Source organism: Nicotiana sylvestris, chromosome 11, assembly GCF_000393655.2.
Source record: "Nicotiana sylvestris chromosome 11, ASM39365v2, whole genome shotgun sequence".
Lineage (NCBI taxonomy): Eukaryota > Viridiplantae > Streptophyta > Magnoliopsida > Solanales > Solanaceae > Nicotiana > Nicotiana sylvestris.
The window spans coordinates 31,604,683-31,676,771 of NC_091067.1; the positions used below are offsets into that span (position 1 = coordinate 31,604,683).

At 39.3% G+C, this 72,089-nt stretch overlaps 1 protein-coding gene across 1 annotated transcript; it reads left to right on the top strand.

Moving 5' to 3' along the window:
- The first annotated feature begins 33,107 nt into the window (after nt 1-33,107).
- Nucleotides 33,108-40,350, top strand: LOC104221721 (uncharacterized). Its single transcript, XM_009772841.2, has 7 exons — nt 33,108-33,237; nt 33,462-33,532; nt 34,290-34,409; nt 34,503-34,581; nt 34,806-34,892; nt 36,838-36,900; nt 39,789-40,350. Exons 2-7 carry the CDS (start codon nt 33,477-33,479, stop codon nt 39,864-39,866), a joined length of 483 nt encoding a protein of 160 aa, XP_009771143.1. The 5' UTR covers nt 33,108-33,237; nt 33,462-33,476; the 3' UTR covers nt 39,867-40,350.
- Nucleotides 40,351-72,089: the final 31,739 nt, after the last annotated feature.

Genomic DNA, 72,089 nt, shown 5'->3' on the forward strand with positions numbered 1-72,089 from the left:
ACCAATAGCAAACTCAGGAAGAACCAATTGAAAATGCAACAGACTAGTTCCTCAAATTACTGAACTATTAATGTTAAAAATCCAGCCTAGTCTCTCTGGAAAAAAAACTGAAAGAGAACTCGTTTTTCTTTCTCCAAAAACCAACCCCGAAAAACTGAAAGAGAACCGATCTTTTTTTTTCTCTCCCAAAGCCAGTCCCCTCTGTGTAAAACCTATCCTCTCCAGATTTTTCAGAAAATCCTCTTATCCTCTCTAAAAAACTCCCTCCTTTACTGTTTATTAATGACTCTATTTATAACAAAACTCTTGCCTTGAAAGACTTAAACTAATCCGAAATATTCTCCCCACACTTGGATGCCTTGTTCCCCACTACTGCATGTTTTGTCTCCCACTATATTAAACAAATACATTAATTCCACCAATATATCTTTTGTCCCCCACTATATTAAATAATGCATTATTGCCCACTACCATATGTCTTGTCCCCCATTATGCACTAAATAATGTATTAATTCCCACCATCATGTCTTGTCCTCCACTACGTATTATTTTAATATTATTAGTGCCTAGTGGACGGAGCACTCAAATTAATCATTTTTAAGGCTCATTTCCCATATTACCCCTGAAACTACTGAAATTACCATTCTGCCCCCATCCCTTTTCAACCTGTACCAAAACCATATCAGCTATAACCAATTCCTCTAATCAATTAACCAAACTACATCAGCTATAACCAAATCAAGCTTGACAATTGACAAATTAAACACATGAAACTAACTCCCAATTCCGTTTATCATGGTCAGATTCATATCAACAAACTTAATAGGACAAACAAGTAGATTCAAATCACTAAACTCAATCATCAGTTGACCTCAAACTAAATCAAACAACATCATAACAAAGATGAATGATTCAAACTAAATCAAAAACTAAGGACCAGCACATAAACACTCGACATTAAATCACTTGATGAAAAACTAACGAACTTCAAACAAAGATGAACACGAATTATCTCTAATACAAACAAAGACCTGGGTTCGAATTCAAACCAACCCTTTGGAATACAAACACAATCATAGAAAGAAGAAAAAGAGCGGAAGATGAATTCGCTAAACGAAAACTAAAAGAAAAGAGAACGGAAACCTACTAGTTTGAAGGCTGTTTTCGTTGCTTTCTCAGTTCGTTCCTCCTCTGTCTTCTGAATGTGGACGTGAGTATGTGCGACATTGCTGGGTTTGGCTGGAGGTGAACGACGAGAGCTTGGAGCTGGCCGTGACAGTGGCGGTGGCTGTTGGACGTGGAGGCTGCTGGGGTGTTGAAGAAGACGACGTAGCGGCAGTGAGTTGGGTCGTTCGTGTATGGCTGCGTCGTGTGTGTTTGAAGAAGGAGAAGGAGGGCAGCGAGGGAGCTGGAGGTCGACGTGCTGTGGTCATTCATGGCTGGTGGTTGCTCAGAAGCGATGGGGCTGGATGGGGTATTGGTCGTCGATGCAGATGAAGGAGAAGGCAGCCATGGTTGTTTGGGACGAGGGGTGAAGCAAATGCAGAAGGGCAACCATGGGAGCTGGAGATGGAGGCGAACGACGAAGTGAGGAAGGAGCAGCTGCTTGACTGAAGGCGTGGTTTCGAGCTGGGGTTGCTGAAGAAGAAGAAGCAGCCTCCATGGCGTTCGTCGCTTGGTTGTTCCGGCGAAGATGGAGGAGGAAGGGGCAGCCATGGGGGGTCATTGGAGCTGGAGGGTTTGTTTGGAGAAGGAGAGTAGAGGGGGCGGGCAGCCATGGGAGGTTTGTTTGGAGAAGGAGAAGAAGGGGGGGGGTGCTTAGGTCTTTTAGGTTAGGGTTTTTTCAAAAATGAAAAATGAAAAAATGGAAGAAGAGGGGGTGTTTGTTTGGGGTTATGGGGCGGACTGGGTCGGTCGACCCGGTGGTTTTTTTTTTTTTTAGGTTGGATAAGGGGTTATTTGGTTTGGGCCTCGTTGATTTAATTTAAAAGGTGGCTCAGTCCGATTTTCTTCTTATTTCTATTGCTTCTTTTTCTTCTTTTATTTTTCTTTAAATAAAACTAAAATTCTAAAAATCCTAAATTAGCCTATAAAACTAAATTAATTTATAAGAACGCTAATTAACTCTTAATAACAATTTACACACAATTAAATAACAATTACGATAAAATCACACAATTTGGACATTAAATGCTAAAAATGCAACGTACATTATTTTTATGATTTTTTTGTTCTTGTAAAATAAACTTAATTGCTCCTAATTGTAGAATCAAATCCTAAATGTAAATGCGACATATTTTTTTATTTTTTGTAATGCATTAATAAAATTAAACATGCACACAAATCTATGCAAATAAACAGGAAAATCGCACAACATTTCCTAAAAATAACACATAATTAAAGAAAAGACCTAATTTTGGGAATTATTTTGGAGTAATTCGTATAAGGCAAAAATCACGTGCTCACAACCTCGACTTACGTTCGGTTTTTATTATTGCTTCGACCGCCTCACTAACTATGTTTGTGGTGTGAGTTTGGGTGACATCAAATTTTTGGCGCCGTTGCCGGGGGAGTTAAATGGATTTAGCTATATATCTAGGTTTTTGTGTGATTTGTCTTCTTTTCCTTCCGAGTCACTAACTTTGTTTTTGAATTGATTTTAGGTATGAAAATGGCTCTCAACAACGATCCCATTAGGAATTTGCCAATGGAGGAGGACGTGGATGACGACCAAATGGATGAGGTTCCTCTTGAACCTCAAGTAAATAGGCGTGGCCGACCGCCTCATAATAATGTTCCCGTTCTTCCTCCACCTCTACCAAGAGCAACAGATCATCGGGTGTTGCCGAAAGAGGGTTATGCAAGTGCTATAGTCCCACCCCGCATTAGGGCGGGCAACTTTCAAATCACTAATGTGATGCTTACACTACTTGAGCAACAGGAATTCTTTATAGGGGCTCCGAGTCAAAATGCTTACAAGAATCTTAAAATGTTCGTCGATACTTGTTGGGAGAGCAAGCAAACAAATGTCTCCGAGGACGCGCTGCGATTAAGGCTATTTCCCTTTTCTCTATGGGGAAAGACATTGGCCTGGTTAGAGAAATTTCCCAATCATTCCATCCATACATTGGCGGAGAAATTCATTGCCAAATTCTTCTCTCCGGGACATATGGCGACACTTCGGGATGAGATTCTTGCATTCAAGAAAGAACCCAATGAGCCATTGCATGAGATTTGGAAAAGATATCATACCATGGTTAAAGAGTGCCCGAATAATGATATTACTGAGGCCATTATTCAACAAACTTTCTATAGGGGGATCAACACAACAAATCAATGCGTGGTAAATCAACTCGCCGGTGGGAACTTCATGAACACACCTTATGCCGAAGCATGTGAAATTCTTGATGAGATGGCGGAAAACTCATCGGCGTGGCAAAGTAGAGCCAATGTTCCTCAAGGTGACCCAAATATCATTCACCTACACAAGGAACTACATGATCATGGGCAAGTTATTACCGAGTTGACAACTACAACGAACCAATTGGCCAAAGCTTAGCTTTAACAAGTTCAAGGGATGAAACAAGTAAATGCGATGAAAGGTGTAAATATGATGATGAACAAAAGACGACAACAAGGTCAACAAATACAAAGTCGTCCAGTACAATTCATGCAAGATGATAGTGGTTGTGATCAAGGTGATTCGTTCAATGAGCAAGAATAAGAAGTCCAATATGTCAACAATTATCAAGGCCAAAGAAACAATGCTCAAGGAAAAAATCAACAACAATGGCGGTACAAGGAAATTGGAACAACCAAGGCCACCAAGGCAATTGGAACAATCAAGGTAACCAAGGCAATTGGGGAGGTAATCATCAAGGAAATTGGGGCGGCAACAATCAAAGCAATTGGGGAGGCAATAACCAAGGAGGGTGGAATAACAACAACAACCGGGAGTCAAGTTTTCAAAGGCCCTCAATGTTCCAACAGCCGAGCAATCCACCTCCCTATCCTCCTCAAGGTCCGAGCTCCTCTAACAATGAGATGGGTAGAATTGGGAATATGTTTAAATAAATGATGGAAAAGAATGCTGACTCCGATGCTCAACTAGCCGCTCGCTACACTTCTATTCGCAATTTGAAGGTTCAATTAGGCCAAATATCGCAAGCTTTAGACACTCATCCTAAGGGGCACTACCTAGTGATACAGTGGTAAACCTGACGGATAGGAATAATACGGGACATGCTCTGGTCGTGACTACTAGAAGTGAAAAAGTTTTAGATGCAACCACCTCAAATCAAAAAAGAATTGTGGATGAATATGTTGTGGTTAAAGAAGATGAAATCCCAAGCAATGTGGTTTAAGCTAATGAAGAAGTATCACGAGTAGCTAAATTTCTAGCTAGGGTTGTGGCTCAACCCTAGTGTGAGTACTTAATGGGCGTTTGATTTAGGGCTTGTTTGTGATTGGGTTAGTGATATTTAGCGTAGTTCTTGCTTGAATTCAAGAATTAATGATTACAAACATTGATTCATGCCTAATTGACTTAGTCTCTACTTAAGAAAGAGAGACTAAGTCTAGGAAAACTTGGCTAACAAGAAATTAGGGTGAACTCACGAAATTGATAGCCCTAATTAAAGGGTCAAATCTAGAGATAGTAAGACCCGACTTGAGCATATATCACTTGATTTGTGCAATACCCATTTAGACTTGAGAAAGTCAAATTGGGCAAAATCACGCAAACTACCAAGAGGTATAGATTGGGTAATTGCGTGTGATTGCTATATTACAACCCCAACCAATCAAACTTGCCCTAGGGTTTACAATCCGTTAGGTAACCACCTAGGTGGAAGTCACGATCCTAGATCTTTTATCATTTGAAAAACAATCAAAACCAAATATATTGTCTTCTAGTTTTATAATTGCATTCAATAGCTTAAAGTAGGAATAGAAATAACAAACAAAAATGTGGAAGTGTAACTTGAGTCACATCATTCAATTACACTAAATATATACCTAATCCAAATTCTAACTGCCTGTGGATTCAACCTCGACTTGCATTGGGTTTTTATTATTGCTTCGACCGACTCACTACCTATATTTGTGGTGCGAGTTTGGGTGACATCAGTCCCTTGTTTATCCGATTGGGTCGTGGCTGGTGTCGATAATTTCTATTTAGTTTCCTGCTTTATATTCGGACTTGGTGTAAGCACGTGATTTTTGCCCCATGAAAGAATTACTTCCAAAAAAAAAAAATTCAAAATAAAACAATTTTCCTTTGTGTGCAATTTTTGTTATTTTTGTGGTATTTTTGTATAATTATTTGTATTTTTATGAGTGCATGTTTATTCGTTTTAATTAATAAAAATATAAAATATATCACATTTTTTTCATTTAGTATTTAATTAAGTTTGTTTTACAAAAAAATGAAAGTCACAAAAGTAGGAATATTTTGCATTGTTAGCATTTAATGTCAAATTATGCAATTTTTGTTTTAATTGGTGTTTAATTGTGTATGGTAATTTTTGTTAGGAGTTTAATTAGTATTTTTGGAGTTAATTTAGTTTTTAGCTCAATTTAGAATTTTTCTTATAAAAAATAAAGAAAGAAAGAAAAGAGGGCTACAAAACGTTAATATTTGAATTGAGTATAATATAGCTATTTTGAATATTTTACCTTATTTCGTCGCAAAAGAAAAATTACAAAAAAAAAATATATAGGTAAATTTTAGTTTATGTATTTCTCATAAACTTGAAAAATACAAAAAATAGTACCTTATTTTTATACTTTATATAATTTCGAAAATTATAAAAAATGTAGTTTTATTAATGTTTTGTAGTCATATAGAAATAGTACTTTATATTTTTATCGTTGTATAATTTCGAAAATTATATAAAAAAGAGTTATTAACGTTTTTGTAGCCCTTTTAATTTTGAAAAATACAAAATAATAAAAAAATAGTACTTTATATTTTATCTTTATATAAAAACGAAAATGACAAAATAGTTTTATTTATGCTTTGTAGCTATTTTAATCTTGAAAAAATACTAAAAAAAAAAGAAGAAGAAAGAAATAAGTTTTGTTTTAAATGTTAGTCTTATTTTGGTAGTTATTTTGCTTGCATAAGATTAATTAAATAACATCGGGTTTTATTCTCGGGTCCGGGCAAAAGAATAATATTTGGGTTCAAACTACCCATTTTTAGGCCTAATTTTCGGACCTAGCCCATAATAATCCGAGTCCACCACACATGGGGAACACGCGTGGGGAACACGGACGGAACCCCACACACGGGTAACCCCACCACGCATGGGGGACATATGTCTTGGACCCCTATACACGTGGGGTCCATTTTCTTTAAACAAGAGACAAAATGCACGGGGGACAAGGGCAAAGGGGAGGGGAAATTTTAAAAGCAAAAGAAAGATTTTGAAAAGGGGGAGCACGTGAAAAGGAGAGGAAAATTTGTAAAAAGCAAAAAAAAAGTTTTGTTTAAAGGAGGAAGAGGACAGAACGTGCAAAATTGGAAAGGAACGTGGGGGAAAAAATTTCTGAAAAATTGAATAAGGCACTGTTCACCTTCTTCTTCATTTTGAACGAAAGAAAAACGGGAAAAAAACCCAACTGCCACCTCACTGCCGCAGCTGCTCCTTACCACCTCCAGCTGCGTCGTCGACCACCTCCACTACCCAACACCCATCTGTCGCTGCTGCTCCCCGTCGACCATGGCAGCAGCGAGTCCAGTGCTGCCACTGCTACTCCTCGACGCCACGACACCCTCGTCCCTCCATACTAATCCGCCATAGTCCAAACGTCCAGCTGCTGCTTCGTCCTTTTTCAACGTCCACAAAACAGTCCGTTCAACCTCCAATAGTTCAACTCCGAGCTCGACTTGGGTTCGTTCAAGTTTTAGGATTTTCTTTCAAGATTATTTAGTTCATTTTGATTTTATTTTCTGTTATGGCTTTGGTTTTAAATGTTGTTCCTAATCTTGTTTTTTTTTTATTATTCTATTTTTCGGATTATTGATTCTTAAAGTGTTATTTTGTAATCTTGTTTTGTTCATTAGTTGTCCTTCTTCTTCAAGACCTTTTTATTTGGTCAAGATTTTTCTTCTGTTTGTTTGAGTGTGCGTTATAAGCTACATTCGATTTGAACAACTTCGTCGAATAGTTAGTTTATGACTGCTTTGTTTGGACGAATACAACATGAATCACTTCGTTGGTATGTTTTGATGCTTGAATCATTTTGTGTGAATTTGACTTAAGGATTGGTTGTAGCTGTGTAGTGATTTGGTGTAGTTGTAAATCAGAGAGGTTTAAATACAGATTGCTAAGAGTGAGGGCAAGGCAATAATAATAGGGGATTCTCAGGGGTTTTTTTTGTGTTAAAAGATTTAAAAAGTTTAGTGTTAGTAGTCTGCCAGTTAATATTCAATGTATAATTAAATTAATGAATTGTTTAATGGAAAGAGAATTAGTAGTGCAGAATACACCCTGTCTGGTGTCTTTAAGGGTGGAAAATCAGAAAGTAAGCATGAGATTAATGATAAAAGTGTATAGATGCACATGGAAGGGAATATACAGGCTGAAAGTGAAAAACTTTGAATAAATAATGTTTAGTTCTAGCCTATAAATAGGAGGAGTTGATATAGAGATAGAGACTGGAAATTGAGAGAAGAATTTTTTTTCCAGAAACTTCAAATTGAGAAATAGGCTAATTTTTCAAAATTAAAAGTCAGTCTTTGAGAGCTAAAAATTGAAAGTGAGATCCTTTTCTTTACTACTGAAATCAGAACTTTGTTACTGCCTCTGTGGATTGCGTTTAGTGTTACTAATTTTCAGTCAGGCTTTCCGGGGTTTTCCAGTTTAGTTCTGACCATTGTTACACTGGTTATTGCTGTTTTTGTTGCTGTTATTTGCTGTGGGATTCTGTTGCTGTGCTACTGCTGTACATTGTTACTCCTGACCTCTTTTCTCTCTATTTGTAATTCGAATTCCAGGTACACATTCGAATCTTGTAGTGATAAAGTTTTGAAGTTGAAATGCAACAATAAAATCCAACCGCTTCAATAAAGTATATAGTAGACAATCTGGTCTATTTTGTTTTTTTTGTGAACTGTTTTAATTTTTTTTTTGTTTGTATAATTGAACTGAAAAAAGAAGGAATCATATAAATGGTCATGCGCTGATATAACATGAACCTTTCAATTTTGTTAGATTAATGGGGTAAATCATGATAAGTAGCATATCTTTAGTTAGTTTTAGTTAACCTCACCACAGTTAAAAATGGTTAATTATAGTAACGTTAGTCAATCTTGTACGTTTTTTTTATATACATAATTCCATTTTTAGTAATATTAGCTTATGGAATAAGGCGCGAAACAATTTTCCATTTTTTAAGTTCAAGTACAATTTTTGTTAGCATCTGTTGTAATCTATTAATTAAATAAGTTACGGTTTTTTTTAGCATGTATTTAACAGGATTTTTCTTTATTTAGGGACAAAAATAAAAAAATAGAAATGTAGTTACTTTCCTTTTTTTTAAATAAATAAATAAATGAGACGAGCTTCGTCAAATAAAAACAAAAAATAATAATAATAATAAAAAAAATTTGCAGGACCCACAGTAAAGGTTTAAGATTTTTTAGAAGTCGGGAAGGGCCGTTTAGCGAATTTCACGACCCTCCCAAAAGATAATAACGCGCTAGAATCTTTAGGCGCGGCTTTAGTAAATTACATTCCTAAATGTGGGTGGGCATTTTATGCGGCCCGAATCCAAATCCTAAGACGTTGAAAAGGGTGTGCCTAAGATTGCGGGTTCATTTGATGCGGCGCAATATGAAAACATACTTTAAACGGCGTTCACTCTCTCGAATAAATATGTATATGTAAAAGCAATAAAAAGTAGAATCAACACATAAGTTATTCATGTAAAAATCAGATAATAGCTAAATGCAACAGTTGAGCGACCGTGCTAGAACCACGGAACTCGGGAATGCCTAACACCTTCTCCCGGGTTAACAAAATTCCTTATCCGGATTTCTGGTTCGCGGACTGTTAAACAGAGTCATTCTTTTCCTCGATTCGAGATTAAATTGGTGGCTTGGGATACCTAAATCTCCCAAGTGGCGACTCTGAAATAAATAAACAAATCCCGTTTCGATTGTCCTTTAATTGGAAAAACTCCTTCACCCCCTCTCGGGTGCGGAAAAAGGAGGTGTGACAGCTCTGGCGACTCCGCTGGGGATCAGGGAACCCAGAATCTCTGGTTCAGGGTTCAGAATTCGAGCTTGGAATAATTGTTGTATTCAGCTTTATTAGATTTTGTTACATGATCTGTGCATACTGTGTTAACTAACTGCTTTTACTACTTTGATATTTTGTGAATTGTATATAAATTGTGCCGAAACTCATCTCCTCTCTTAGTCTTCTGAATTGTGAAGAAGGGTGTACGGTGAACGACTTCTTTTCTGTCTAGTGTCAAGTCCCAATTAAGAATGAGGTTTGGATAAGTCGTAAAGCCGGTGAAGCTTCTGTATTCCCGGACTGCCGCCTCCTCCTCGGCTCGAGTTGTCCGCTCGGGTAAGCCAGGTCTAGAACAAACACCCAGGTTTTGAACCTAGAATAACTCAGCCTCATGCCAGATCCCTAGTAGGAACGCTTGTTTGCTTCATGTGCATTTTGACTTAGGGGACTCAACACAGGGATTGGGTCCGTCTAGGGCTAGCAACCTGAAACGGAAAGACCATCCTGATGCATCCTAATTGTTTTCTGTGCATTTATTTTCTCTGTCCTGGATGTTGACCGTTTTTTTTTGAATTTCGGGAATGTTAGAAAATTAAGAAAAAGAGAAAAATAGCAGTTGGAGAGTTAACTAATGGTTTTGAAAAAAAAAACAATGCCCAAGTACTGTCGGAACTCTAGAAAATAAAAAAAAGTTTTATTTTTTGATTTGTTTTACTAAAAAAAGAAAAGAAAAAAAGAGCGAAAAAAAAAGAAAAGGGTTGTTTTTGGTTCGAAAAATAGGTTGTTATATTGTTTGTTAAAAAAAAGAAGATTTTTTGGAAAATAGGTTGTCTGTTAAAAAAAAAGAGAAAAAGGGGTCTTGTTTTAAAAGTAATGTTTTTTTTTATTTTTTGCTTATGAAATGTCAAAAATGAAAATGAAAAAGAGTCCTATTTTAAAATAGTGCGGTTAATTCGCCCGAACTACGCTGGTTTGATTCTCACCGGATGTGAGATACGTAGGCAACCCTCATCGGGTCCAACCCCACCTTTTGCTAAAATAGCCATAAACAAATAAATAATAATAATAAAAAAAAACATTCAAAATTTTAATTCTGTCATAAAGAAGTCGGGTGACGCTGTTTTGTCAAAACATAACCGAATGTTCCCGAAAGGGACGCCGGAAGGCTGACTTTGCATAAACAGCCACCTCTTGGGTCATTCTTTTTAAGATTTGGTCCAGTTGACCCACACAACCTTAAAAATCTTCGCTTCCGAAGTGCTGAAAGGCCGCGTTTGAAAATCAAGTTTTTTTTTCCAATTTGAAAACACACAAAACAACATATAAATAGTTTTATTTTTGAGTCAAATAAAAGTTTTTTTTCTTTCTTAATCACCTTAATAAATGTGCAGGATGAACACAAATCAAAATGAACCGTTCTCAGTCTTTAGCAAGGTCCCTCTGCAGCTCCACATATGGTGGAATGATTTGGGAAATGATAGTAAGAAAATAGTGGAAAGAATTTTGGGAGGCCTCGTCAGTCTGTTAGATATCAAGCCAAGGACGGACGTCATTGAAGCTTTGATACCATTCTGGGATCCAACCCGTAATGTATTCCGCTTTGCAGACTTTGAGCTTACACCTACATTAGAGGAGATTGCGGGTTATGCAGGTTTGGATGGAAAATTGAGGGGGCAATATTTGCTTTCTCCTAGACCAGTGTCTCCTCATGGGTTTTTGAATTTGCTACACATTAGTCGGAAGGTGCAAGATGACGATTTGTCGAAAGGTTATTGTGCTGTTCAATTCTTATATCAGCGGTATGGTACTCCTCAGGGTTTCGAAGAACCAAACCTCGGACTAACTCATGGTGGGGACAGAAACAAGTGGGAGGCAAGACGTACTTTGGCATTCATCACAGCCTTCTTGGGAATCATGGTTTGTCCCCGCAAAGATAAGAAAATAGAGATAGGCCTTGTAGGGATGACTGATGTTGCAATCAAAAAAATTAACAGTACTGTGGTCCCTTTGGTTTTGTCCGAAATCTACCGAGCCTTGACTATATGCCGAGAGGGAGGCAATTTCTTCCAGGGATGCAATTTGTTACTCCAGCTGTGGATGCAAGAGCACCTCTGTCACCGAGCAGGATACATGAATCACGGGTTGACCGGAAAAAACTGTATCAGTGGTTGTGAGAAACGGATGATAGGCGTTGTATTCCCCGAAGGTGTCGAAACATGGCTTGCACGATTAAGTTCAATGACGGCCGACCAAATTGAATGGGCATTTGGGTGGTTGCCTGATACTGAGGTGATATACATGTCGGCCGAGGAATGTCACATTCTTTTGATAGGAGTGCGTAGTATCCAACCATATGCTCCTCATCGGGTATTGCGCCAGCTAGGAAGATTTCAGGTAATTCCCACTGATGAAGATCTAAGCAAGCACGCCATTGAATTAAGCCCAGGAGTCGTATTCCTCGAAGAAAAAATTAGAAAGTTGTGGCACGAATGTAGATTCCTGGAGCCCAAGACTATGGTTCGAGAATTGGCTAAGGGTGAGGTAGACCCAAAATACAATGCTTGGTTCGGTAAAAGGTTCCAGATTTATCCGAGACCTGCTAAGAGAGCTCATGTACAACAGTTTACGGATGATTCGCAAGAGCAGTGGGGTTGGTTGGCAAGAGAAGAAGGTTACCGGGTTGAAATCGGGAAGCTGAAGCAACAAGTTGAAAGGCTTATATTTGAGAACCACGTGCAAGTCACCTCGGAACAGGGTGAAAAGAATAAATTAACCAAAGAAAACCAGGCACTAAAAGCCCGAATTCGCCAAGTCAGTAAGAGTAACAACGACCGACAGAAACGTCGCTCCGATGAAAGGTTGATAACAGAGCTGAGAAATCAAGTCGGCAAAAGCCGAGAGGACTTGAAGAGATCCGAGGCTTGCATAGAAAGAATGTGGGTCAGGTGGGAAAAAGGTACAATGGCACGAAGGAAGCATCTACAACAAGTCATAGGGGATTCTGAAATAAGCATGGGACTATTAAGAGAGACAAACTCCACTCTTCAGGAGCAAGTCTTTAAACAAGCCCGAGATGCCCGGGCAGACAGAAGGCGCTGTTATGATTTGATGGCCATAATGGAAAAAAGAATGGAGAGGTTTCAGTATTAACTCGCTGACAATGCTCAAATGCTGGGGCTAAAGAACCGGCAAATAGAACAACTGTTCAGAGAAAGGGATAACATCCGGGGAAGGATTGATGATATTGGGCACTACATCTACATGAGATGCCTAACATGTGAGCAAATACCTCGTGATACCCTTCTTGCCTCTATCATGGGATACGTCCACCGGATCATGAATGAGTTGAAGAGCTTGCAGAGGGGTCTTACACCAAAACCCGCAAAAAGGCCGAATGATGCCTCGCGAGTACCTAAGTTGAAATCTTTAATGTGTCCCTAGTTCAAGTTTGCACTTGTCTGTTTTTCAGAGTCTGTTGTTTACCCCTACGTTCTCTTCAAATATTGTTGATAATGTAGAGTCTGTATTTCGTTTGTTTTCTTTCAAATCACAGTTTGTAATAACATATTTGAGTAATAGAAAATTGGGTATTTATCTTACGGATGCATGAACTACGCTTGGTCTGATTCGTGCGGGGTCACGATACGTAGACAATCTATATAGGATTCGACTTTAATTCTAAAAAAAAAAAAGAGCAGAAGAAAAGGAAGGTCCTTGAAACATTCGAAAGAGGCACCAAATAAAATAAGTCGGAATGATGCATGCGGTTAGAGCAAAAAGCATGTTAGAAATGGTTAACTGCCTAGGAGCATTGCATCCCCAATGTGTTATCATCAAATCTGTTAAACTCTAACGCTAACAAGTTTGTTGTTTTCCACAAATTCCAGACAGTTAGTTGTTAAAGCATTCTGGCAACACACTCTTACCAAACCAGATCCAAAGGACCGGTGACAACGAGCATGACTACTTCAGAAAATAGTACCGGGGAAGAAAGGCCGTTGAGCCAGTTGTTAAAAGAAGCGATGGAGAAAATAGAAAGGATGAGACTAGAGATGAATGCAATGCAGTTAGCTCTGGCCAAAGCACAAAAGAGCCCTGAACCACTGGGCATATGCCGGAATACCCTCACTCTGGCCCTTCAACAAGCCTCCCGAAACACCGTTATCTTCAGGAGAGAAGCCCTCATGATTCCCAAGCTCCACCACCCCATCAACCTCTCCCAACACCAAATGTTCCCACTTTTATGGGACCCACATCAACCACCCTACAAAGATCAACCAGCGAGCCGTTGTTTCAGGCTCACGATACGCAATACTATCCCCCTGAGTCCATATTCCATGCACCAGAACCCCATACCTACAATCCGCACTTGGAGGTACCGGCAGAGATTGAAAAGCCGGTTAAGGTCCCAGAACAAGATGAGGTAATGAGGAAGTTCAAAAGCCTGGAGCAGTCCTTCAGGAACTTGCACGGATTGGGCAACCAGGTCAGCGTAGCCTACAAGGATCTATGCCATTTCCTAGACGTCCAACTCCCGGCTGGGTTCAAGATGCGTAAGTTTGATTTATATGAAGGGCACGGTGATCCCATGGCACATTTGCGGGGCTTTTGTAGCAAGATGAGAGGGGCAAGCGGTAAAGACGAGCTACTGATAGCTTATTTCGGTCAAAGCTTAAGTGGATCGGCACTGGAATGGTATACCAGGCAAGACTCCAGCAGATGGTACACTTGGGATGATCTGGCGCAGGCTTTCGCGGGTCACTTTCAATACAATCTCGAGATAGTCCCTGACCGTCTCACATTGCTGAGGACCGGAAAGAAGCCTGGGGAAAGCTTTCGTGAGTTTGGTTTCCGTTGGAGAGAACAAGCAGCCAGAGTTGATCCTCCCATGAGAGAGGGAGAAATGGTGGACTACTTCTTGCAAACACTGGATCCAACTTACTTTAGTCATTTGGTGATGACGGTTGGAAAATCCTTCAATGAAGTAGTAAAGATAGGGGTCATGATAGAGGAGGGTCTGAGGTCTGACAAAATCCTGAATTACTCGGCGCTCAAGGCAACGACCCGGGCTATTCAGAGCGGCACGGGAGGTGCGCTGGGAAGGAGGAAGAAAGAAGAAATTGCCACGATTGAGGCAAGCAGTTGGTCCAGGTTCGACAAACCATACTACAACCAACCCAGACCCCACAGGCCAAACTACCCATACAGCCCACCACAACACTACTATCCACCTCAAGAACAACATTTCACCGTCCATCAAGCCCATACATACACTCAGCCTCTGGTTCGCCCACAATGGCGCGCGCCGGCTCCCCACAATACATACCCACCACCACATAACACCTACCCACCACCACAAAACACATATCCACCACCAGGAGCCTACAGGAACCCTCCAGGGATGGGTTTCAGGGGAAATCCGGCTTCCAGAAATGAAAGACTACAGAGGCAAAGAACTTTTACTGAGTTAGGGGAAACTTATATTGCCTTGTTCCACAAATTGAGGCAGTTGGGTTTATTAAATCTTGTTGAACCTAGATTGCCAAATCCCTTACCCCAAAATATGGATCACTCGGTAAGATGTGAATATTGTTCGGGAGCTCCCGGACATGATACCGAGAAATGTTGGAGGCTGAAACATGCGATACAAGATCTTATTGATACCAACAAGATCGAGGTACAGGCACCGGAGGCACCCAACATTAACCAGAACCCATTGCCAAAGCACCCTGAAGCCCACATGATCGAGCTTGTGCACGAAGGAGGGGAGACGAAGAAACCCTCACAGACAGTAATGATGATATGTGCCACTCCGAAAGAAAAATCGATCGACGAGGAAGCAGGGGTACAGTTGAAAGGGGGAGATGTCAAGCCAGTGGTGATATTGGGGAAGAATCCATCTGCCGCTACAAGGAAACAAGAACCAGCCAAGTTGGTAATAACGGGAGCATCATCTGCACCCGTGGTTGTTGTGAAAGGGGTCTGCAGGGAACCGGTCATCATAAAGCCAGTAGTCCAAACACCAGTGATTGATAGCAAGGCCGTGCCTTGGAAGTACGAGAAGGCAGTGGTGATGTACAAGGGACAACAAGTGGAGGAGGATAGTTGTGAGGCGCAGGGACTGGCTCGATCAGGACGGTGTTTTGCTCCGACGGAGTTGAGAAGACCCAACCCAGCTGCAACAAAGAAGCCTGTGTCAGAAGAAGAAGCGGAGGAATTCTTAAAGAAGATGAAAGTGCAGGATTACTCCGTGGTCGAACAGTTGAAGAAAACACCGGCCCAGATCTCGCTGCTATCATTACTAATCCATTCGGATGAACATCGTCGGGCCCTGATGGAGATACTGAATGAAGCTCATGTGTCCAACGAGATTTCTGTAAATCACCTGGAAACGATTGCCAACAAAATTTTCGAGGTGAACAGGGTAACATTTTCAGATGATGATTTGCCAGTGGAGGGCACGGAGCATAATAAAGCTCTCTACCTAACTGTCAAATGTGAAGATTCGGTAGTTACTCGGGCATTGGTGGATAACGGCTCAAGTGCCAATATTTGTCCATTATCCACCCTGAACCAGTTAAAGATCGACCATGGAAGAATCCACAAGAATAGCATTTGCGTCCGAGGATTTGACGGAAATGGAACAGCCACCGTTGGGGATATTGTACTTGAATTGACCATCGGTCCAGTCCAGTTTACCATGGAGTTCCAGGTATTAGATGCCGCAGTATCTTATAAACTTCTATTGGGGCGACCGTGAATCCACGCAGCTAAAGCAGTACCTTCCACCCTACATCAGATGGTCAAGTTCGAGTAGGATAGACAAGAGGTCGTACTGCACGGCGAGGACACTGCGTGCACCATGGGAAGCGCCATTATGCCCTTTATAGAGACCAATGATGACAAAGGTCCCTGGGTTTACCAGGTTTTCGATGCAGTGTCAGCAAACAATATTTCCGAGGGTGAGATCATTCAGCACCCTAGGGTAGCTTCCGCAACGGTCATGATGGTTTCGGAAATGCTGGGTAATGGGTTTGTGCCGGGAAAAGGCCTGGGGGTTGAGCTTCAGGGGATTGTCCAACCTGTTACCTTGCCCAAGAATTTAGAGACCTTTGGGTTGGGGTTCAAACCGACTGCGGCAGATGTAAAGCGAGCGCGGAAAATGAAGAAGAAAGTTTGGTTTCTTCCCAAACCTGTGCCACGTCTCTCAAGATCTTTTGTTAGAGCAAATGCCAAGGGGTCACCGGTCCCAAAAATTCTCGGGCCATTGATTGGGATGGACGGGGACTTGAATTAGAGTTTTGAGAGGCTATTCGTTGATGTCAATATGGTAGAAGTTGGAGAGAGTTCCAGCGGAGCAGACATACAGTTTGTGGGGCATGAGGCCAAAACCAACAATTGGACGGTTACTCCTCTTCCTATCCGGGGGGAGTCCTCGTAGTAGGCTTTGATTTTTTGTTTTCTTGTTTCGGATTATTCCAGGGTGTAATCCAAATTTCATTTTTTATTTTTATTTTTTTTGTAAAAGTGTGAACCCTGTTATCCCAAATTTTAATAAAATTCTTCTTTTGCCTCATTTTGATTTCTGTTTTTTTTTCTTCTTTCTGAACAGTTCTCTTTTTACTGGTTCTAATGACATGACATGCACAGCGGATCTTCGACCTAGTCTAATAAATCAATCCGACTCCGACTTAATGATACAAGAGGTCGATCGTGACAATGAGTCTGAATATGACGAGGATGAAGCCTTCGAAGAAATAAACCGAGAACTATTCCAATTTGAAGAGAAACCCAAGCCTAATCTAAATGACACTGAGGCTGTGAATCTAGGGGACGCAGATAATATCAGAGAAACCAAAATCAGCATCCACATTGAGCCAAATGTCAGGGAGGAATTGATCAAAACACTTGTGGAATTCAAAGATGTTTTCGCATGGTCATATGATGATATGCCGGGATTGAGCACCAATCTAGTGGTTCACAAATTGCCCACTGATCCGGCATACCCTCCGGTCAAACAAAAGCTAAGGAAATTTAAAACAGAGATGAGTGTGAAGATCAAAGAAGAGGTGGTTAAGCAGCTGCAGGCGAAGGTCATTCGGGTCACTCGATATCCCGAGTGGTTGGCCAATGTGGTACCAGTGCCGAAGAAGGATGGGAAAATCAGGGTATGCGTCGACTACCGCAATCTCAACAAAGCAAGTCCTAAGGATAATTTTCCATTGTCCAACATCCATATCCTGATCGATAATTGCGCTGGGCGCGAGATTAGATCCTTTATGGACTGCTATGCAGGATATCATCAGATCTTAATGGACAAAGAAGATGCAGAAAAGACAGCTTCCATCACACCATGAGGGACTTACTGCTACCGGGTCATGCCGTTCGGACTAAAGAATGCTAGGGAAACGTACATGCGAGCAATGACTACTGTGTTTCATGACATGATACACAAAGAAATTGAAGTGTACGTAGATGATGTGATCATAAAGTCTTGGTGTCAGGAAGACCATGTAGCAGACCTAAGGAGATTTTTTCAAAGACTTTGAAGGTATGATATTAAGCTCAACCCGGCCAAATGCGCCTTTGGGGTTCCATCAGGAAAGCTGTTAGGATTCATCGTCAGTCGACGGGGTATTGAATTGGATCCATCCAAGATCAAATCCATCCAAGATTTACCACCGCCAAAGAACAAAACAGAGGTAATGAGTCTGTTGGGGAGACTAAATTACATCAGCAGGTTCATCGCTCAACTCACGGCGACTTGTGAACCCATATTTCGGCTATTGAAGAAAGACGCTACGGTAGACTGGACGGCGGAGTGTCAAGAGGCTTTTGACCAGATCAAAGGTTATTTATCCAATCCACCTGTATTGGTTCCACCTGAGTCGGGGAGGCCATTAATCCTTTATCTAACGGTCCTGGATCATTCGTTTGGTTGCGTGTTGGGTCAACACGACATCACAGGAAGAAAAGAGCAAGCCATCTATTATCTCAGCAAGAAGTTTACAGTCTATGAGAATAAGTACACTCAACTTGAGAAGACATGTTGTGCTCTAACTTGGGTAGCACAGAAGTTTAAGCATTATCTGTCGTCACATACTACTTACCTTATTTCACGCCTGGATCCTTTGAAGTATATTTTCTAGAAGCCTATGCCCACGGGAAAATTGGCAAAATGACATATATTACTCACAGAGTTCGATATTGTCTATGTGACGAGGACGACCATGAAAGCCCAAACATTGGTCGATCACTTGGATGAGAATCCTATTGATGAAGAATACGAGCCTTTGAGGACATATTTTCCAGATGAAGAAGTGATGCATATAGAGGAGTTAGAACTGAATGAGGAACCAGGGTGGAAGCTTTTCTTTGACGGGGCTGCTAATGCAAAAGGAGTTGGAGTAGGAGCAGTACTTATTTCAGAAACAGGACATCACTATCCTGTTACAGCTCAGCTACGTTTCTATTGTACCAACAACATGGCTGAATATGAGGCATGTATTTTGGGCCTACGATTGGCTGCAGACATGGATGTTCAGGACGTCTTGGTCTTGGGAGACTCGGACCTCCTAGTACATCAGATCCAGGGTGAATGGGAAACACGGGATTTGAAGCTTATACCATATCGACAATGTTTGCACGATCTGAGCAAGCGATTTCGATCAGTGGAGTTCAGACACATCCCGAGAGTTCACAATGAGGTTGCCGATGCTTTGGCCACTTTAGCATCGATGTTGCACCATCCAGACAAAATCCATGTTGACCCATTGTATATTCAGGTTCGTGATCAGCATGCCTACTGCAACATAATAGAAGAAGAAATGGATGGCGAGCCATGGTTTTATGATATCAAGGAATACCTCAGGATGGGGATATACCCGGAGCAGGCAACCGGAGATCAAAAGAGAGCCATTCGACGACTGGCAAATGGATTTTTCCTCAGTGGAGGAATGTTGTACAAAAGAACCCCAGATCTGGGATTGCTGAGATGTATTGATGCAGGTCAAGCCACGATAGTGATGACAGAGGTACATGCTGGAGTCTGTGGGCCCCATATGAGCGGATATGTGTTGGCAAAGAAGATTCTGCGAGCGGGATATTATTGGCTCACTATGGAGCATGATTGTATCAGTTTCGTACGAAAATGCCATCAGTGTCAGATACACGGAGATCTGATTCATTCTCCACCAACGGAATTGCACACAATGTCCGCACCATGGCCATTTGTAGCATGGGGCATGGATGTCATTGGGCCTATCGAGCCGGCAGCTTCGAACGGTCACAGGTTCATTCTGGTAGCCATCGATTATTTCACTAAGTGGGTTGAAGCCAAAACTTTCAAGTCTGTAACCAAGAAGGCAGTGGTGGATTTCGTCCATTCCCATATCATTTGTAGATTTGGGATCCCAAAAATAATAATCACGGACAATGGTGCTAATCTTAACAGCAACTTGATGAGAGAAGTATGTGAACAGTTTAAGATTACACACCGTAATTCCACCCCGTATCGGCCCAAGGCGAATGGAGCGGTTGAGGCAGCCAACAAAACATAAAGAAGATATTGAGGAAAATGGTTGAAGGATCCAGACAATGGCATGAAAAGCTACCATTTGCATTGTTGGGATACCGTACTGCTGTTCATACTTCAATAGGTGCAACTCCTTATTTGTTGGTATACGAGACTGAGGCAGTAATACCAGCAGAGGTCGAAATTCCGTCCCTCCGGATTGTCGCTGAAGCCGAGATTGATGATGATGAATGGGTCAAAGCTCGACTGGAGCAGTTGAGCTTGATAGATGAAAAAAGATTGGCAGCAGTGTGTCATGGTCAGTTGTATCAGAAAAGAATGGCAAGAGCATACAATAAGAAGGTGCGCCCCAGAAAATTTGAAGTAGGGCAGCAAGTATTGAAACGGATCCTCCCGCATCAGGTCGAAGCAAAAGGCAAGTTCGCCCCAAATTGGCAGGGGCCTTATATCGTGACCAGAGTGTTGTCCAACGGTGCTTTGTGTCTAACAGATATCGAGGGAAGATGTGTCGACATGGCTATCAATTCTGATGCAGTCAAAAGATATTATGCGTAATTTCTTTGATTATGGTAATTATTGATTCGTTTGTTTGTATTTGGTACTTATTGGATAATGAAATGACGGAGGCAATTCTTTCTTCTACCCAAACACTTTTAACCCTTGCTTCCCCTTTTTGAACCTTAAGTTATTCTTTCATACCCCTCTTTTGGAATCACTAATGGAAAAGATATGAAAAAGAAGAAGAAAAAAAAGAAATTACAAGAAAAATGAAAAAAAAAGAGAAAGATAAAGATCACAAGAAAAAACAAAAGCAGTGGCAACTACGTTTGACCTGATTCCTCAAAGAGGATACGTAGGCGCCTCACGGCTCGGTCATAGTGTGCATAGTTCAACATAGTGTAACAAAAATGAAATCCCCCAAGCAAAAAAAAAAACTGGGGCAGAAGTTAGGTTTTAAAGTTTCAAAAAGGGTTTGATTTCCAAGAGTTGTAGTAGTTCACCCATCAAAGTTATGTTGAATTTTTGATAGCCTTTCTTTTAGCCCCACACGAAACCAACATCGTTGTCCAAAAAAGACCTCCCGATCAATATCCGAGAGGTGGCAAGTCAGGCAAATGAAAGCCGAGAATAATGCACTGATCCCCAGCAAGAAGAGGATCATAAACTGGAAATGAATTGATAGCCGAAAAGAATCTCCAGAAGAGAGATTCATATCGGCAACACTCCAATTCCCCGCTGAAAAATAAAATAAAATGAGAGAGTCTTATCGGTGAAAACCTTCACAGGCACCATAATGCGGCGAAAGATGAGAGAAATGAAACGAGAGAGTCTTATCGGTGAAAACCTTCACAGGCACCATAAGGCGACGGGAGCTGAGGGAAAAGAGAGAGTCTTATTAGTGAAAACCCCTCGAAGGGCAATATAAGGCAACACGATAGATTGGCAAAAAGGGTTTGGATTTGCGAAGAGGTGAGCACATATTTATCCCCAGCAAGTGAGGCCATCAGGAAGATTGATTGATACAAATAGACTGGGTTGATTAATCCGTAATGCATGACATGATCGTTGAGACCAGTCATACCGTCCAGATAAGTTCTTTCCTTTTCTTCTCCCCCAGCGTTTGCTCAGGAAGATTTTTTTTTTCTATCTTTTCATTTTCTTTGTCTAAGAAGATTTTTTCTAGAAATTTGTTTCGAAAAGTATTTTTCAGAGTTTACTACCAGGGGCCGAAAGGGTACAAAGTAAAATACGAAGGGGACAGGCCAAAGTCAAGACAATAAGACAAAAGGCGTTTGTTGCAAAACCAAATGACAAACTGTCCTGGAAAGTTAAGGGGAACATGAAGAAAAGCGGGAATCAGAGGTTTAAAGACTTATGAACCAAGTTCCAAAAAGATCCTCGGCAGAACTTCGATAGATCACTGACCAAGGTCCAAGGGGATCAGACAAAACAGAAAGGGGGAAAGAGGGAGAGAGAATTAATCCGCAACAAGATAACCCTAACAGTCTTATCCTCAATAACGTTATCCCCAGATGATAACATTTTATGCCTTGCAGTGCTGAGAGAAAATAAACTTTTAAGGGAGTAGTTTTGGAGTTGAAGAGAACTCCCCCAACATGTTTTGAAACAAAAGCGGGGAAGAGATAAGTGAAATACCATCCCCAGCAGGAATATCATCCATAGCAAGCAACTTTATCCCCAACCAGTTTTGGGAGCACAGAGCAAGGGAAAGGGAAAGGAAAAACCATCCCCCGGCAGGAGTGATATCATCACTCACCATGTTAAAACTAACAAAGGTTTCTTTGATTTTTACAGGAAAACAAAGGTTGATGATGGCAGAAAAAACACGCCACAAAGAAGGTCACCAAAACCCGGGCAGAAAATTTTCTGTCGTTGTTAAAAATTTTCTCGGAGGAATGAGGAAACAAATTCATATACATTTCTGTCTTTTTCATTTCTATTCTAGGTCGCCCACCAGTATAATGCGGGAATACATTTTTGTTCTAGGTCGCCCACCAGTATAATGCGGGAATACATTTTTGTCTTTTCATTTCTATTCTAGGTCGCCCACCAGTATAATGTGGGAATACATTTCTGTTCTAGGTCGCCCACCAGTATAATGCGGGAATACATTTCTGTCTTTTCATTTCTATTCTAGGTCTCCCACCAGTATAATGCGGGAATATATTTATGTTCTAGGTCGCCCACCAGTATAATGCGGGAATACATTTCTGTCTTTTCATTTCTGTTCTAGGTAGCCCACCAGTATAATGCGGGAATACATTTCTGTTCTAGGTCACCCACCAGTATAATGCGGGAATACATTTCTGTCTTTTCATTTCTATTCTAGGTCGCCCACCAGTATAATGCGGGAATACATTTCTGTTCTAGGTCGCCCACCAGTATAATGCGGGAATACATTTCTGTCTTTTCATTTCTATTCTAGGTCGCCCACCAGTATAATGCGGGAATACATTTCTGTTCTAGGTCGCCCACCAGTATAATGCGGGAATACATTTCTGTCTTTTCATTTCTATTCTAGGTCGCCCACCAGTATAATGCGGGAATACATTTCTGTTCTAGGTCGCCCACCAGTATAATGCGGGAATACATTTCTGTCTTTTCATTTCTGTTCTAGGTCGCCCACCAGTATAATGCGGGAATACATTTTTGTTCTAGGTCACCCACCAGTATAATGCGGGAATACATTTTCTGTCTTTTCATTTGTATTCTAGGTCGCCCACCAGTATAATGCGGGAATACATTTCTGTTTTTTCTTTTCTGTTCTAGGTCGCCCACCAGTATAATGCGGGTATACATTTCATATTTTTGCATTCAGACGCCCACCTGTATAATGAGAGGAATACTTTTGAGTCTTATACTGCAGATCTTGAAATCAGCAACCCACCGGAAGGTAGAAGGTTACAACAGGAATCCCCAGCAGGAAACAATAAAAATCCCCAGCACCAGAAAGCGGAAGGTTGCAACAAGAGGTCCCAGCACAAGTTCAAGCGCATGAGTCAAAAGGAAGAAAAGACGCGTCTTGAAAGAAGCGTCCTGTGAACATTAAAATTATGCCCAGCATAACAGATCTGATTAAAAGAGTCGTATCCCCAGAGGAACCGCCTAAAAGCTTAATGAAGGAAGCCATATCCCCAGCAGACCGAGCAAAATGATGAAAATTGGTATTCAGAAAAGCAAAGGGCCAGAAATTCACGGAAGAAAGGCACCGTAAGAAACACAATCCGACAAGAAAGCAAGGCAGCAAAGACAAGTTGAAAATAGATAAGATCTTGTGATCCATAGGCTAGCCTAGCTTCTGATTTTCTTGTTTTCTTTTTGGATACGGTGTAATAAGGAGATCAGTAAGGAAGTGGTAACAATATACAACAACAGTAACAGCAGAACCACAGTTCCCCGGTAGTCCCAGCTACCAAGACTTCCCGAACTACATTGACCTGATTCATGTTTAGCCCAGGATATGTAGGAAACCTCTGGAGCAAAGGTTCGGTCAAATCTTTCAAAAATGTTTCACGTGGAGTACTCGAATGGGCAAAAATCGCTCACTTTATCTTTGCACGAAAACCCTTCGTGTTTTCGGGCAAAGAGGGGCAGCTGTAAGCACGTGATTTTTGCCTCATGAAAGAATTACTTCCAAAAAAAAAAATCAAAATAAAACAATTTTCCTTTGTGTGCAATTTTTGTTATTTTTGTGGTATTTTTGTATAATTATTTGTATTTTTATGAGTGCATGTTTATTCGTTTTAATTAATAAAAATATAAAATATATCACATTTTTTTCATTTAGTATTTAATTAAGTTTGTTTTACAAAAAAATGAAAGTCACAAAAGTAGGAATATTTTGCATTGTTAGCATTTAATGTCAAATTATGCAATTTTTGTTTTAATTGGTGTTTAATTGTGTATGATAATTTTTGTTAGGAGTTTAATTAGTATTTTTGGAGTTAATTTAGTTTTTAGCTCAATTTAGAATTTTTCTTATAAAAAAAAAGAAAGAAAGAAAAGAGGGCTACAAAACGTTAATATTTGAATTGAGTATAATATAGCTATTTTGAATATTTTACCTTATTTCGTCGCAAAAGAAAAATTACAAAAAAAAATATATAGGTAAATTTTAGTTTATGTATTTCACATAAACTTGAAAAATACAAAAATAGTACCTTATTTTTATACTTTATATAATTTCGAAAATTATAAAAAATGTAGTTTTATTAATGTTTTGTAGTCATATAGAAATAGTACTTTATATTTTTATCGTTGTATAATTTCGAAAATTATTTAAAAAAAGAGTTATTAACGTTTTTGTAGCCCTTTTAATTTTGAAAAATACAAAATAATAAAAAAATAGTACTTTATATTTTATCTTTATATAAAAACGAAAATGACAAAATAGTTTTATTTATGCTTTGTAACTATTTTAATCTTGAAAAAATACTAAAAAAAAAGAAGAAGAAAGAAATAAGTTTTGTTTTAAATGTTAGTCTTATTTTGGTAGTTATTTTGCTTGCATAAGATTAATTAAATAACATCGGGTTTTATTCTCTGGTCTGGGCAAAAGAATAATATTTGGGTTCAAACTACCCGTTTTTAGGCCTAATTTTCGGACCTAGCCCATAATAATCCGAGTCCACCACACATGGGGACACGCGTGGGGAACACGGACGGAACCCCACACACGGGTAACCCCACCACGCATGGGGGACATATGTCTTGGATCCCTACACACGTGGGGTCCATTTTCTTTAAACAAGAGCCAAAATGCACGGGGGACAAGGGCAAAGGGGAGGGGAAATTTTAAAAGCAAAAGAAAGATTTTGAAAAGGGGGGAGCACGTGAAAAGGAGAGGAAAATTTGTAAAAAGCAAAAAAAAGTTTTGTTTAAAGGAGGAAGAGGACAGAACGTGAAAAATTGGAAAGGAACGTGGGGGAAAAAAATTCTGAAAAAATTGAAGAAGGCACTGTTCACCTTCTTCTTCATTTTGAACGAAAGAAAAACGGGAAAAAAAACCCAACTGCCACCTCACTGCCGTAGCTGCTCCTTACCACCTCCAGCTGCGTCGTCGACCACCTCTACTGCCCAACACCCACCTGCCGCTGCTGCTCCCCGTCGACCATGGCAACAACGAGTCCAGTGCTGCCACTGCTACTCCTCGACGCCACGACACCCTCGTCCCTCCATGCTAATCCGCCATAGTCCAAACGTCCAGCTGCTGCTTCGTCCTCTTTCAACGTCCACAAAACAGTTCGTTCAACCTCCAATAGTTCAACTCCGAGCTCAACTTGGGTTCGTTCAAGTTTTAGGATTTTCTTTCAAGATTATTTAGTTCATTTTTATTTTATTTTCTGTTATGGCTTTGGTTTTAAATGTTGTTCCTAATCTTGTTTTTTTTATTATTCTATTTTTCGGATTATTGATTCTTTGTTTAAAGTGTTATTTTGTAATCTTGTTTTGTTCATTAGTTCTCCTTCTTCTTCAAGACCTTTTTATTTGGTCAAGATTTTTCTTCTGTTTGTTTGAGTGTGCGTTATAAGCTACATTCGATTTGAACAACTTCGTCGAATAGTTAGTTTATGACTGCTTTGTTTGGACGAATACAGCATGAATCACTTCGTTGGTATGTTTTGATGCTTGAATCATTTTGTGTGAATTTGACTTAAGGATTGGTTGTAGCTGTGTAGTGATTTGGTGTAGTTGTAAATCAGAGAGGTTTAAATACAGATCGCTAAGAGTGAGGGCAAGGCAATAATAATAGGGGATTCTCAGGGGTATTTTTTTTGGTGTTAAAAGATTTAAAAAGTTTAGTGTTAGTAGTCTGCCAGTTAATATTCAGTGTATAATTAAATTAATGAATTGTTTAATGGAAAGGGAATTAGTAGTGCAGAATACACCCTGTCTGGTGTCTTTAAGGGTGGAAAATCAGAAAGTAAGCATGAGATTAATGATAAAAGTGTATAGATGCACATGGGAGGGAATATACAGGCTGAAAGTGAAAAACTTTGAATAAATAATGTTTAGTTCTAGCCTATAAATAGGAGGAGTTGATATATAGATAGGGACTAGAAATTTAGAGAAGAATTTTTTTTCAGAAACTTCAAAGTGAGAAATAGGCTAATTTTTCAGAATTAAAAGTCAGTCTTTGAGAGCTAAAAATTGAAAGTGAGATCCTTTTCTTTACTACTGAAATCAGAACTTTGTTACTGCCTCTGTGGATTGCGTTTAGTGTTACTAATTTTCAGTCAGGCTTTCCGGGGTTTTTCAGTTTGGTTCTAACCATTGTTACACTGGTTATTGTTGTTTTTGTTGTTGTTATTTGCTGTGGGATTCTGTTGCTGTGCTACTGCTGTACATTGTTACTCCTGACCTCTTTTCTCTCTATTTGTAATTCGAATTCCAGGTACACATTCGAATCTTGTAGTGATAAAGCTTTGAAGTTGAAATGCAACAATAAAATCCAACCGCTTCAATAAAGTAGATAGTAGACAATCTGGTCTATTTTATTTTTTTTGTGATCTGTTTTAATTTTTTTTTTGTTTGTATAATTGAACTGAAAAAAGAAGGAATCGTATAAATGGTCATGCGCTGATATAACATGAACCTTTCAATTTTGTTAGATTAATGGGGTAAATCATGATAAGTAGCATATCTTTAGTTAGTTTTAGTAAACCTCACCACAGTTAAAAATGGTTAATTATAGTAACGTTAGTCAATCTTGTACGTTTTTTTATATACATAATTCCATTTTTAGTAATATTAGCTTATGGAATAAGGCGCGAAACAATTTTCCATTTTTTAAGTTCAAGTACAATTTTCGTTAGCATCTGTTGTAATCTATTAATTAAATAAGTTACAGTTTTTTTAGCATGTATTTAACAGGATTTTTCTTTATTTAGGGACAAAAATAAAAAAATAGAAATGTAGTTACTTTCCTTTTTTTTAAATAAATAAATAAATGAGACGAGCTTCGTCAAATAAAAATAAATAAATTTGCAGGACCCACAGTAAAGGTTTAAGATTTTTTAGAAGTCGGGAAGGGCCGTTTAGCGAATTTCACGGCCCTCCCAAAAGATAATAACGCGCTAGAATCTTTAGGCGCGACTTTAGTAAATTACATTCCTAAATGTGGGTGGGCATTTTATGCGGCCCGAATCCAAATCCTAAGACGTTGAAAAGGGTGTGCCTAAGATTGCGGGTTCATTTGATGCGGCGCAATCTGAAAACATACTTTAAACGGCGTTCACTCTCTCGAATAAATATGTATATGTAAAAGCAATAAAAAGTAGAATCAGCACATAAGTTATTCATGTAAAAATCAGATAATAGCTAAATGCAACAGTTGAGCGACCGTGCTAGAACCACGGAACTCGGGAATGCCTAACACCTTCTCCCGGGTTAACAGAATTCCTTATCCGGATTTCTGGTTCGCGGACTGTTAAACAGAGTCATTCTTTTCCTCGATTCAGGATTAAATTGGTGACTTGGGACACCCTAAATCTCCCAAGTGGCGACTCTGAAATAAATAAACAAATCCCGTTTCGATTGTCCTTTAATTGGAAAAACTCCTTCACCCCCTCTCGGGTGCGGAAAAAGGAGGTGTGACACTTGGTTCCTTCGTTGTTGCTAGTGTTGATACCGAAATCACTTCTTCGACTACAAATATTTCCTTTGGGCCCGGTTGCTCCCCGTAGATCATTTTAATCCCTCGTGGCATTGTGAATTTTAATGCCTAGTGAAGGATCGAGGGCACTACCCTCATGTTGTGGATCCATGGCCTCCCGAACATGGCGTTGTACCTCATGTCCCCTTCAATCACATAAAACTTGGTTTCCTGGACGGTCCCGGCGGCGTTTACTGGTAATGTTATTTCTTCCTTAGTAGTTTCACAAGACATTTTGAATCCGTTTAGCACTCGGGCTGCAGGCACGATTTACTCCTGTAGGCCGAGTTGTTCTACGACCCTCGATCGAATGATATTGTCCGAGCTACCTGGATCAATTGACACACATTTAACTCGAGATTTACTCATGAGTGCAGATATTACCAGTGCATCGTTATGGGGCTGCATGATTCCTTCTGCGTCCTCGTTGCTGAAAGATAAAGTTCCTTCTGGTATGTAATCTCGAGTCCGTTTCTCTCTTTTGATGGATACTTTGGTGCACTTTAACATCGGACCTTGATACCCCTCTGATGATCATGTGAATGATGTGTTGAGGTTCTTCTTGCTTGGTTTGTTTATTGGAGTCCCTATTTCTGAAATGATTCTTAGCTCGGTCACTCAGGAATTCTCGAAGATTACCGTTGTTGAATAACCGAGCTACCTCTTCCCTCAACTGTCAGCAATCCTCTATTTTGTGGCCGTGAGTGCCATAATATTTGCACATCTGGTTCGGATCCCTTTGGGATGGGTTGGATTGTAGAGGTCGAGGCCATTTAGTATCTTTGATGAGCACGATAGCCGATATGATGGAAACAACATCAACGTTAAAGTTATATTCTGATAACCTTGGTGCTTTTTTAGGTTCGATAGGCCTGTCAAAATCGTTCTTGCTCATGAGTCCCCGACTTCTCTAGCCTCGGTCATTTCTCCTTTCATTTTGCATAAAACTCCGTCCAGACCTACTGTTTCTTCGATCCTCATTATACGGCTGATACCGATCCCTGTCTGACCGTGGTTCACGATCAATATCTCTCTTGACTCTATCGATGGGTCTATTAGGATAAACAAACCCAGAAGGAGCCCACAATTGATCATCTTCGACTTGGATCTTCGATTGATATCGGATATGCACATCAGCCCAAGTGACAACCAAATATTCTATTAGATTCTGCTTCAATTGTAGTGAAGACACCAAACTTCGAACATGAATCCTTGGGTAAAAAGCTTGAACGGCCCAATCATTAGCGACTAGTGGTCGGTCCATCCGTTCCATTTGAAATCGAGATACAAACTCTCTAAGCATTTCATTATCCCTTTGCCTTACTTTGAAAAAGTCCAATTTCCTGGTTTCGACCTTGATAGCCCCAGTGTGTGCTTTCACAAAAGAGTCTGCAAGCATAACAAATGAGTTAATAGAATTAGGGGTAAGTTGTGATACCATCATAGCTCCCTTTGACAGGGTTTCTCCGAATTTCTTCAGCAAGACAGACTCGATCTCATCATCCTCCAAGTCGTTTCCTTTGATGGCGCATGTGTATGAAATGACATGCTCATTTGGGTCGGTCGTTCCGTTGTACTTAGGAATCTCGGGCATGCAAACTTTTTTAAAGATCGACTTTGGAGCCGCACTTAGATGGAAAGGTTTATGTATAAACTTCTTGGAATCCAAGCCTTTCAATATCGGCGGTGCTCCCGGGATCTAGTCGACCCTAGAATTGTAGGTTTTCACTTTTTTGTCGTTTGCTTCGATTTTCTTCTCCCCTAATACTATTCATTTTATCAGTTCCTCTAGCATTTTAGGATTTTAGGGTTGTTACTCAACTCGTTCCTACTCGACCTTTCCACGACCGATTCGTCCCTACGAGTGGTTTCTCGAGACGGGTTGGGCTCGATTGTGCTTGGTACACGGCTCTGGTTTTGTAACTAAGCTATTGCTGCCTGTTGAGCCTGTAACATTTCGAAGATCATCCGCAGATTGACCCCGTCTCCTCCATTATTTTTAGTATTCTGTGCTATCGACCGGGCTCCACCACAGATGATATTCTTGGGGTCAGTAAGGGGGTTTGTGTCAATAGCCATGTGCGAATTAGCATCTAACGGGTCCGCAATTGGAATTTCGACGGAATCAACATGAGGCACCTTGTTACCGGGCACTATGTTAATGTTTTCACCATGGTGACCAGATTCATTGTCAACAGGTAGAGGTACTAATTGTGAGTTTGATATTTTGAGCTTAGGCCTGAAATGAGACACTTCAAAGAACAAGTGTAAAATAGTGTGTGTTATGGAAATTTGTATCAAATAACCACTATTATTCTTAGCCCCACGGTGGACGCCAAACAGTTTATTCTCAAAATCTGATAACAATTGACTTTATACGAGATTTTAAAGACACGTGATCTAACTTAACACAAATTGAGAAACCAGATTAATATTGAAATTAATGATAGAAAGGTAAATTCAAACCACACAAGTTGGACAATCTTGACCTTGAAGGTTGGTCACCCTCGAGCCAAAAGTTCCTTAATCGATGCCGGAACAGAATAATAAGATAATAAGAACTAATAACAATAGTGTATTGCTTTTGGATGCGTGTTACAATGTGTATTACAAAGAATCAGATCCCCTTTATATAGTAGGGGAGTCCTGGTTTAGGTACAATTCTATAAAAGGTAAGAAATCTCACAATTTGCTAATTAATCGGTCTCTCATTGATTTCCGCCGTGATATACGACTGGTTGCAAATGTTTCGGCCTCCCGTTATTGGGTCCGATAATGTTTCCTCGAGCTTATTCGGAGTCGGGGTCGGTTCCGGAGTCACAGGCTCAAAGATATTCAAGACGTAGGTTCTGACTTTTGTACTTTGGTTCGTTGGAACCCGGGGTCAATCTTCAATACATCACGTTTTCGGTCCCGATCCATCATGCAATAGATGAGCCCAGTTTCGATCATATACATTATATTGTTTGAGGTAGAGTCCGAACTCGTGATGTGCACCTAACTTATAGATCATGCACTATGCTATTATCACTAAACCAAAGCCTTGCACAACTAGTCTACTATTCTTTTGCAGATCTTGCTTTTCCTTTTTGTGTTCTCTATATTAACAAGTCCAATGATATTGCTAGAGGGGAAATAGTCTTCGTAGAACAATTCGTGGGGCGTCAGAGGTAAGGAATGTTGAATTGAATGAAAATAATGCTGAAGACCAAAATACACATAAACTGAATTATTATGTTGCAACTTTTGGCTGGCCATATACCTATCTTCTTACAAAATGCATTTCTAATGCACTGGAATAAATTAGAGAAAAATATGTACTCAGCCATTAGCAGGAATATTTGACGTCTATCTGGATTAGTTAGGCCAATTGATTTTCAGATATGGGATGTCTACAACAACAACAACAACCACGTATAATTTTACTAGTGGAGTCTGGGAGATATTGGACGTCTAAAGGGAAAAAATGACAGACATTCCAGTGATGCATTCCTTTGAAAGTGATTCTACTTCTCTATTCTTTAGCATGATGATGGCCACAATTGTGCATGTTGCAGACAATTTCTCCAATCCTGCTTCATTTACATACTTCATGTGATATTTAAGGGTGTAAGACTAGTGATCAATAAAGTAGTTGAGAATCATGAGGTTTCAACTTCAAAATACGACGGAGACAAAATATACTAGATAATTTTTTTCTATCTGCCTAAGCCTTGATAGATATAGTTATTTGATACTTGTACTTAAATTTTGCATCTACTAATTTGGCAAACGCCATTCTTAATCTTGAATTTGTTTATTATCATCAAATCTTTTGTAGATATTCTCAATCTCTCTCATCTCAGTTGCACCAATACCCCCTTGGTCGTAAAACTCTTCCCCTTAAAAGAACTATCTACACTGTTAACCATTAAATTATCTATAAGATCACGATTTGCGGGATGTTTGGTCATAGTTTAGAATGACTAATGCTTGAATAAAAAATTCATATAAAAGAAAAGTTATCGTTGAATAACTAATGCATCTTTTGCTTGGCAATATTAAAATATGAAATATTTCCCGCATAAACCATCCTAGAATTTTTTTTTTCAAAATTTTCGTCCGCTGTCCATTTTGATTAAGCGAAATGACATGAGTGTCCTTGTTTCTAACTCATTTCCTACAACGTAGCCGTCGGCTAGTTTCCTCCTTTAGGCCGCCGTCACTTCTCTTGCCTGTCCGCCATTCTCCGCCCTGTAACCACCGTTAGGGGCATAAGTGACGTCAGACATTTAAAAAAGTAAATAAATAAATAAATCACGGCAATAACATCATATTTATAATTAAAAAAAATATAATTCAAATACACACTCATCGTTATGGGTGTACGCAGAGTTTTTCTTAAGCGGCATCGACATTTAAAAAAGTAAATAAATGAATAAATTACGCAACGACATCATATTTATAATTAAAAAAACATAATTCAAATACACGCCTAACAACTTGTTTGGATGGATTGTGTCATTTTATCGTCGTTTCATGGTATCACGCACCAGCAATATGATGAATAAATTTGCAATATTATGAAGAAAAATTATGATACGATATATAAAAAGGTAGGGTAAATGATAAAATAAAATTATTTAATACTAATGAAGGGTGAGATTGAGAGAAAAACCCAAGGAAACGACGCGACCACACCAAATCGGTCGTTACATAAAGTGACACATTTCATCGTTACGTAACGATAGATTTGGCAATATGATACAATAAGATTTAAGTAACAATCAAAACAAACATTGTATTTAAATAACAATACGATACGATACAATAAGTAACAACCATCCAAACAAGCTGTAATATTCTGAATTTTTTCAAAATTAGAGTTTACGGGTTGCTTGAATAATCCAAATCCTAAAAAGACAAATTGTTTGTCGCCAAAATCTTGGAGCGGAAAGAAGCCAGCTCAAGTGGTTCAACATTACGTTTTGGGTAAGGAGTCGGGGGTTCAATCCTTGTTGTCTTTAATATTTTTCGAGAAGAAAGCACAAAAATGTAAAAGCAAGTGTGTCTCTCGGATTCGATCCCTTGACCTCTCAACATAAACTAAAGCTCTGTACCAACAAGCCAACGATGTCTATAAGCTGGATGGAGTCATTTGTTTTAATTTATAATAAATAATTGTATTTGCAAATTATTCGATACATACTATTAAATTGGTTTTTTCGACGAAGCGGTTTTGCCTCCGCCCCTGACCACCGTCACAACCTTCTTCGCCGCCTGTTACACCCAAAAGCACCGTAAGTACCATGACCACTAACTCTGTGCTTGAACTTTATATCTAACAGCAATTTCAAAAGTTTCCAAGTATTAATATTCAATGGAATTGCTTATTATAGTTATTAGTCTCTAATTCATCAAATTAAGATAAATTGAATGTATTTTTGTTTTTGTTTTCTTAGTGTTGCTTGCTCGATGAATTAACATGTACACTTGTTATATTTTTGGTGGTTTTTTCTATTAGGGTTTGGATATCGCTATGGAGGAGCAATCATTCTTTAACAAGTTCCTTATCAACCTTCGTTCCAATTGCAAGTAAGTTTTTTTTTTCCTTCTCTTTTTGTATATGTCTTAAATTTTAATGGATTTAAGTTATATGCGCTGACAGTGTAAAGAATTTTTTATACTAACAGAGAATTTTAACGTGTGATAGCATGTTACTTACCATTTTTACCAGATTAGATTACCAGTTGATGCTTATCAAGAGATTTACCTGGGATCACCTTATAAGTGATCTGATTGTGTAAATATTTTTTAAATTGTCAGTGCATACAACTTAAAACTCAATTGCATACTAGTAGTGAGAACAACGGCATATAATATGGTGATAAATCTGTAATTGATGGGATGTGAAACTGTGGTCAGCACCTCCAACTTAGACAACTAACCAACAGACGAAATATCATTGGTGATATAAGTGCATCAGAGGTGGATACAAGATTTAAACTTTGGATGCCACTGAACCCACTGGCCGTTTAAGCTACTTGGTTCGAAATTTAATATTTGTACATATTTTATATTGTGCACCCGCTCCTGAAGTGCATTATATGCATACGTTTTTATGTGGTTGGGCAGGGAGTTTACTTTCACTTATTCCTTGGTTAATTTTTGGCAGATAGTTTTTCTCTGTCTAGTAGTCTGCATAATGTTGCTAGCTTTGCTGCTGTGACATGCTCGCCTGGTGTTAGAGGTGCAGGGAGAGAAATTGTTTGGGCCTTCGCATGCTGCATTTGCTTTATTTTTAATTGGATGTTATTTTATGCTGGGTTAACTTTGTCTTTGGTATTTGAAGGTATTATACAGGCTATCCTAAGGATCTTGGACCATCGAGGGTTATTCACTTTACCTCAGAACGGGAATTTGTCCAACTTCTTCATCAAGGCTACCCTGTAGTTGTTGCATTTACAATCAAGTAATAAAAGTTTGTAATTTCTCTTCCCTGCTCTCCTGTCTTCTGTAGTTTTATCGCATTAATATCTTTCATGTAAATTTTTGGCTGCTTTAGGAGTAACTACACCAAACATCTTGACAAAGTGCTAGAGGAGTCTGCAGCTGAGTTTTATCCACATGTAAAATTTTTACGTGTAAGATACTTCGCGGACCTCTCTTTTGAGTATAGATAGAATATAATGCTAGTTTACTGCAAAGTGTCTTTTCAGGCGTGTGTACTGTGGTCAACTATGAGTTTATTACCTCTGTTGGGGATATGCAAAAGGCCTCATTGTTTCTAATTTTGATAGCATAAAGATGTTTTCCCAGCTTATACATAACATTGTCCACGTTTTCAGTATTATTTTGTATTTTTCAGGTCGAATGCCCGAAGTACCCTGGGTTTTGCATAACAAGACAACAAAAGGAATATCCATTTGTAGAGATATTTCATAGTCCAGAACAGGTACTTCTGTTGAGTCATGGCATTATATATTTATACTAAAAGTGGCTTATGAGTGCCTTAATAGAGAGGTGTAGAGAAAAAGATGTATTTTCTACAATCTGATAGAAAATTACTGCGTTCATCTGATTATATCTTGGTTCCTTTCCTCATGAGTGCGCTCAAAGTTGGCCTACATGACTGAAGGGAGATGTTTTATTTTTTGTAAACAAACTTATTCCTTACAAGAAATTTGTGAAAAAGGTACAAACTGCAGCAGACGGATTTATGTTTCTCAGAACTAAGTACAAGATGAATGAGAGGTTTGCATAGCTAAAGTACACTCTGTTACAATAGGGGGAATTTACTAGATTTACTTTGTGATTGACCTTGTGCTGGGTAACTTATAGAGCATAGTATCAGGCTATATCGAATACTGTGGGTGAAGAGAGGGAGTAGATTTATTCTTCTGTACTTGTGTGCAGTGGAAGTATGATAGGTTGTCATATGTTATTTATGCTGCATGCAGTGAAGGCTTGACTTGTTAGAATGTTAAGAGGTGCAAACATGTCTTATGTTATGCAGAATTCTGCAGCATTTAAAGAGGTCGGCTTTTGTTGTGTCTAATCCCTCCCTGACAAGCTCAAGTTACTTCCTGCTAGAACCTAAGTTGCTCCGACATGGCAGTTTAGGTGTCACACTCATGTCGACACGACACTAGTATGGGTGTGGGTATGGGTATGGGTATGGGATCCGTACTGGATATGGTCAAACAATTTTGGGTACTTTGACCACGATGGACGAAAAGATTCGAGACGAGATACAATTTGATTTCCGAAATCAGAACCAAAACTAGGGTAAATTTGAAGAAAATAGCATACCTTATCTAGGAAATCAATCCTTTATTTATCTACAACTTGAGAACAAAAAAGAAATCCATATTTTACAAGCTATACATAAGTATTTCACAAAATTTCCCATAATTTAGAAATATTTTTATACTTCTATTTTTTTGAATTATTTTTAGCCGGATCCCCGCACCCGTATACGTACTAGGATCTATATCCCCGAATCTTAGAATTTAAATCTCGAGGATCTGACCTCTAGATCCGCACCCGTATCGGACACCCGCACCCGTATCGGACACCCGCACCCGTGTCCAAGCAACTTAGCTGAGAACAATGATGTTCTTGACCTCAGAAGTACCACTAACATCTCATTACGAACTTATAACAAGATAATGAATAATTAAGCTGAAGCAAAACGAACCAACCTAAAACTAAAAGCTTGTATCTACCAACTCCAGCTACAGGCAGCATAAGATGAGCTAAAAGCAGCCTTCCTTGTGCAGGTTATTGCCATGAAGTTCCAGTAATTATTCTCATATTCCCTCCTCCCTCTCTGTTCTATCTAAGGAATAGTCTTAATAATCTGAAACAGAATTGCAAGTATGTATTGGGTGCTCTTATTTTTTTGTCTGTAGTTTCAGGGCATAAAAAAATTACTCACTTTATCCTTTTTATGTTTCATAGTTTGATTGGGCACAAAAGATTAAGAGCTTCATCTTATGTATGTATCATAGAAGACATGATTGAATTGATCATTAGGTTTTTTGGTAGGGAAACTTGTTTAACGAATTTGAGTCGCTGGAATTTTGTGTGGGGTGTACTTAGCCGTTTATTATGAGTGGTCGACTTTTCAATTATATCCAGAAATGGGAGTGTGATTTCTTTTATTTCTTCTCCTTTTTTGTTTCCCTGTTTTAAATTAATTTTGCGTTAGTTTAGACTATTATTTTCTCTCCATGTGTATTGGATGTTTCTCTGCGACATTCTTTGATGTTTCTCATGGTTTGTAAATACCGGAGGCTCGCCGCTTCGATGTTTGTTAGCTTTGTGGCTTCAGATAGCATAAATTTCTTTCTATACTTTTGTCTTCAATTGAGTGATTATGATTTGCCCTTTACCAGGCAGCTGCTCAGGGAAGGGTTGCTGATCCTAATATTACCAAATACGCTGTCAAGGTTTTACCTGTAAGTTTTTAATTTTTATTGCTTTTATCCTTGATTTTTTTGTAAAACATATTATCATAAGTTAGATTTTTTCAATGTCTACCATGAAATTATAGTTACTATCATTTGTTTCATTAGCTTGTGATGGTGCTTGCTCTTGAAAAGTTAGCTATTGTGACTACCATAAGCTATCAGCACATACTGAGCAGAGTTGTTAGCACTGTCTTAAACCTTACCTTATAGTTTATAGAGCCGGCCTTGTTCTTTTTCTTCATCTTAGGGAGTTATTGCTAGGTACTGGCATTCTAGAGTTGTTGTGGATGTCTTTACTTGTCATCAGATTCATTGCGGCTATATCAACAGTTACTTAAATTTATACCAGAAATTTAAGTCCTACAAAGGTGGCTAAGCCAAAAAAAAAAAAAACTACTTGCATTTATTTATTTATTTATTTATTTATTTTGATTGGTAATTCCTTCTTGCATTTATTCTAGCAAATATTCAACTCCTATAAAAGTGACAAAGTAAAACGTAAAAAAACAAAATATATTAGTTGCTTTTCCAAATTCACCTATTGACAGAGCCACTGGATACCCATGACCAACCTCTTTTTTAGATGAAAAAAAAAATCTTTTATTTTTCGCCAACTTACTCGCACATCGGCTAATTCCATGGGATACCAGCTATCTCCCACCAGCAGATTGTGACCAAGGCTTGAACAGACAGGAAGAAATCACCTAGTGTTTTTGCCTCCACAGGATTGGAACCTTGAGACCTTATGGTTCACAATCCACTTCATTGACCACTAGGCTACACTCTTAGCTATACAAACCAAAACTTAGCTCAGGCATAGCTAAGTCCTCTATTGCGAATTGGTCCAACTGTCGCTTTTCTTCTCCTGCATTTCCATGCATGTTCTCATTGCAATATTACTTAGTGCAAGAAGAGTGGTCATTGTTGCTGTTACTATTGAGTGCATACTTGTTACTAGTTATTTTAAAATGTCTAGTATCGAGTTCACAAAACTTATTTGTGCCACCTTCTCCATATCCATCGGTTGCTTCATCACGCATCCACGGGCGTAAGCAGAATTTTTCTAAGCAGTGTCGAATATTTAAAGAATTGACAAAATGAACGAGCCACTATAATAACATTAGGGTTCTAAATCAACTCAAGTTAATTGTGCGAAAAATTATTTTTAGACTATAAAAATTATTCTTTTTTGATCAAGTATGGTAAGCTTTCATTAAATCAATCATCTAGAGGATGTAATTGATTGCCAAAATGTCAATTCTCCTGATAAGCAAAAACCTCCTATCTGCTCAAGGAGCTTACAAAATCTAATAGATCTAATGAGCTATTTGCATCAAAATGGTTACTCCACGCCAAAAGATTTGGTAAACATCTAGGTTTTAGTGTATGTATGGGTCTTGATCTTCCTTCAAAGCATCTTTGATTCCTCTCCATCCAAATGGTCCAGATTACACATTGGGGAATCATCTTCCAAGTGCTTCTGATAGACTTATCAACTCCACAACTGCTCCAAATGACAAAAATTTCCTTTAAAGTTCTCGGCAGTACCGAACTTAAACCAAAAATATTGCTGAATAAAACCCATATACTTCTAGCCACTGTACAATGCACAAACATGTGATCTACACTCTCAGTATTTCGTTCACATATATAGCATCTGTTGCATAGAGGAAATCCTCTCTTTTGAAGACCATCTTCTGTTAAAATTGCACCTAATACTGCCAACTAGCTAAAGCAGGCCACTTTAGTAGGTATTTTTGTTCTCCATACAAGCTTCCAAGGCCATTCTTCAATGATGTTGCCTCTGCCCATCATCTCTACAGGTTTACATAGCAATTCTACTACCCCATATTATACTGTCCTTTTCCTGCATATGCACCTTAAGATCTTGCAGCCATGAGTAGTCTTTTATTATGTAACTGTAAATTTCTGATGCCCATTCCTCCCATTTCCTTAGGCATAGTGACTTTGTTCCATCTCACCAAATGAAATTTATGCTGATTACTGTTGCCCTCCCACAAAAATCTTCTCCTTATTCTGCCGAACTGTAGCAACACCTTGCATGGAATAGGGAATAGGGACATAAAATATGTTGGAGTACTATCCAACACACTATTAATCAATGCAACTTTCCCCCCAAAAGATAGGTACTGAGTCTGCCAGGTAGCTAACCTCTTAAAATTTTCGACAACTCCCTGCCACACTATAGTGTTCTTATGTTTGGCACCCAGAGGCAACCCAAGATATGTAGTCCGGAATGAGCCTATGTTGCAACTCAAGATGTCTGCTAAACCTTACCATTTCTGCGGCCAAGAAATGAGCTTTGACTCATTGGTTTTGTCGATTATTACTGATGAAAATGTGGTCTGTTGTTCGAATCTTTACAGCCTCTACTTTTTAATACAAATGGGGCTTTACGTTTTAACAAAAGAGGCTTAAAAACTTTAAAACCACTTCTGTTACCTGCAATAAAGTTTAGAACCTTGGACTTTCGTGTGCACAATTGGGTGCTTGACCAGCAGACCATGAGTCATGCACTTGCTGTCCAGCGGTGTCGCTTACTTTATATATAGCAAATTTGTATATTCTATATGAAAACATTATATATATTTAGTAAAGATTTCTGACGAAGTGACGTCGAGTGACACCACTTTGCCTAACGTAGATTCGCCCCTGCATACATCGGCTGGATAGGTTTTCTGCCCTGGTAATCTTACTTTTCTACCCGATTTCCACTGATCATACTATATCTGTGTGAGAGCTATGTCATGGATAACAGATTAAGCACTGGTGGAAAGCTGTGTATAAACCCGAGTTTGAGAGTCCTTGTCTTGTGTTTGAAGTGGTTCTGATTATTAAACTACTTTTAATTTCAGTTCAACTATGATCTCAGTGCTTATGGATTTCGTGAGTATTTCAAAAGGCATGGAGTTCGAACATCAGATCCTAATTAAAAGTTAAGGAGTATCCAACATGGTATTTCCTCGTTCCAGATAAAACGATATGATTTTACCATTTTGGACTACTAGCACTGGCTTTCTGTTGAATTATCGAGCACGAAGTGAAAGAGGGCTGTTTCAGAATGAGATCTCCTTTGCCTCTCCAAAACTCAGAGCTTAGTATTTTGTTCCCCTTTTTGGGTGAAAAATAGGCACTGTTATTCTTCCATGAATTTTGCTTTTTCCAAATCCTTTCCAACAGTAATAGCCATTTGTGACACAAGCTGGCAGAGTGTGATAAAGAACTTAAATTTGAAGCTGAGCTCATATAAGTTGGCTCGTCAGAGACAGAAGTTTTGATGTTCTTAACTTGTTAAAGGTCTCACGGAATTCAGTAGCTATCAGGGATGTTATGACTACTGCAGAGAACGATGAGTGAGTTACTGATTTATGAAATACAATTTCTTGTTGTTAATAATAATGTTCTTGTTTGCCTCTATTCAGTATCCTTTTGAATATCTTGGTCCTGCTGGTACTAAATTAAATTTGGGACTTCTCTGTACAATATTGTCGCGTGCCACATGAACTAGTGTTTTGACATGCATCTCGTCATTATTCACATTAAACATTTTGAATTGTTAGTTAAACATCACATGGTCCGACTCATGAAGTGAAAAGTGAAACATTTGGGAAGAGAGGAGAGGAGGTAATGCTATTATCAATTAGTGTTAAATGCACTTCTTTAGGAAACTCATGCATTGACTTTATCCAACTGTTCCTTTTCTGACCTGTTTTCGTGGACCCTGTTGAACCCAAGTTTCTTGCCTTGTTAAGTACTACAGATCAGAGAGAAATGTAACCAGCCCATGTAGAACATTTACGAATAAAATCTTCTTTAATCAGCTTGTTTTCTAGTGTTTGGTTATTTCAAGCTTTTGAATTAATGTGTTATCCTTAAATACATATGTTACTATAAAGGGAGAAAAAGAGCTTAGATCATTTATTGACGTAAATTACTGACATTTAAATTATGGTAAGAATTAATTTATTAATTTATGCCAGTGTTGAGAGAAAGCAGTAATTTCGTGTAGTATGTATGGTCTCACTCTTATGAATTATGATAGTGAGAGGTTTAACCTGTTCTAAGCCCTCCCACGATGCTTAGCACATTTAAATGTACAGCAAAACACAAACAGAAAAGGAGAGAAGCAGCTTCGAAAGAACAGAAAGAGACAGAGTTACATGCTCACTTAAAGCTAGGGGTGTTCGTCGGTCGGTATAGTACAGTATTTAGACATTTCGATTCGGTATTTTTGGTATTCAATTTCTTAAAATATTATACTAATACTATACCTAATTATGTTCGGCTTTCCTCCTTTCGGTTTTGGTTTATTTGGTATAATAACTTTGGTTTATTCGGTTTCAATATTAACGGGGCATTTGCATCTATACCCGCTTTTTGGGTCACGTTTTAACTTGTGCCCGCTTTGCAAAAAAAATTACAAGCGTACCCACTTTTTCGCGTAACTTCAGCATACTGAGTTGAAGTAGCAAAGGCAATCACGCAAAACTTCAGCATTCTAGTAGATGAGCCTGAAGTAGCAAGTGTGTTGAACCAAGTGTGCTGAAGTTTTTGTTTGTAATTGCTGAACTTAAGCATAGTAGTTGAAGTTTTGTTCTCTATTTGCTGAAGTTTTTGTTTGTAATTGCACTAAATAAGCTGGAGTTTTTTTTGTCCTGGATTCATTAGTTTTGTCATTAATGTTTTTCAAAAATTTAAGCAAAAGATGCTGAAGTTATTTAGTTCATTTATAAAAATTTGAAGTTTTTTTGTCCTGGATAAGCTTTTTCAAAACCTTCAGCAGAAGATGCTGAAGTTATTTAGTTCATTTGTAAAAACTTCAGCATTAAAGGCTGAAGTTTTTTTTTTGTCCTGGATTCATTAGTATTGTCATAAAGCTTTTTCAAAAACTTCAGCAGAAGATGCTGAAGTTATTTAGTTCATTTGTAAAAACTTCACCACTATATAAACTGAAGTTTTTGAAAAAGCTTTCTAACATACTAGATAAATAATCAGATTGCCAACAGTATCTAAATCATAAATTTTGAAAACAATAAATGTGAAAAGAACAGAATTATCATTGTCTACTAACTTATGTACGTGGAAATATTCACAAATTATTATTTACTAACTTACGTAATTATTTATAATTTATTTTTAAATAATCTGATAAATATATTTATGACAATCATCTCATGAACTGAAGTTTCATAAGAAGAAGAAGAAGAAGAAGAAGAAGAAGAAGAAGAAGAAGATGAGGAGGAGGAGGAGAAAATGAGATTGAATATATTTAAAAAGTGGGTACAAATAAAAACTTTTAAAAAAAATGAAAATAGGTTAAATGGAGGCGACCAAATAGGGCGTCCCGTACAATTTTTACAATATTAAATGGTGGATAAAGCCATAGACTGTAATATTCTTAATTAACGTACTCACACATATAAAAAGAAAAACATTCTGGGCTCATATGACTATTGACACATTTTTTATTCAAAACCAGCAAGTATGAACTTATAGAGAGAAAAAAGGTACATAAAGAAATAAATTTAATCATTGAAAATGTCTTGTTACTTGCTTAGAGCTAATTGGTGAAGTTAGAGAATACCAACAAGGATTAATTCAACAAATGCAATTCAATACTCTAGAAGAAACTTCCTAAAACTGTAAAAGTATTACGTTAAGATGCTTGGCATCCTAGAATACTAAAGAATAGTATTATGTAACTTAGTATGCTATAATCAATAATATGTGTATTTATGTAACTTATTATATATTTTGGTATTGTTTTTGTAAATACCAAATACCATACCTAATATCAATTGTTTTTAATAAATTTAAATCAAATATCATACCAAATACTAAAATATTGAATATCAAATACCAAAATTTTCGGCTTCGGTTTCAATCCCTTGCTCATACTTTCCTCGGAGACAATTAGGTAACTAGTTTGTCACTATTTTCGAACGACTTTGACACTCAAACCCTTTATGATACTATCACCTTTTCTAAACAGTATATTATATATTATCTTATGCTTATAGTCAAAAGTATAATATACCTGAAGAATAGTCAAAAGTATAATATACCTGAAGAAATTGAATGGTAATTCATCATTACCTATTCACCTTTAGCTTGTTTGAAACAGATTCATATTTTTTTTTCTTTTTCAAACAAATTATTGAGTCTATACGTTTATATTATTGATTTTGACACGAATGAAATACTCTATTTATCAAAAAACTCTTTGGCACTTAACAATTTCGTAAAATTCCTAAAATACAAATATTGAATAGTCTTTCTAATTTGCTAACGAGAAAGATCCCCAGTTGTTTGAGGAATTAAACCTTGATTGAAACTAAAATTAATTAAGATTTGTATGAATAACTGAAAATCCTAACTTTAGTACAAATTGAATCAATTGAGACATATCAACTTGATATTGAACTCACAGTTGAGTTAAAGAAAAGAGTTGGAATAAACTGGAACTTTAAACTGCTTAAAATACTTGTATTATTTTGTCGGAGATTGTTATATGATCGTTATCAAAGAGACAAAGACCATGAAAACTATCAGATATTTAAGGAAAAAAAATATTCTTGACACTAAATATTACTCCCTGTAGGTGTAAATTCTTGTAGGTAAATTAGACACTCGCCATTTTCATCAATGATTATTCTACAATTTTAATATTATTTGAATTTCAAAAATCTAAAATGAAGTTGATGTACCAACATTTATGAGGAGATAATTTCTTACCAAGAGTTCTTTTCCCAAACCTATCCTCTTAATTATAGTTGAAATTCTCCTTGTTTTCTTTTTTGTTTGTTGAAAGATGCTTGTCAAATTAATTAATTATAATTTGAGTTCAACTTCATAACAGTTGAAGTGTATTTAAAATTTCTCAGTCTTCAGAAATTTGACTTGCCTTTATGAAAGTACATATTTTTCGTAGACAGATGCTTCTGAAAAAATTAGTAAGAGTTAAAACAGTGAGTATTTGGTGTTCCAACTTGTATTATTCGGTCATGTAAATGGGTACATTTATATTTAAAGTACATTGGTAGTAGGAGTTTTGTAGATGTGGAAGAGAGGTTTAGCAGATATATACAACAATTTGAATTCAAATGAGAATCTTAGCTCTGCTTATCCTTATCCTTATCACGCCCCCGCAAGATTGGCTCCACTGGTTGGAGGCCAATCTTGGTCACAAAGTCAGAGAAAGGTCGTCGAGGTAGAGGTTTTGTGAGGGCATCTGCAAGCTGTGAGGCATTGCTAATGTGCCGAACATAAATTTGATTCCTTTCAACTTGATCACGGACGAAATGAAAATCATGGCCACATGCTTTGTTCTACTGTGGAAACAGGATTACGACTGAGATAAGTGGCTCCAACATTATAGCATAGGATTTTTGGCGGAGTCTTAGGTGGAAGATGCAGTTCCTTAAGGAGATTAACAATCAAGTTTACTTCAACTACAACTCGATACTCAACTTCAGTGGATGAGCGAGCAACTGTTCGCTGCTTTTTTGAACACCAACTAATAGGATTGGACCCAAGAAGAATGACATAAGCTGAAGTTGAGTGTCTGGTATCAATCATTCCGCCCCAATCAGCGTCAGAGTAAGCCTGAAGTATGGCAGTTGTCACACCCCTTTTTTTACTCCTCCAAAAGATAATGTAGTAATTACGTTACGGATTGTGGGTTAAAGAGTTTTTTCATTTAAAGTGACATTTTTAAAGTAGGGATTATTTATTGTTTAGAGTCGCCACTTGGAATTCATTTTTGGGTGTTCTAAGTCACCTTTTATTTGAATCTCTGTTCAAAGGAAAATTTGACTCTTTTATTATTGGTATGCGAAAATAAAGTCTGGGTAAGGAATTTTGTTAACCGGGGAGAAGGTGCAAGGCATTCTTCGAGTCCCGTGGTTCTAGCACGGCTGCTTTATTGACAATAACTTGGCTTGAATTAATTTTGGATAAACTATGATTTATTTGGTTTTCATGTTTTATCTATCCGCTTTTTATTATTAAAAAAATATGGGATTGTCTTTGAAACGAATCACGTGCGTGAATCCGTTTTGTTTATTGTGTCAAAATCATGTCACACATATGTGTACACAATTAATAACATTTTTATTATTTATTGGGATTGTGTGGCCAAAGTTGCACGAACGCGTACCTTGATTTATTAGTGGGATCATAACTATGTCACACGAACATATACATAATTACGATAATTTATTTATTAATACGCGCCTAAATCATTCTAACGCATTTATGAATTATTTCCTAACTACATTTGAGATGTATTGTGAAGCAAGGAGTTATGGAATAATCAAGAAGAATGGGTTAGCTTTTGTTCTTATTAAATTGGGCCTAACAAAAATTATTGCGTCCCAAAGCCTAGCTTGTCTAATGTAGCTACTCAATAAATTGTTTGAAAACTCTGGCTATTAAAATACTACCCCATATTGTTTAGTTAACATGCAAGTTTTATGTTTTAACTAAAAGTAAAGAACTAACCCTGATAAGATATTCAAGAACCACACCAATAGAACAACTAATAAGATAATCATGTAACAAAAATCTAAATCACATTGAATAATTTACACAAATTTCATGCTTCAAACGATATATTCACATGTATAGAAATAAAAAATTTAAACGAAAGTAGAAGGGTTAACCTCGATGAAGAAATTTTCTTTCATGTTAATAGTGAATCTTCAACGTCGTATTACAATGAAAAATGCCTACAAGCTTGGAAGCGAGAAATATACGTTGGGAGTTTGATCCGGAAAATTCTTGGGTTTCCTGGTGTCACAAAGAAGGATCAAGGTAAATCCTGATAAGATCAAAGCCATCAAAGACACCCCAGGCCAGCTAACAAGCATGAAAGAAGCACGAAGGTTAACCGGAAGATTGGCCGCTCTAAGCAGGTTCCTTTCTCGGTCTTCGAAAAAATGTCATCACTTTTTCTCACTTTTGAAGGAGAAGAAAAACTTCGAATGGACTCTAGAATGCCAACAAGCCTTAAAAGACCCGAAATGGTATCTATCAAGCGCTCCGCTACTATCAAAACTGGAGGAAGGCGAATAGTTGATGATATACATAGTGGTCTCGGAGGTAGCAGTAAGCGTCATTCTAGTCTGAGAAGATGAATGTACGCAATCTCCTATCTATTATATTAGTAAAATCTTATCGGGAACAGAAATTCGTTATCCGAACGTCGAAAAATTATTCATAGCTCTCATAGTTGCCTTTCGAAAGCTTAGGCCTTATTTTCAGTGCCACCCTATAGCCGTGGTGACATCTTTTCCCTTGCGTAATGTCCTTCACAAACCTAAGTTATCAGGTCGGTTGGCCAAATGGGTTAAAATTAGTGAATTTGATATTGAGTAAGCCCAGGATTGCGATCAAATCATAAGTTTTGGATTACTTTGTGGCCAATTTCAATTCGGACTATTGCCTTTGTCCGCAAAAAAATGGTGATGGTGTCGGAAACAACATCAGGAGATTGGAACCTATTCACGGATAATGCTTCTAATGTGAAAGGGTTCGGACTCAGGGTTTTCCTAATCACGCCTTCGGGAGAAACCTTGAGGCAGGCAAAACTATTCCTTTGACTAATAATGAAGTCAAGTATGACACATTGACTGCAAGACTCGAATTGGCCCGAGGGCTTGGCTCCGGGGTCATAGAAATCAAATGTGATTCACAACTGGTGGTGAACTAAGTTTATAGGATCTTTGACACAAAGGAGGAACACATGCAACAGTATGTGATTAAAGTTCAAACTTTGCTCACGCGGTTCAAGGAGTGGTCGATCACCCCATATCCCGAGTGAAGAAGACGTAGAAGCAGATGCATTGGCCAATTTAGGGTCGTCCATAGAGATGAAGGGATCATATTCCGATACTGTCGTACAACTCATTCATTGAGCACTGGATGTGGACAATTATTGTGAAGTAAATACAGCCAACCTAGTCTGGGACTGGAGGAATGAGTTTATCGATTACATTTACCACGATAAGCTGCCCGAAGACCCGAAGGCATCCCAGGCACTCTATACCAAAGCAACTCGCTATAGCTTCTAGGGGGGTAGTTATATAGAAGGTCATTCCAAGGCCCGTTGGCCCGATGTTTAGGAGCCTCCAAGACTGACTACGTCATGAAAGAGGTTCATAAAAGAATTTGCGGGATTCATTCTAGTGCCGATTTGTTGGTGCTAAAGTTAGTTAGAGCGGGATACTATTGGCCTTAGATGTAACAGGACGAAGGCATTCATTCAGGAGTGCGACAAGTGTTAACGCTATGCATTGTTGGTACATCATCCGGCAGATCTACTACATTCGGTGTTGTCTCCATGGCCATTCATGAAATGGGGAATAGATACAGTTAGGTCGCTGCCACCGGGTCCAGGGAAGGTAAGGTTCCTTTTAATTTTAACTGACTGTTTTTCTAAATGGGTTAAGGCAGGTCCCTGCCAAAAGATCGGTGAGTGCAAAGTGGTCGATTTTCTGTGGGAAAACATAATTCGTCAGTTCGGAATACCGAAGGATATTGCCCACGACAACGGACCACAATTCATAGGCTCCAAGGTCAGAAAATTTCTTGAAGACCTGAAAATTAAAAGAATCACAACTTCACCATATCATTCAAGTGCAAATAGGCAGATGGAATCAACTAGTAAGATGATTATTCAAAGCCTTAAAAAGAGGCTGGAAGCAACCAAGGGTAAGTGGCCCGAAGAGGTACCGGGAGTGTTGTGGGCATACCGGACTATGGCCAAGTCGATTACAGGAGAAATACCTTTCAAATTCTCTCGTATATGGTGCAGAAGCTCTAATCCCGATAGAAGTAGGAGAACCAACCTTGCAGTACTACCGGACGAACGAGGGAGCAACGAAAATCGTACTACGAAAGGAGCGTCATCAGCAAAGTTTAGACCTTTAAATGACAAGGCACTGAAACAACATGTAACTAGGGGGTGGTTAGATAATCTTGACACGATGGCAATGTTCCTAATAGGAAACGAAGCTTTCCATCGAACAAAATATTATCCAACCATTCACTAGAGTTTTTCCTGAAAGGAGCAAGACTTCCAGTGCTCCAATTCACATTCTCCGCATTAGAACACTGGGGGGATAGTATGAGAAAACAACAACCTGATTTCCACAAAAATTGGGACTGCAAGACCCGAGAATAATAATGTCTTATTAGGATCGTGGACTGCACAAATAGCCATGTAAAAACAAGTTGTACAAATTAGCCACGTATATTGGCAATTTCTTTTCTTTTAACAAATGAATTGTTATGTACTTTTGAAGATAGAAGGAATAAAATGAAGTCCTTTTATTTTTATCTTGTTTCTTGTCCTAACGATGAATTGATTTTATCATTTGAAAGTTAACTAAGAACTTCAAATGCTAGTGCCGAAATGAACAGGAGACGTCCTCTTCAAGAGTACCATAAACATAAGAGGGTCGTCTTTTATCAAACCCTCAGAGTAAAGGGTTTATTCCGGAAGAATTTATGCCCAGAATCCAAATGCTATCAGGAGAAAATACACCTGAAGCCTTGCCTAATTTGACGCAAAAAGAACAAACTTTGCGCAATACTTAGACAAAAATTACTTTTATTTATCAAATATGCCAAGCTGCATAAGTACAAAAATGAAAAAGGAAAACACCAAATAAAAATAAAACAAAAAAGATAAACTACGTCTCCACCGGAACTCGGGGAAAGAGAAGCATCTACGCCCCCAGGAGAAGCAGGCGGATCTGCTGCCGGTGTAAGATCTTGGCCTTCATCATTATTCTCTTCAAGTTCCTCCTTGGTTCCTGATAACTTGGAACCGAAGCTGGAAGAGCCAGTTGCATTAGGCTGAGCCGGGAGGCGTTCTCGAGCAGTTAACTCTAGCGTTAGGGCCTTGGCAATCTCATCGTCGATATCAATGATGCCCGCTTTTGCCTCTTCCAAGGTTTTACTCCTCATATTTTACATAGAGTGTATTTTTTTCAATGAAAAGGGAATCCTCTTGGTGATGAAGTTTTGCTTTAAGCCTATCAACCTCGCTCAAAAGGCCATCTCTCTCGGATCTCATGGAACTGAGGCTAAGGTCGAGATCACAGATTGTGGTTATGTGAACCTTATTCTTCTCCATGATCTTATTATGCCTATCTTCCATTCGGGCCCGCTTCTCCTCGGCAACAATGTCTTCTTCGTCATTGGAATTCAATATTGCCTCCAAGTTATTCACTCGCTCAATGGAGGCAAACTCGCACTCGGTAGTAGAAAGCACGACATCTTGAACTTCAGACCACTTGGCCTTAGCTTTTTGGAATTGAACATTTAATTGAGAAGCTTCTTGACTAAGGGCAGCTACTTCCTGCTTGCTAAGCTGTAGCCGGGCCTCAAGATCACTCGCCTCAGCAGTTTTTGCTTTTAGTACTGGGAGACGCGTGGCGAGTTGATTCCTCTCAGCCAATAGTTGATCCTACTCGGACATAAGACCCTCTTTGTCAAGGATCAATCTCTGAAAGCCCTCGAAAGCGAGGAAGTTTTCTTGCGAAACAAATATTGAAATTAGAAACTTTGCTGTAACAAATAAATAGAAAAAAGCAGTAAATAGACCAAGTAGAATATCGCTACTGCATTGTGCATGGCGTTTTTTAATATACATTTCCCTGAAAGAGAGTGTATTTGTTTTTTATCTTTCTCTAAAGCCAGCGGCTTCTGGTAATTGGTGAGCTCCATCGGCCTGGATAGCAGATGCCACTCCTTTGCCACCGAGAGAGAGAGAGAGAGAGAGACACTCCTCCTCTCTTGGGGATCTATAGAAGGGGGTGAATAGTTATGCCCCAAATTCCCATGATGGCTAGGGGACTGGGTAGGAGGGACATTCTCCTCTCGGGCGTCTACGGCTAGTGGAGGGGATGTAGTAGTTGCTGGTGAGGAAGGCACAATTGGCGTGGATGGAGATAAGGCTGATGGTGTTATAGGTTGAGAAGTAGCTACGAGAGAGGCAGTGCTGTTTGTTAGTTGCTTACCAACCGAAGGCAAAATAGGCCCGATACTCGACCTCATAGTACTGAAAGCAGCAACTGGGGTCGGAAAGAGAGAATCAACATTCTCCACTAAGTCAAATTCTCCCAGAACGAACGAACATCGCCCCCGGTTGGGGTTCTAATCTCTCCAGATTGAGCATTTTGTTGAGCTAATAAAGATTGTTGTCTCCTTTGAAGGGAAGTCTCTTCATCACTAGTTTCCCTATCATCATCAATGACCACAGTGGTTGCGACTGGCATGGGTGTGACCTTCTTCATTTTCTTTTTTACCCCCGGATGAGAAAGAACACCGCCTTTTTGGTTGCTTATTTTCTGCACGGACACTTCGAGAGGAAGCACCCGCATTGGAAGCGGACCCGAGGGCACCAGTTCGGGTGAGAGCCTCATGCAACAACCTTGCAACCTCTACGTGATCAACCAAAACATCCTCCTCTAGGATGGAAACAGAATACCGCGGGAGACCTGAATCACACAAAAAGTCAAGATTAGCAGGTTTTCTTATGTATAAAGGTAGAACAACAAAAGAGTCAGTTTACCGTAGTTCTTGGTCCTCCACTCATATTTGGGGGAGAACTTCTTCCACAGGCGGTCTCTAGCATAGTGATGTCTACAATATTTTGAACCCATCGGTCAAGGACTTCAACCCTTGATAGTGTCCATCGAGTAGCTGAAATAACAAAAGAAAAAGGTTCACAATAACATGTGATAATCTTTTTGGGAGAAAGAGATAGATTTTGAACTTCCGTGAACGATTCCAAGATTCAGGGAAAGATGGAGTTCTGCCCCTGGTAGCAATAACGATAAACTGCTCCATCTATCCATGGTCATTATCGTCATCCATGCTGGTAAGCAAAGCATGGTGGCCACGCTTGCTGAAGTTTATTACTCCCCTACAAAAGATTTTGGGGGAGTAGAGGTTCATTATATGAGCCAAGGTGAAAGGCTCCTTTATTTTCAGGAATAGCTGCCGCAGATAGGCCACCGTTCTCCATACAGACAGGCCCACTTGAGACAAACAGACCTGGTACCGGTGGCACAATTCCAAAATCACGGGGTAAAGTCTCCTGTTTAAAGAAAACGAACCTAAAGTGAAGGGATACATGTAAACGTACGTAAAATCCTTCTTAGTAAAGGTCACTCGCTCCACCGGGTCAGGAGCAATGACATTTAGGGCATGACAGTCACTGTCCTCCTTCACATCAGGAATACTATAATAACGAATAGAGGAATGATATTTACCAACATCCCAAGTTCGAGGGTTTAAAGTGGGGAACTTCTCTTCGAAGTCCTTAGTAGTGTTCAGATGTTTGGGGATGATGATACTCACCGTTGGAGGAACAACATCAGCATCAACTTCTTTATCTTTGCTCCTTTTTAGGCCCCAACTGAAGAGAAGACCAGAGTTCTTGGAAGAATTAGCATAAAAAGCCATAATGAGAAAGATAAGTTAAGTGCAAAGAATTTAAGGAAGCTTATGAAGTTATTGCAAATGAAAAAGAAGAATGATGCGTATAAGTGAAGATATAGGCGACTAAAATTGTGATCATGATTACCTCGAAAATTGGCGAAAATACTGCTAAATCGTAGAGTAACACGTGTTTGGGGGTATTAAACGCGAGGGAATGTGCCTCTTATCAAGCGTCAGAAACCTTTCAGAAGGGTTCAGAAAATTTTCCGCCAAGAAAGGAATCTTCACCAACTTCCCGGTGACGCAAAAATATGTCACTTGGAAAACAGGGGGACTATCTGTATAGGGTAAAATCAGTTTATATTAAATGCTTGAACAATATCATTCCATGTGGAACTAGAGGTAGGTGGAAGATGAAGCGAGTGGAGACCAAGACCGAGGAAAACAACTTCAGTTGGCATCGGGTAGACCTCGAAGGAAACATAGTCAACGGAGGCAAACGAACATTTGTCATAGGATGGCATTTAACGAGGAGCCTCAGTATTAAATATTTATCCGTTGCAGAGAATTTTTGCATTCATGGCCTGCAGCTACATATAGTACCCCCTTTATTATCATTTAAGAGGGGCTTGATCCTAGGATCTTGTTCCTTATGTATAACTATAAATAATGACTTCAACAACCATTGTAGGGGACAAAATCTCTGACAAACGTATGCTACACATTATTCTCAAGCTAAATAATATTTTATTTTCTGTCTAACATTGTTCTTATTGCTACTTTCGGAAGCCTTGCTCTCGGAACCGAATTATCTTCTATTTATCTCGATTTCAACGCTATGTCTTACATTTTTATTTAATTTATTTATCATTTTGGATCAAATTGGTTCATTTGTCTATAAACTATGCTATCAATTCAATTGTATTGTTTCACAAGTAACAAATATTATGGATATTGAGATACATTGACAGAAAAAATATACACAGATATAAAGGGGAATATACACAAACATATACCACCTCAAAAATCCATTTTCCTCATCTTTCTCAATTCTCCAACTCAAAATTCCGACTAGCAACTCTTCAAATCAGACTCAAAATTTACTATAAGCTTCACACAAGTGTTTAAGATTTTTGAATTCTCACTTCGAATTCAACATTTTTTTAGATATTTTAAATTTTAGATCGTAGATCAACGATAATTTTGCATCTCAAAAAGCAGAAGAATAGACTTCAAATAAAATTTTATTATAATATATTTTAAAAATAATTAGACCTCATATTAAACTTTGGCTTTAGGTCATATATCATATATGTGCTTGAGCCGCCCCTAATGATATACATTATATTATGTAGGGCTCATAGTTTGACATATAGGGAGCTTCGCAGCTTGCACTAAACTAACATTTCAAAGTTAAATAGACAGAAAAAAAGAGTTTTTATTTTATTATGTGTTTGTTAGTAGTTTCATTTGCAAATGACATTTTTTTTGTTTCAAATTATGATTTTTCAAGTTGCAAATTCACGTTTATTTGTGAAATTGAGAAAATATCGAATTTAATTCTGAATTTATTATTATTATTATTATTATTATTATTATTATTATTATTATTATTATTATTATTATTATTATTATTATTTCATTTGCTTGAAGGATGGGTCTGCCAGTTAGGGGTAGTATAACCTTCATTAATTGGTGAACTAGATGGCTCAACTCTCAACTACCTTCAAGAACAATGGCAGAGTCACTTATGGTTAAGGGGTGTTAATTAATATCTCTTTGACGAAAATTTATGCTGTGTAATTTATTTTGGTTAGGTATACTATATACTCCGTACTATATATTAATTTCTCTTAACTTTTTAAATTTTTTATATTTTGAATTTTGTTAATGAAAATCGGACCCACTAATGTTCATAAAGGTGCAGTTACGTGCCTCGCTGCTGTTTATCATCACTGATAGATATCGAGCTATGTGCGCTCGAATGCAAATGGGTCACAATTTCACATGCACACTCCTCGCTCAGCCCACCTGCTTACCAATAACATTAATAGCTTACTGCACATATATGATGATGAATAGAAAACGAAAAACACATTGTAAACATATAATCGTGAGAACTGAAACAAATGCTTAGTCTACTTTTGTTGGCTTTCAAGTTTTCAATTCTCAACCTCGTTATCTCGATGCCTAGTTGTATATAAGAATTAAATGAAGAAGAGGCCTACCTATTGAGTAAAGGGATATGACACATTGTTGCAAAAAGATCAATTTGGCAATCAATACCCAAAAACTAAACCTCAGACTCAGTCAGTTTCATTCCCAGTCAACGACAACACCACACAATTTCTTCACTACACTTCACTGCACAAAGAACCAATTAGACTCACACACTTTGCACAAAACTCTGCAATTCTTGATCTCTCTCACAAAAAAAAAAAAAAAAAAACTTTGGTTGACACACTATTACCTATCTTCTTTTCCATATTTCCACCATCGTGAATAACACCGTCTTTTTTATAATTGTACCCAGAGGTCGTAGACGAGGCAATATATAAAATTTGAAGAATATTGAAAGTGATTCGGATTGTTTGAAGTCAAAATCGACCTGACAAACGTCATTATGCTAATTGATATGTTGTGTAAATATCATATACATGTATAGGGTAAAATTGATTTATATTAAATGCTCGAATGATGGCATGACACGTGGAATCGGAGGCAGATGAAAGATGAAGCAAGTGGAGATCAAGACCGAGGACAACAACTTCAGTTGGCACCGGGTAGATCCCGAAAGGAACACAATCAATGGAGGCAAACGAACATTTGTCACCGGATGACATTTAATGAAGAATATTTCTCAGTATTAAATATACAGCCGTTGCAAAGAATTTTGGCATTTTGGATCAAATCAGTTCGCTTGTCTATAAACTATGCTACAAATTCAACTGTACCGTGTCACAAGTAAACATGATATACATAAATATATACAAATAGTATGGATATTGAGATACATTGACAGAAAAATTATACACAGATATAAAGGGAATACAAACAAACATATACCGCCTCAAAAATCCATTTTTCCTCATCTTCCTCAAGTCTCCAACTCAAAATTTCGACTAGCAACTCTTCAAATCAAACTCAAAATTTACTATAAGCTTCACACAAGTGTTTAAGATTTTTGAATACCCACTTTGAATTACAACATTTTTTTTAGATATTTCAAATTTTAGATCGCAGATCAATAATAATTGCATCTCAAAAAACTAGAAGAATAGACTTTAAATAAAAATTATTATAATAGTTTTTAAAAATAATTCGACCTCATATTAAACTTTAGCTTTAGGTCACATATGTGCTTGAACCGCCCCTAGTGATATACATTATATTATGTAAGGCTCATTGTTTGACATTTAGGGAGCTTCACACCTTGCACAAAACTAATATTCCAAAGTTAAATAAACAAAAAAAAGAATTTATTTGTCACGACCCGGAATTTCCATCGTCGGGATCGTGATGGCGCCTAACATTTCACTTGTTAAGCAAGCCAACGTTAGAAGAATTTACTTCTTTTAGCAGCTTAAACGATAACAATAATAACGAACTGAAATAACAGTTATGTTCTAAGTACAAACGCGAAAGCTAAACAGCCAGCGTCTGCTATAATTTCCTGAACCTGGTGTCACAAGTGCATGGACTTCTAAAGTAATACACATAAAGGTTTGAAATAAGCACAAAGCTGTCTGAATGAAGTTGTACAACTAAAAGAAAAGAGGATGGGGACTCCAGGAGCTGCAGGCGCTGAGCAGCTGTACCTCAAGTCTCTGCAAATGTCCGATCCGAGCTCGCTAGTAACCGCCGCTGGGACCATCTCCAAAATTTGCACAGTGTGCAGAGTGAAATATCAGTACAACCGATCCCATGTACTGGTAAGTGCCGAGCCTAACCTCGACGAAGTAGTGACGAGGCTAAGACGTGTCACTTATAATAATGACATAATAATTGAAATACGGTACAAAATTAAACAGCCAACAAGAAATGATAACCACAACCTCGAAAATAAACTAGTGTCGTCCAAAATTTTATCTCTACTAGCTCAAATAAAAATACTGGAAAACAACGCAACTCAAGAAATAGAAACATATCTGTTGTTGCAGCGCGCAACCCGATCCCACCAAACAACACATAATCCTCCCTTATTCCACCATAACAATATCAATAACAGTAAATAATATATATGTTTGTTGCGGCGCGCAACCCGATCCCATAATATATCAATATTAATATCATAATTTACCCTTATTTTACCCTATCAGACCACCCTTATTCTACATGTTGCGGTGTGCAATCCGATCCTACCGTACATATATATTCACCCTTATTCGACTATATCAATCCTCCTTATTACACAGGTTTCGACATGCAACCCGATCCCGCTATATCAGTGCCAAATAGTTAATGTACACAGTCAAATCAATCACAAGGCCTTTATGATAAATAAATACCAAACTGAACCAAGAAAGGAACCTTATTCATTATAGAATCTACACAAATAATACTACACAACGAGACCAAACCAGCAATTTACCGTTAGAAGGTACGAACAAATTAAATTAAGCAAATAGCAGGGATTAGGGAAACTATGAAAAGAGCTAAAATAGTTAATAGATGAAAATATTGATTAATACGTAGCATTTAAGCATTGAGCATTTAGAGCATGTAACAATTAAGATAGGAGGGAAAATAATTAAGGAAAAGCGATAAATCAGGGAAAACAGATAATTCGGCAGCGTATAAGCACTCGTCACCTTGCATATACACCGCTCACATGGAATTTACATAACACAAAGTACGAGGGTTCCTAATACCCTCAAGTCAAAGTTAGACATAACACTTACCTTGCTCCAAAGGCCACTCAAAGCTCAATCACAGCTTTGCCTTTCAAACACGCCTTCGAACTAACAATATCTAGCAAATTACTAACCAAACATTTCAAAATAAGCCTTAGGAATCACCCACGATCGATAAAACTTCAAGTTAGGCCATTATTGAAAAATTCAACACCCGGGCCCGCTAGGTCCAAACCTGAAATTCGGACCAAAACCCGATTACCCATTCACCCCCGAGCCCAGATATGTAATTGGTTTTGGAATCCGACCTCAATTTGAGGTCTTAATCCCCAATTTATCAAATCCCTAATTTCTACCCAAAAATCCCCAATTCCACCATGAAAACTTTAGATTTTTAGTTGAAGATTTGTGAAATGTAAAAAAATATTGAAAGAAAATGAGTTAGAAACATCTACCAATGTTTTAGGGAAGATATGGTCTTTGGAAAATCACCTATTGTGTTTTAGGTTTTGAAAATTTGAAGAATGAATAAGAAATTCCGTCTAAGTCCCTTTACATCAGCTGCAGATGTCGCATTTGCAACCTGAGCTTCGCAATTGCGAAGCTCGCAAATGCGAATGAACCATCGCAAATGTGATATCCTTCACATCTCTGTTGCCTTCGCAATTGCGAAAATAAGTTTGCAATTGCGAACTTGAATCTCTTCTAATGCGACAAAATGATCGCATTTGCGATCACTGCCCCTCCCAGTTTTACTTTGCAAATGCGAAGAATTTTTCACAATTGCGAAGACTTTATGGCCCAGCTTTCTTCGCATTTGCGATGAGAATCTCACAAATGCCAAACCTATTGGCAGAATGCAACAACAAACCAGATGGTTGGAAATAAGTGTGAGGTACCCGCACGACGGACCAAGCCTGTGAGAAGTCTGAGTACCCCATGAGCTGCTGGTGTTTCGGCCTTTGGCCTACCAGGGAGTTTCTTTTACCTTCTTATTAGTATGGTGTGCATTGGGGACAATGCAAAATTTTAAGTTTGGAGTGAGGATATTGTGTTGGTGACTTTCTATGCTATTTTAGTTATGTTAGTTTAATTGAATATTTTTTTTACTTTTTAGAAAAACAAAAAAAAAGATTGGACTTTTCCCAACGATGGATATCCTAGACAATTTTCTTGAGAGATTTACGTCTAAAGAAAAAAACATAAAAAGATTTTCTTTGTAGGTAGTGTAGTAATTCCCTTGATTTTTCTTTATGTCGCGGTTCTTTTCCAAGGGTTTTGTTTGAACTGGGTGTAGTTACTTTTATTTTTTTAGGAGTAGGAGCTAATGTGAGATGAATTGAATTGAAGCGATATTTCTTAACTTTGTTATGCCTTGAGAATAGTGAGTCTTTGGTTGTGACGCTTAAGCTCAGTTTTTGACTCTTATATAAGTGTCTTGATGAATCCAATCTGGAGTGAGTCATGTGCCGTGTGCGTGTGAGGTTTGTTGTATTTTGTGCATTGCATTTGATGTCTAGAACTTGCCCCGTGTATTTGCAAAGTGAAATTGTAGTTTTATTCAGTCTTGGAAGTGATACAAGCGTTTCTTTGTTGAGCCAGATATGTATATTTTACCCGCCTAATATCGTAGTTAACCCCTTTGAGCCTATAATCCTATTTCTTTGGCAACCACATTACAAGCCTTATCCATTTGTTTGAATTAATTATATATGTCACACCTCCTTTTTGCGCGCCCGGCCCCGAAGGGTTAAATGCGCGAGGGAGTTTTTCCAATTTAAGTGACAATATTCGAAATGGGATTATTTATTTAATTCAGAGTCGCCACTTGGGAAAGGTTTGGCTTTTGGTGTCCCAAGTCACCGGTTTATCTTGAATCCCAAATCGAGGAAATTTCGACTTTTCCAAATGAAGTCTGCGAACCAGAAATTCTAAGTAAGGAATTCTGTTGACCCGAGGGAAGGTGTTAGGCACCCTCGAATCCCGTGGTTCTAGCACGGTCGCTTAAATTGTTATAATGGCTAAATATCTGATTTAAATACATGTTATGACTTGCGTGCTTTCATTAAGTTTAAACCGCTTTTATCATTATCATTTATTTTTATAGAATTGCAACGTCGTGAAAATGCATCCCGAACCACGTCACAATCAATGCGCCCGTGATCGTCAACATATTTGACTTCGTTGAGATTTGGATTTGGGTCACAGTCAATGTGCACCCGAATTTAAGAATATGATTTAATTAAGTCGCGCCTAAAGAATCTAACGCGTTATCGTCTTCGGGGAGGGCAGTGGAATTCACTAAAATAGCCCGTCCCAAATTCTAAGTATTTATTATGACCAATTTTGAGGGCCCCGCAATTGGCCTTTTGATTTGGCGAGGCTCATCTCATTATTTTAGAAGGGTATCCTACAAGAACTACATTTTTGCTGCATTTATCTTTTAAGGGAAGGATGAGGCCGAATTTTGCGGGTTTAGACAAATACGGACTGAATCCTTATTATGTTTGCCGAACCTAAACTTGTTTGATTACTTGATTGATTGTTCATGAGGTGAGAGCGACGACATGCTTTGTCTTAAACAAGTGAATATACTTATTAATTCGCTAAGTGAGATTGCAAACAAACTAACAACATATGTTGAGTTACGTTTTAACGACCTCCAAATTCTATTCTTAACACTCTAACCTATTCGAAATTGATAAAAAAAAACGGCTGCTTTAGTAGGAAAAAATTACTACTAATTGAACTCAAAAATGATTATCAGTTTTTCGCAACAATCATTACATAAAAATCTGTAATGAAACTCAGTGTCGAACCTGTATTGGAACGAATGAACTGACAAGAGAAACTGGCATTCATAGCCATATTCTTAGTGTGACTATATGAGAGTTTGTTTGGGGATACATTTATCCCGGACCCAGTACCACAGTTTTGTCAATGCAGTGGTCTTAGGTAAAATGCAAATGTTACCATTACTCTATGCTATACAGTCATACTAAATCAAACAAGTGTTATACTGAGCTGAATGTATACTAAACCAAAACATGTTGTCTATGTCGTCTGTCATTACTGTTGAGCCATGCTATCTAACAGTTCAATCTTAAAAAGAATGTATGCTAGTTTATACAGAATAGTTCGTAGTAAAAATACAGGCCCAACTAACATTCGAACTATCCTTTTACACCGATGCTATAACATAAACTGGTATTCACTTCTTTATTTCTGCTTCAACTTCACACTTTCAATACTACAAGGTTCAAAGATTGTGTACCTGAGAATATTTGCAATTGAGGAAAAGGGGAATCAGTAGAGTAACAATGAACAAACGCAGCAGCAGAAGCAACACCGACAGTAGCAGCAGGGCCGTATAGCAACAGCAACAAAAAAACAGTAGAGTAGCAACTACAACTTTCAAACAATTGGAGTGGGATCCACCTCAACTAAACTAGACTTTCGAGTAGAACAAACAGTGAACAAACAGACTCAGTTTTGTGAGAGACTCAGTATTGCACAGAATAGGTCCGGATTTGGTTGAAGTCAGAAAACAAAAGAAAAGGAGCAATTTCTGGTTTTTGTTTGTCTGAGTTATCAGACAGATTCTTTCCAGTTTCTCGATTCAACAGTAGCAGTTTCTGGTTTAATATCTCTTTTTCAAAGAATTCCTCACAAACTGTGTATTTTCCTTTTCCTTCCCCCTATCCAGATGTCCTCTATCTCTCTGTGTATCTATCGATGTCTCTCTGTGTATTCTCTCCTTTTGTGTTCTTCTCCCAAAAATCCCCCCTCAGATCATGGAAGTCCCCCCCTTTTATAAGCCTAAAATCATCCCTTTAACAGCCTGTTCGACAATCAGAAACCCCCTCCCATGTGCCATCCTCTTTTCAGATTCCACTTAGCTATTTAAGTATAAACAAAACCCCCCATGATATTCCCTGGCAGTCTTACTCTTTTAAGTGAGGTTTAATACTTCTTAAACTAAAGTAGAGCATGGACAGCAGGGGTGTGTTTTGACAGCACATGCTGTCAAACTATTTTTAATTCAAAAAGGGCCTTTATGCAGGAACCAGGCTGTGCACAATGCACATGCTGTGCACAAGTGCACATGCCCTCAATTCAGATTGCAGCTTAACAATCTATCCTTTTATTTTCAGATTCAAATACAACTATAAATGACCCTACTTGATTCTTACTTTGATTCAAACAAAGTTGCAGCAGGCAAAATGTTCAATCGTTAACATTCGAACTACTGAAATTAATTGACGACATTTGTCGACTCGACTATATTAGTTATAACATACACAATCGTAGCCAAAAATCAAACATTTAAACAGTATTGATACATGGTTCGCATTATACTGACTAAACAGGAATACACTCGAGGAGTCAATTAATCGGTCCAAACTCGAAAATCAGCTACTTGCACGAACAAATACACAATGCCTTATCAGAATAGGAGGGGGGAATTTAGACAAACAAACAGAGGTTCAGGCGAAGTAGTTGAAGCACAGTTGATAGAGGTCAAGGACATAAACAGCAAACGAATAGACCCTTACAACAAATCAAACAAACCAAAACAACTAAGAAAAGAAAGAAAACTCACCTTAAACCGCAAAAAGATCGAAACCTTAACTCGGACTTGGCCAAACCTTTCTTAAGGCTGAACGGACTTTAAACGAAGTGTTTCTCAGACGAGAAACACTTGGATTAAAGTCCATTAGACCTTAACCTCTTTGGTTCGAACGGATATGGACCAGTGACGAAGAACCCACAAATTCCAAAAACTCAGATCTGGGATTCATGCTTCCCTGATCAGATTCGGACCAAACCAAGTATGGTTTGGTCACGAGGGGGGTCTGGAGAGTGTCTGGTACGAAACTGGGGTTGGTTGGGTTAGATCGAGTTTTGACTCGAATCTTCGAATGAAGATTCGAGGACCTGGGGGTGATTCGAACCATGGGGTTGGTAGATTTGGGTTCAGGATGGCATGGGGGTCCTATGGTGTTCAAGGGAAGGTCACCGGCATCCATGCCGCCGGCTTTCATGGCGGAAGTACGCAGGGGCGGCTAGGGTTTTAGGGCTGTTCGTTTGGGGAGACGAAGGCTGGGGTTTGGATAGGGGGGCAGGGTAGTGTTAGGAGTTTATATAGTTAGTGAGCAAATGGATCCTGGCCGTTGGATGAGATGAGAGGAAGGGCCAGGATCCTTTGACTATCAGGGAACGACGTCGTTTCAAGGGTGAAGGGTTAGGGTCGGTCCGGGTGAGACGGGTCGGGTTTATTGGTGGGTTATGGGGATTGATCTTGGACCGTTGGATCGGCTTGGTTTAAACGGTTGTGATGGGTTGGCATCGAAACGACGTAGTTTTGGTGTTAAGCTACGTCGTTTCATGGCCTGGGGGGTGGGCTGTTTGGACTGGTGGCTTGGGCTGTCCGTTTGGGCTGAGTTTGTTGGGCCAATTTTAACAAATTGGCCCAAGTCCGGAAGGGGTCTTTCCTTTCCCTTTTTTTTTTTTTTTTTTTTTATTTCTTTTTCTTATTTATTTTAAAACAAAACTAAGCCAAAAATCAAATTAAAATTAAATACACACTCAAATACAATTATTTGCACACATACTAAAATATTTCAAAACAGGTAAGGTCAAACCAAATAAAATCACGGACGAAAATGCCTAATCACGATTTTCTATTTAACGACCGGATTACGGTTTGAATTATGCAGGACACATATTTTTTGAATTTTATTTTAATAAAGTAAATAAATAAAAATGGGCCAAAGTCATAAATAAATCAACAAAGTGCCGCACAGAAATCCGAAATTGTACAGCAGGGCCAATTATATATTTTTTTATTTCTTTTTGGAGCGATTGTCGTGTGAAGCAAAAATCACGTGCTCACAGCTGCCCCTCTTTGTTCGGAAACACGAAGGGTTTTCGTGCAAAGATCAAGTGAGCGTGTATGAGCGATTTTTGCCTATAGACCACTCCGTATGAAGCATTTTTTTGAAAGATCTGACCGAATCTTGCTTCAAAGATTTCCTACATATCCTGGGCTAAACAGGAATCAGGTCAATGTAGTTCGAGAAGTTTTGGTAGCTGGGGCTACCATGGGACTGCAATGCTTGCTGCTACTGCTGCTGCTGTTGTCACTGCTACGTCACTGACCGCCTTATTACAACCAAACGAAAATTGGGAACTGAGCTAACTACTTTTATGCATGTCAACTGCTAGTTACAAGATTCCTATCTATGATTCTTTTACGACTTGATCTTGGGTCTTAGCTGATTCTGCTTGTAGACTCTGATCTGAATCTTGATGCTTGCGAGTTGCGGCGACTTGTTTTTTAATCTCCGGGATACCGAATAAAATGTGACCGGCAGAGGTCAGGACCTTAGTCAAATGTTGGAGTCGATTTGCTTTCCCTTTACTCTGATATCTCGGGATATCTCTTTTTTTGTCTTTTTCTTCTTTGATTCCGAACTGGGATTTATCTCGTGGGTCATTTCGATCCATGTGGCTCGAGGTCAGACCTGCGGGAGAAAAGAAACAAACAAACGAAATTTTCTGCCCCAGTTTCACTAGGAAAATTTCGTTACTTATTCACCAGGAAGTTCATAAAATTGATGAAAGAGGATATGCGTGCTCAGTTCAGGGTTGGAGCCCTAATATCGACTAGCTGGGGAAAGGTTCAGTGTAGGGTTTAAAACCCTAACGCCGAACAAAGGAAGAATTCAGTTTAGGGTTTAAAACCCTAATGCTGACTAAAAGGAAAAAAGTTCAGTTTAGGGGTTTAAAACCCTAATGCTGACTAAAAGGAAAATTCAGTTTAGGGTTTAAAACCCTAATGCTGATTGGCTGGAAAAGCTCAGTTTAGAGTTTAGAACTCTAATGCTGGCTGAAAGGGAAAAGTTCAGTTTAGGGTTTAAAACCCTAATGCTGACTAAAAGGAAAATTCAGTTTAGGGTTTAAAACCCTAATGTTGATTGCATGGAAAAGCTCAGTTTAGAGTTTAAAACTCTAATGCTGGCTAAAAGGAAAAAGTTCAGTTTAGGGTTTAAAACCCTAATGCTGACTAAAAGGAAAATTCAGTTTAGGGTTTAAAACCCTAATGCTGATTGCATGGAAAAGCTCAGTTTAGAGTTTAAAACTCTAATGCTGGCTAAAAGGAAAAAGTTCAGTTTAGGGTTTAAAACCCTAATGCTGACTAAAGGAGAATTCAGTTTAGGGTTTAAAACCCTAATGCTGATTGCATGGAAAAGCTCAGTTTAGAGTTTAAAACTCTAATGCTGGCTAAAAGGAAAAAGTTCAGTTTAGGGTTTAAAACCCTAATGCTGACTAAAGGAAAATTCAGTTTAGGGTTTAAAACCCTAATGCTGATTGCATGGAAAAGCTCAGTTTAGAGTTTAAAACTCTAATGCTGGCTAAAAGGAAAAAGTTCAGTTTAGGGTTTAAAACCCTAATGCTGACTAAAAGGAAAATTCAGTTTAGGGTTTAAAACCCTAATGCTGATTGCATGGAAAAGCTCAGTTTAGAGTTTAAAACTCTAATGCTGGCTAAAAGGAAAAAGTTCAGTTTAGGGTTTAAAACCCTAATGCTGACTAAAGGAGAATTCAGTTTAGGGTTTAAAACCCTAATGCTGATTGCATGGAAAAGCTCAGTTTAGAGTTTAAAACTCTAATGCTGGCTAAAAGGAAAAGTTCAGTTTAGGGTTTAAAACCCTAATGCTGACTAAAGGAAAATTCAGTTTAGGGTTTTAAAACCCTAATGCTGATTGCCTGGAAAAGCTCAGTTTAGAGTTTAAAACTCTAATGCTGGCTAAAAAGGAAAAAGTTCAGTTTAGGGTTTAAAACCCTAATGCTGACTAAAGGAAAATTCAGTTTAGGGTTTAAAACCCTAATGCTGATTGCATGGAAAAGCTCAGTTTAGAGTTTAAAACTCTAATGCTGGCTAAAAAGGAAAAAGTTCGAGAATACTACATGATCTATTTTTGAGTTTTCTTGTTTTAATAGAAGATAAAAGGGAGTTTTGCGGGAACTTACCTTTTGAGTGAATTCTTTTTTGCCAAAAATGTTTCTTGTTCCCGTGTACCTTCTTCTTTGGGAGACACCTGCTTCTTGCACGGTTGTCTTGGATTAATACCTGTTTCGACTTAAAGAACAATTGTTAGTTCGAAAATGACGGTCGGTTCGGTGACCTTGATCGTTCCCGGTTGCTTTGTTGCGTCTTCATTTCTGTTGTGAAGTCCCGCCATTGATTTGATTCATATGCCGAAACCTTTTAGACCGCTCAGGCTTGTGTTTCCAGATTTTGTGATGATTTGTCTCGTAAGGCTCTTTTTCTTTTCTTTTTTTTGTGTCCCGTTTTGCTTGGAGGTTCTCAACGGGGATTTTATTGGAGGTATTTTGTGGGGATTTGTACAAAAGGGAAGCTCTGTGGGGAATATTTACAAAGTGGATTCTTTGTGTGGATTTTGTACAATGGGCATGCTGGGGATTTATTTCAAAGTGGGATTTCTAGGATTTGTTGGGGTAAGCTTGTTGGGGAATATTTACAAAAGGACTTGCTGGGATGTGCTGAGGAGATTCCATTTTTTTTTTTTTTTTTTTTTTTTTGGGAGACTCTGTGGGGATTTGTCCGAAGGTGGACTTTCTGGGGAGGATTTCAAGATTTCTCTCTTTTTCCTTTACTCCGGAACACCATCAAACGTCATGATTCATCATGCTTGGGTAATCATATCAACAAGATGAGGTGCTTTCCTCCATGAGACGGGATTCCGCGCAAACAAACCTGCCACCTGTCCTTTCCGGTGTGTCCTGAACTCGAGGTTAAAATGCAAAAAGGGATTCGAAAAGAAACAAAGCAGGGGAAAATAAATCAGAAAAGGAATACCCTTTTCGGGGCGAGAAAGACTTATCTGAGGAAGATAACGCTGGCTTTAAATGACATGACATGCTCTTTGGACTGGACGTCCGACCTTCCATGAACTTGCGTTTTCCTGAACCAGAACAGATCTGTGATTCCAAAACCGGTGGAACTTCGCCGAGACCTTCTTGGAGTGGCGTCATTCCTTTTCGGCCGACAGCGCCCTTTGCGGGTTTTCACTGGCTGACCTCTCTCATTTCTCTTCCTGTCATCGCTTGATAGCACTCTTTGCGAGTTCTTCACTAAACAAGCTCTCTCATTTTGGTTTCTCTTCTCCCGTCGCCTCGTGGTGCCCGAAGGTTTTCACCGCCGAGACTCTCTCATTTTATTTCTCTCAACTCAGGGTGTGCCGGTTTCCATTTGTGATGCTTATTGGTTTCCCACTATCTTTGGTAATTGATTTGAAGGCTTGTACTTGGTAAAGAGAGGTAGCTGATACTAAACTTCTCAAGTGTCCTGACATGCCCCGGTTTTCAATTTCAGGGCTGCTGGGATTTTGTTGTTGGTGTGACTGAACCTCAGGGAGAGGCTGCCTACGTATCCTTTCGGAATCAAGTCAAACGTAGTTCAGGCCTCAATCAATTTTTTTTTTTTTTTTATAATAATTTTTTTTTATAATTTTTTTTATAAGCGACTCGAAAGTCGGTAGAGAGAATTGGGTAGTGTTTGGGGAGTAGTGGGGAATAAACACCTTCGCCATTTTCAACGTGTCAGGACCACTTGGAGTATGATCTAGACGTAGTACCTCTTGACTGCATCTGCATTCACCGCTGTGTCAGGGTCATTTCCTTCGATATCACCTAAATACAATGCTCCTCTTGGCAATATTTTCCTTACGATGTATGGGCCTTTCCAATTTGGGGCAAACTTTCCTTTTGCTTCTTCATGATGCGGCAGAATACGCCTCAATACCAATTGTCCTACTTCGAAATTCCGGGGGCGGACTTTCTTGTTGTAGGCGCGGGCCATCCTTCGCTGGTATAACTGTCCATGACAAACTGCAGCCATCCGCTTTTCATCAATCAACGTCAATTGCTCCAGTCGAGTCTTAACCCACTCGCTGTCCTCGATTTCTGCTTCGACAATGATTCGAAGTGAAGGAATCTCTACCTCTGCCGGTATTACGGCCTCGGTTCCATAAACCAAAAGATAAGGAGTCGCTCCCACCGATGTGCGCACCGTAGTGCGATACCCCAATAACGCAAAAGGTAACTGCTCATGCCACTGTCGGGAACTTTGTATTGTTTTCCTCAAAATCTTCTTGATGTTTTTATTTGCAGCTTCTACAGCACCATTGGCTTTTGGCCGATAAGGAGTGGAATTCCTGTGTGTTATCTTGAATTGCTCGCACACATCTCCCATCAAGTGACTGTTCAAGTTTGCTGCATTATCTGTAATGATAGTCGCAGGAATACCGAAGCGACAGATAAGATTTGAGTGTACAAAATCCACTACAGCTTTCTTGGTGACCGACTTGAGAGTGACAGCCTCTACCCACTTTGTGAAGTAATCGATGGCAACCAGTATAAACCTGTGTCCATTCGAAGCCTTTGGTTCAATTGGTCCAATGACGTCCATGCCCCAAGCGACAAATGGCCAAGGTGCGGACATGGGATGCAGTTCCGTGGGAGGCGCATGAATCAAATTACCGTGCACCTGACACTGATGACACTTCCGGACAAAGCTAAAACAATCCTTTTCCATGGTCATCCAGTAATAACCTGCTCTAAGGATCTTCTTCGCTAAGACATACCCGTTCATGTGAGGTCCACACACACCTGCGTGTACTTCGTGCATGATCTTTCTCGCTTCCCCGATATCGACACATCTTAAGAGATTGAGGTCCGGAGTCCTCTTATATAACAATTCACTGCTCAAAAAGAAACCACTTGCATGTCGCCTAATGGTCCTCTTTTGATCTCCAGTTGCGTGCTCGGGGTATTCTTGTGTCTTCAAGAATTTCTTGATGTCATGGTACCAAGGCTGCGTATTTGATCCCGCCTCGATTACACTGCAGTAACCGTGTCTTTCCTTGATTTGGATTTCCAAAGGATCGACGTGGGCGTCGCCCGGGTAGGGTAGCATAGAAGCCAGAGTAGCAAGTGCATCTGCCAGTTCATTGTGAAACCTCGGAATATACCTGAATTCTATTGAGTTAAAGCGCTTGCTGAGGTCCTCCACATGTTGTCGGTATGGGATAAGTTTGACATCCCGAGTTTCCCATTCGCCTTGAACTTGCCGGATGATCAGGTCAGAATCTCCCATAATCAGTAAGTCTTTGACATCCTGATCGATTGCCATATGTATGCCCATAATGCAGGCTTCATATTCAGCTGTATTATTTGTGCAGAAGAAACGAAGTCTAGCTGTGGCGGGATAATGCTGACCGGCAGGTGAGATCAAAATTGCCCCAATCCCTATACCCTTGGCATTCACGGCTCCGTCAAAGAACATCTTCCAAACATGAGCTTCCTCCGAGATCACTTCTACGGTGTTTACCTCTTCATCTGGAAAGTAGGTATCCAATGACTGGTATTCCTCATCGACCGGGTTTTCGGCCAAATGATCTGCTAACGCCTGGGCTTTCATTGCCGTGCGAGTGACATAAACTATGTCGAACTCCGTAAGCAAGATTTGCCATTTAGCCAGTCTCCCAGTAGGCATTGGTTTCTGAAATATATATTTCAAGGGATCCAACCTGCTTATGAGGAATGTAGTGTGGGCTTGGAGATAATGCCTCAGCTTTTGAGCAACCCATGTGAGAGCGCAGCATGTCTTCTCCAACAGAGTGTATTTGGCCTCGTAGCTGGTGAATTTCTTGCTCAGGTAGTAGATCGCCTGTTCCCTTTTCCCGGTCACATCGTGTTGCCCCAGGACGCAGCCAAAGGAGTTCTCCAAGACTGTCAGATACAAGAAAAGTGGCCTCCCTGGTTCGGGAGGGACCAAGACTGGGGGATTCGAAAGGTACTCTTTGACTTTATCAAAGGCTTCTTGACACTCCGTTGTCCACTTAATCGCCGCATCTTTTCTTAACAACTTGAATATGGGCTCACACGTGCTTGTCAGCTGGGCAATAAACCGACTGATGTAGTTCAGCCTGCCCAAAAGACTCATCACGTCTTTCTTCGTTCTTGGGGGGGGTAGATCTCTGATAGATTTTATCTTAGTCGGATCTAGCTCGATACCTCTCCTGCTTACGATGAAACCCAAAAGTTTACCCGACGGAACTCCGAAAGCGCATTTGGCTGGATTTAGCTTCAAGTCATACTTCCTTAGCCTCTCGAAGAATTTCCTCAAGTCTTGGATGTGATTATCCTGTGTCCTGGACTTGACTATTACATCGTCCACGTACACCTCTATTTCCTGATGCATCATGTCATGGAAAATGGCGGTCATGGCCCTCATATAAGTAGCCCCAGCATTCTTTAAACCAAACGGCATGACCCGATAACAGTAGGTGCCCCAAGGCGTGGTGAAGGCAGTTTTCTCGGCATCCTCTTCATCCATCAATACCTGATGATACCCAGCGTAACAATCTACGAAAGACTGTATCTCGTGCTTGGCGCAATTATCAACGAGGATGTGGATGTTGGGCAGCGGGAAATTATCTTTAGGACTTGCTCTGTTCAGATCTCGGTAATCTACACATACTCGAGTTTTCCCGTCCTTTTTCGGTACTGGAACCACATTCGCCAACCATGTTGTATATTGGACTACCCGGATCACTCCTGTTTTCAGTTGCTTGGTGATCTCCTCTTTAATTTTGTCACTGACCTCGGTTTTGAACTTTCGTTGCTTTTGTTGAACCGGAGGACAATCAGGATGAATCGGCAATTTGTGAACCACTAGATCGACACCTAGTCCCGGCATGTCATCATATGACCAAGCAAACACGTCTTTAAATTCAAGAAGAAGTTGAATTATCGCCTCTCGCGTTTTCTTGTCCGTGTGAATGCTTATCTTGGTCTCCCGGAATTTCTTCCGGGGTTCCTAAATTTACCGGTTCAGTGTCATTCAGATTCGGCTTAGGTTTATTCTCGAAATATTCCAACTCTCGGTTTATCTCCCTAAAAGCCTCTTCCGCATCATATTCTGGTTCTGGATTCATTAATTCGCAGTTAAATAGCTCATTGTGACCTGGGCGTGAAGTCCGCAAGCATGTCATATTTAAAGCCGCATTATTAGGACTGAAAAGGAAGATAAGAGGAAAAGTAATAAAATCAGAACGAAAGAAAGAATAGGAAAGCAATGATGATTTTTTTTTTATTTTCTTTTGAAAATTGGAAGACAACAACGTTTACAACTAGGAATTCGGAATAACAAATGAAAAGAAGAAAACGTTCAAGTTATGTCCCGGAGATAACTTGTGATACAGGAAAGGTGGCAGGACAGGTCTACCCGGACTTCCGTCTAGTTGGGAATGGCGTGATCTCCCAGTTTTGGAGCTTGGCGTTTGGCCCCATGTATATCATCTCAGCAGTGCTCGTGCCTTCGCCTGGTTGAACCATGTGGACCTCGTAGAGCATTTCCCTCATTGCCCCACATATTTCCTCGATTTCCTCAACTGTGAAGACCTCATCTTCTTCTTCTTCAGTGTACCCTGGCCTGACAAAAGTCGCATGTAAATCCGGCAGTGGTTGAGGCAACTTCCAGCCCTCATTTCTCCTTTTCTTTGCCCATTTTTCGTCTGCTGGAGTAGGTTTGAAACCTAGTCCAAAAGGTTTCTTGATGACTGGTAAAGTAATGGGTTCCGTCGTTCCCTGAAGATTTCGTCCAAGCCCCTTCCCTGGCCTAAATCCGTGTCGGATCATCTCTTTGGCCACCATAACCGAAGCGTTAGACAAGAAAGGCTGGGGGCAAGGTACTCCCTCTTCGTGCTGCTCTGCCAATACCACCTCGAAAGCTTGATAGACCGTATGCTCACTCCCTTCTCTTGGTTCAAGATACGGGATAGATGGGTCCCGATAAATGGCATGTTCATCTTCTCCATGGACCACGATCTCTTGGTCTTCATACTCGAACTTCACCATCTGGTGAAGAGTAGAAGGTACGGCTCCTGCCGCATGGATCCAAGGCCTGCCAAGGAGGAAATTGTAAGATGTGTCCATGTCGATCACTTGGAAAGTGACTCGAGATTCGACTGGTCCTATGACCAGCAACAGGTCTATTTCTCCCATGGTGTCTCTCTTGATACCATCGAAAGCTCTCACGCAGACGTTGTTGGGTCGGATTCTTCCGGTCTCAATTTCCATTCTTTGCAGCGTGGAGAGCGGGCAGATGTCGACACCTGATCCCCCATCCAGCATCACCCGCTTGACATAGTAGTCCTCACATTTGACTGTCAAATGCAATGCCTTGTTGTGTGCTGCTCCTTCCGGGGGTAGATCGTTCTTGCTGAAGGAGATTTGGTTGACGGCGAAGAATCTTTCTGTCATCCGCTCTAGTTGCTCCACCGAGGTTTCGACCGGTACGTATGCTTCATTCAGGGTTTTCAGCAGGATCTTTTGATGCTCGGTTGACCTCATTAATAGTGACAGCATGGACACTTGCTCAGGGTGCTTGCGCAGCTGGTCTATCACTTCGTAATCCGGCATCTTCATCTGCTTGAAGAACACTTCCGCTTCTTCAACACTCACAGGCTCCTTTGGAGGGAAGCGCCTTTGTGTGGCGTTGTTCAGTTCTTGGGTATTTGAGTACCCTCCAACGAAAGTATTTTCTGGAAGTTCTTCCCTGACCTCCTTACCTTTATACGTTACCAAAGTCTTTTGATAATTCCACGGCACTGTGGACGGGTTGGTCATTGGCTTTTGTGGCACGCGTCCGATAACCACTGGCTCATTCAGCCGAGGTGGTTGAATCGTCCCCCGGACCACATAGGCCCCTTTTGGCACATACATAGGTTTTGTCTTTTTGATCCCGAAGTTCTGCGTCTTCTTGGCTTGACCTCGCGGTATGTAAAGAACTCCACCCTTTGCCGGTACCACTTTCTTCTCCACCTTCTTTTCAGGCTTGCTTTCTGCAGCCTTGGCCTCCTCCCCCCTTTCTGATTTCTGGTCTGTTTCAGGCCTCCTCGCTGTGTCGACAATGGCAATTATGGCTTTCAAGGCAGGGTCGAACTCTTTGTCTTCACAAATCATGCCGATCAGCGGCCCATTATTGTGAGCGGGCAATGGATTGTTAGTTACATTTGGGATCTCTTCGTCCCTTAGCACTATCTTCCCCTGCTCTATCAAATTTTCGACCACTCTTTTCAATGACCAGCAGTCGTTTGTATCATGTCCTTCGGCCCCTGAATGATAGGCGCATCTGACTCCGGCTTTGTAAGAAGGAGATGTCGGGTTTTGCCTCGTTTGGGGAATTGGTTGCAAGAAACCCAACTGGACTAGCTTAGGGAACAATGTGGAGTATTGTTCACCGATGGGCGTAAAAGTCCGCCGTCGAGGTGGCTCCTGGGGGCGGTAGTTATTCTGCGGGGGTTGTGGGTTATAGTGGTTGCGGTAAGGAAGCTGATTTCTGGGAGGTGGAACTGGGCCTCGGTTGGCTTGTTGTGGTGAATGGTTATAAGGCTGGGCATTCATGACCATATAAGGTTGATGAGCATATGCCACATTTGAGTGGGGGTAGTAGTGTTGTGGGGCCCTTTCCGAAAAATGGGGCCTGGGATGACGATACTCCCTTGCTTCAGAGGCTGCCATAGCCGTTTCTTCCTTCTTCTTCCCCCTTGTCGTCCCTCCAGACCCGCTTTGGACGGCCTGGGAGGTTGCCCTTATGGCTGCTTGACTCAATATCCGACCCGTTTTCAGCCCATTCTCTACCATCTCTCCTATCTTGATTGCTTCCGCGAATGGCTTACCCATGGCTGACATCATGTTTTGGAAATAGTCAGACTCTTGAGCCTGGAGAAAGGTAGTGACCATTTCCACTTCATCC

What these genes read in the sequence shown, in the direction of transcription:
- LOC104221721 (XM_009772841.2), top strand. Translation starts at nt 33,477, where the DNA reads ATGGAGGAGCAATCATTCTTTAACAAGTTCCTTATCAACCTTCGTTCC. An exon ending in AACCTTCGTTCCAATTGCAA is followed by an intron (nt 33,533 to 34,289) that starts GTAAGTTTTTTT and finishes TGGTATTTGAAG; the next exon opens with GTATTATACAGGCTATCCTA. An exon ending in GTTGTTGCATTTACAATCAA is followed by an intron (nt 34,410 to 34,502) that starts GTAATAAAAGTT and finishes TGGCTGCTTTAG; the next exon opens with GAGTAACTACACCAAACATC.